Below are 60,948 nucleotides of genomic sequence, written 5' to 3'. Positions count from 1 at the left end.
AGACCTGCAGCAGACCAGATCTGCTTATCTCACAGGCTGGCAATTATTTTACTAAAAATTAACACATGCTCCGTTAGGGGAGAGAATTCTACTTCATAAAGATACAGAACAAAGGATTAAATCAGTAAGTTGGCCATTCGTGTGAGAGAGGATTTAAAACGAACACCAAGAGTTAAAATTCTTAACAAAACTAACTGGTAGGACTCAGTTAACCTGATGAATAAACAGGCCATCTGTGAGGGAGAAATCCTACAGCAAAATAGTATGTGCTTCCTATGAGCCTGTTTCTCAAGCTTAGTGTTTTCAGATCTATTCTTGCATTAGAATTTATAACATTCCTAAGAGCCAAGTGAAGACAAAGACTATCTTGCCCAATTTTAGCTAGAAGCACTAAGCCAAAGTCACACCGTTAGTGAAGTTTCAACAGTGCTTGGCAGCACAGTTAGTCATAGGCATTAAAAGAACACTGATTTAAGATAACGCCTCCAGGCACCATAGCTCGTTGATCACAGCACCCTTTCCCAGAGGTCCTGGACTGACGCAATCTATTATCACTACACATTAGCCATGAGGATGCTCACTGTGCACCAAGCACTGAACTCAGAACTGTGTGAGCAGTATTTAACTTAACTCTATATTTCAGTTAGGTACCATCAGTCTCATTTTATAGGTAAGGAAACTGAGGCTTAGAAAAGTGAACTTGCCAAAGTCACCCCGTATGTCATGGAGTTCAGATTTGAACCCAGAGTTTGATTCAAGAGCCCTGTTCTTTACTATACAACTCTGTCTTCCAAACCTCTTTATTGGTGCATGAGCTAAAGCTCACACCATTCCAAACAGTATAAAGAACACTGGTCCAAAGTCAGCAGACTTATGTTTTCATCAACTCAAACTTACTATACTTGTGAATTTTAGCCTTAATTTACTGATTTGGAACAAGTTACACTAAGTGAATGAAATTATCAGATAATTCTGAACTATAGTGTAGTGACTTCTGTATCGGTAACTTTCACGCATTAGGATCACACTGCTACGTTCACATAATGGCCATAATCATGTCAGGAATGTAATTTGGGATCACCACAGAAGACCTAGTCCAATGGTTCTCTGGGAGAGGCAGGGTACCTGTGGGCCTTTTCCAATTCTGATTTCTTGTCCTAAGGGGGCATTCATCAGAATGAGACGTGTTCTACAAACAGATGATTCTACTGCACCCTGTGGCTGAGGACTCACCTTAGTACTGTGCTCTGAAGTACATAAACTGAGGAGTTAAGATTATTCAAACTGAAATCCTTTCTCAAAACTTACTGACCAGTAGACCTAGAGTAGCCAGCTATTTACGTTCTACAAACCTAGACAGCGACTACCTTGCACATAATATCTATTCAATAAACCTTAGTTATTACCCACAGCATCCCTGTCTGAGGGCTTACCTGAATTTCTTGAATGGAATGAAGAGTAGCTATGTTAATTCGACAACTATAACTAACAATGAGCCCAAATTTGCTTCTCTGAGTCTATCTCCAGTTATTCTATTTTTGACTTGTAAAGCAAACAGAACAAGTTCACTTTCTATCTAACATAAGAAACTTGATCCATTTCTAAGGGCATTATGAGAATTTAAACATTAGCCATACCCCTTAAAAAAGAAAAAGCCATCATTTTTCCAATGACTAAACTACTAAAGAATAGATGGTACGAAAAGGTTTGCATTTCAATAGAACTAGCTTTATTATTATTATTTTTTAAACAAAAGAAATGGTCTAAAATCAAATGCAGATTTGTACCAAGGAATGGACATGGCCTGGTACTTACAAAGAAGCTGCTGTGTCATAAATGAAAACAGCATGTTAGGAGAAAAAATAATATTTCAGGAGCTGTCTGCTTGAATAATCTGGATATGCAAGTTAACTGAAAGAGGGTGCTCTGCCAAGCAATCAGCATGAACCAAAGAAAAAAACCACCGAAGTTGCTTCCAGAGAACTAGGTGGTGGTAGCATGAGAACTGGCATCAACTCACAGTCTTCTCATTTTCCCCATTTTCTATAATTTTCCTCTTCTTTTCATCTGTTTTTTTCTTGAAGATGTTATTTCGGTAAAACTGAAGTTCTTTGATGCTTTCACTAATGTCATCAAGAGCCCTACAAGCAAACACACCATACTGAATTGAAACGTCCAGAAACAGAGGAGCTGATAAGCATTTTACAAAGCATAACTTTTTATAAATAACTTAAGAACAGGTACATGTAAATGTCACTATCTGACATCACCAAGAAGTGAAACATTTCAGTAAAGAGAATTTAAGTGCTTTGTTTTTTCAAGAACGTTTGAGCAAAAAAAAAAATTTCTAAAATAAAACAGATTCAAGTTTCCCAAACTGTTCTGGAAGACGGCGAAGTGTTCCACAGAAAAAAAGAATTCCAGGGTCAAATAAGTTTAGGAAAAACTAGATTAAACATTTCAAAACTTCTCCGCAAAGCATTTAATGGACTGACGTGTATTGTGAATTCCCAACAGGAGGCTGCACTACATACACAGTATTTCTAAAACTTAATCGACCACATTTGTGGAATACTTATTAACAGCTCATGGAACATAGTTTGGGAAACACTGAGCAATACTTAATGACGTCCCTGAACAAAATATACTGACATACTCGAACATCACTCATGACTCAGCCATCATAGTAAACATCAATTACAGACAGTACCTAACCATAAAAGAGGATCTACCTCCTCTCGTGGTGATTTGTGCTATAATCAGTGGCAGCCTGCCTCCATCTAACAGTCTTTCTTCTCCTCCAACATGCTGTTTCTCATCTGTTGTAGTCTGAGAAATCAGGTAACCAAGATGATTAGAACAGTGTGCAAGGAAATCAATAAGCTCTGAACGAGGGGCCAAGGGCCTCTTCTAGAGAATAAACTGCACAGACTTCAGGGCAAGAGTTTTATGACAGTTATTTCTGTGGTTAAGGCAACAATGTTGCTTTCTTCCCAGGTCTTGGATATACCGTAGACCTGAAACTGTCAAAAAGACAGCCTCTGGCTGAATCAAGGTACACATCTCTTATCCACAATACTAAAAACCCAAAAAATTTTTATAACCTGTTATATGGCAAAACCTGACCAATCCTGAAGTAAGCCTATTTAGAGTCGTTAGGTATGCCCTTTGGTGTGAATATCCACGTTTCCCTGTGGAAATACCAGTGTTGTATTATGGGGTGCACCCTCAGACCTTGTTAGAGATATGACAGAATGATAAACACTACAGGTACACCATTACCTTCCTAAGCCTGAAATATTCTGAAATCCAAAACACATCAAGCCCTAATTGTTTCAAGAAGGTATTGTACGCCTGTATTATTGTGCTGTGGTCCATGGAAGGCCAATAAAAAAACATCAGCACGCAAGACTCTTTGGAGCAGGGACTTGTCTTTCTCTGCTTGCCTAGAACGTGCCTAGCACACAGCAGGGGCTCTGGAAATGGATGAACCACATGCTGCCCTTAGAAGCCAGTGGCTAAATCACCCATCAAGTTTTAAGTTCCTCCCGAAAGGCTACAAAATCACAAAGTAAAAGAGGACACTAGATACACAAGGTCTTTAAATTCCTGTGTACTTGTGCTTAAGGTTGCAGAAAAGAAACAGTCTAAAAACTAAAAAGTGTCAAAGTTTGGCTAACTGTATTCTACAACTAGAATACAATTCTAATTTTAAATGGCTACAAGTCTCTATCCTTGCTGGGAAGAAAATTAATACTGCTCGTTACTAGAAAAATTAGACTGTTACACATTCCTACAAACTAAGTTACCTAAAAATGTTTAAAATTGCAATAAAGATGTAAGACCCCACATATTTCAGAATGGAATGCTAGAAATCTGACAATTCCTGATAATCTTAGCAAAAGTAAGTTATCTTTATGCTGGTTGTCCTTGATTTTTCCCCCAAGAAAAAAGAGTGGAGGAGAGCCATTATTTCAAGCAGTCAGGAATTTGGGGGTTATGTATATGTCCGATTGCCAAGCACTTGGAAGGACCCAAACTTACCTGTGAGAAGCAGCCTTCTTTGGTGCAAATTCATATTCTTCTGGATACCAGCGTCTATACACAGCAAAAATGGAACTCTCAAAGGAAACTGTCTCAAATACACTGAATATTTACCTCCTTCCAGTAACTTATTAACATTGAAAAAGGCATTTGGGTTGTGACTATCAAGTCACCTCCTTGCCTGGGACTTGATTTTCCACCCTCTCCTCTCTTCAATCAATATATTCTCTTTGTGCAAGCTTATCAATGTGTAAGATTCCTAAATCTGTTCACTCCAGTCCAGCCCTCTTGTGAGCTCCTGTCACAGATATCCAACGGCCTGCTGGACATCTCCACCTAAAAATGCATCAGACACTTCTAATTCAACACACATAAAACTATACTCACCATCCACAACACCTCCCCCGCTCCATCTACCAAATCCACTCTTCCTCTTATTTTCCCTTTCATCTTTGAACAGTTCCATCATCCACTAACTGCCCAAACTAGAAACACTGGAGTCACTTTACACCTCTTCCTTTTCCTCACTCCTGGATCCAAGCATTCAATGCTGTGCCAAATAGTTTATCTCCAGCCCCTTCTGTGCCACCCAACTGCCATTTCCCTAGCTCATTCTCCTCTCCCCAAGATGATGCAAAAGTCTCCTTTCCTATCTCCCTACTTCTCTTCTTGCCACCTTCTAATCAGAATGATCTAATCATCACTCATCCCTCTACTTAAACTTTTCAAAGGAACCCATCCCTTACAAGATATACTTTAACCTCCTTAGCATGGCACATATGCCCTTCATAATTTGGCCTCACCCCCCACGGATTCCAATCTCATGCTTGGCACTTCAGCATTAATGAACTACCTGTAATTCCCTGAACATATTTTGCCTTTATCTTCCTGCTCCCTCGTATCTTCATACCTCTGCCCATTCTCTGCACTGTTCTCTCCTCATTTAAAAACCTGAAAAACTTCCACTCTTCTTCAAATCTCAGCTTAAAAGCTATTTTCTAGGTAAAGTGTTCCCTGATTTCCCATTCCCCGCACCCCAATATAGAATATTGTGCCCTCAATATTCTATACCCACGTCTCCATTACAGTCATCACCCAGGACATTTTTAAGGTGTGTTTTTTACCCATCTGTCAACGCCGTAGATTCTAAGCTACTGGACGGCTTTTCATCCGTATCTTCCCAGCACACAGACCAATACATGGCACAGAATGGGTGCTCAGTAAATTTTCCGGATCAATGAAATTTACATGGAAGATTTTTGACATTGTTTCCCCCAATTCTCACCAGTCCCAAATAAATTAAGGTCCTACCCAAGCGAGAATGAGATGAGGAAATTACACACCCACTTGGCACCCTCAGTTCTACAGCTCTATTCAATTACTTTCCACAAATTCTCAATTAAAACATGGTAAATGAGGCAATTTAATGGATCCTAATGATAGCCCTTACCTGCACAGTTCTTTGACAGTGCTCACATCAATTATTCTATAATGAAGATGTTTCATGAACTGGGGCATGTATTTGTCAAGAAACTTCTTATCTGCATGAACTGAATTTCCTAGAAAGACACGAAGCATACCTCATCTGTGTATTTCTAGTAGTATACAACAGGATATAAAAATTTATAAACTGTATTTGAAATGGAGATGATTTTTTAATTCAAACAATTCCTAAAAGCATCTCAAAATTTCTCAATCAGGCCTGAGTGCATCTGATTAAGTTACAAGTGCAGATTTCTGAGTAGTTAGTCAGTCTATCTCATAACAAATTTGTAAATGGCCTCTCTATGGACAAAAGAATAAATCCATTATCCCATATACTTAAAATAATGCACAAATCTGCTTGTTACTTTTTCAGATCATACCAGATGTGCAAATTTTCTCCCAGTGTCACAAAATCCACACCACTAACACTAAAAATTTAAGTGAATCACATAAACAAATAAACCTTTATTTACATTCCAATTTTAACAAATCATATCCATATTCATGTTTTCATACAGTAATTTACATTAAAAACACTAAATTTTAAATGAGAACTTTAAAACAGACACCCGCCGCATTGGTTAGGGAATAAAATTTATACAATATATGCTCTATTACTTATTGTCAAAACACTTTTTATGAATGTTTAAGGAAAGTGTCAGTTACTACATCAAGTTACATATACGAATAAAAATACACCTTCATAGAACATTAACTTCTGTCTAACAATGGCAATCCTTTCAAAATCCTAGTAGAATTGGCCTGGTTTCTTTAAAAAGTCAATGTCACAAGGCAAAAAAAGGCAGGTGGACATTTTAGATTAAGAAACCAAAGAGATATAATAACCAAATGAAATGCATGAGTCATCACTGAATCCTGGTTCAAAAACAATTAACATATACTAGATATGAACTAGATATAGGATGATGTTATTGAATTATTTTTAGTTATCTCAAATGTGACAATGATATTGTGGTTACATCAGAAAAAGTCCTTATTCTTAGGAAATGCTTGATGAAGTATTTAGGAGTTAACCGTCACAATGCCCATGATTTACTTTCAAATGTCCAACAAAAACAGACATGTAAAACAAACATGGCACAAAGTTAACAATTACTATGTCCAACTTTCCTGTACATGTGAAAATATTCCATAATAAAAATATGGGAAAAAAGTTTATTGAGTTAGTCTGTGTATCCCAGATCTCATGTTAGTTTCAGGGCAGTTTCCCAATATTCATGTATAAATTACACAAGGAGACCCGAACACAAAAGTAAGATGTATATAGGGGGCCAGCCCGGTGGCATAGTGGTTAAGTTTGCGCATTCCGCTTAGGTGGCCCGGGGTTGGCAGGTTCAGATCCCAGGTGCAGACCTATGCACCACACATCAAGCTATGCTGTGGCAGCATACCACATACAAAATAGAGGAAGGCGGGCACAGCTGTTAGGTCAAGGCCACTCTTCCTCAAGCAAAAGAGGAAGACCGGCAACAGATGTTAGCTCACGGCCAATCTTCCTGACCAAAAAAAAAAAATTTTTTTTAAGTAAGATGCATAATCCAAATCAGAGTAAGTGGAAGACAGGGTAGTCCTGGCTGGTCTTTCTGGAACTGCAGTCTCTTGAACCACTACAATGGAAGACTACCTACAAGGTACACATAGGAGTTGATTTTACCTGCAAGTGGACAGAGCCCCGGAGGAGTCTGCTGTCGTACAAAGGACAGAAATTCATACTCTGCCTGCTGCAATGTCATTGTACTCTCCTTCACTGCTTTGGTTAGACCGGACTGCAAGAGAGAATCCCCAGCCCCCACCAGAAACACATGAAGTCAGTTTTCAAAGGCATCCAGAAATGAAACTTCACTTCTAAAATGGGCAAATATAACCACAGATGGACCATTTATAGAGCTCAGGTTCAAATTGAAACTGCCATCTTTGCACCGATTTTTTCTTAAAGAATCCAAGTCAAATAAGCTATGTTCCTGATTGTTAATAGGATTTCCATACAGCCAAAAAGATGGTGCCCAAAGTCCAAGGATACAAGGTCTGGGAAGAAGCAACTATTAACAGGACAGCAGCATTCCCCCTTCTCTGAAAGCTGATGTCTAATCTTATCCAAAAGACTGCCTTGAGCAATACTTGACAATCCACAAGGCATTGGCGACAGACTGAATGTAGGAGAGGCAAAAAGGACTTTCAGGAGAAGATGATCCCGAGAGGTCCCAAAGACGACAAGGAAACAAGCAAGCAGTTCCCCAGGCTTGCCAAGCAATCTTCCTCTAACCCTTTTTAAACTACCATCCAATAATGGTCCAGGATTCAGAGGTGGGAGCAACAAGCTGGTTACTGATCCCCAAAGCAGCAATCCTGTTATTTGGTACTGTTACCTTCCCATGATGCTCCTTACACCAATCTGACATGCTGTCCAGTAACTCATCTGGCTGTTTTATAATCAGGTTAGGACCCTGTGGATGGGAAAAGCCATTAGTCATCCAGAATCAAAAGGGATAACCTTCATTTCTGAGGTAAAGTTTAAGCTGCTTTAAGGATTTCATATATATACCAGAGAAAGCAAGACATGAGGGCTGTCTGTTAACTCAAAGTGGTCCGCATTCATCCTAGCATTGTTCATCACGGCAAAAAAGAATGAACGAAAGCACACATACACACACACCTGAAAACTAAAACGCCTATTAAAAGAGGACATAAATATCGATCAAGAGTCAGCAAACTGCAGCCCCAGCCTGTGGCTTTTTTTTTTATTGCCAGCAAGCTAAGAATGATTTTCACATTTGTAAAATGTTCATGTGTAAAACAGACATGTGACAGAGAGGTATGTGGCACTCTAAGCCTGAAATATTTAATATTTGGTGTTTTCCAGAGAAAGCTTGCCAATCCTTGATTATGAGTTCCTTTTGAAAATGTCTATATTACCATGTGAAAAAAGAAACTGCTGAACAGTATATTCATGCATATGATTTCATTTATACTTGTTTAAAAAAATGGGGCAGGAGGAGTACAGGGCAAAACACTAACAGCTTACTATACATATATTTTGGATAAAGTTATACTGCTTAATTTTAGCAATATTTTTACATTAAAAAATTTAAAAGGTAATTGGTGACAGCTGGAAAAAAAAAGGGAACAGTGGCCCTCAGATTCTCAGCTCCATTTAACAAAGCATTTAACAAAGCATTCAGCTGTGAGTTTCCTCGGACAGAGTCCCAGCAGTAACAGAAGCCTGACAAGGGGCACTAAAGCAAGTCACTTTGGGCTTTGTTTCTCCTTCCGTATGACAGAGACAATAAACTGCCCCGGCTCTCTCACAGGGATGTTAGCATCCCTAAACGCAATTATAGATGTGAAACTTCTTTGAACTCTCTGGAAAAAAAGGACTCTGTAAATCCAAGGTATTATTACTACTACAGCACTAAAAATAGTTTGCAATCACTGAGAGAAATGGCTAGAATTTGACTAAAATATGCCTGACATCCTACAACTAAGAAGGAATTTCACCAAAACAAGAAAACTGGTCAAAGCCATCTCCACGAGGAAGCAAAAAAATTTGCTCTGATAACATATTTTTTAAAAAACCAAAAACCTCATATTGTAAAAAACAATTCTAACAAAGCATGATGGAAAAAGCAAACTAGTACCAATATAAGGCTATGTAACTTACTCTGGAGCCCAGTTTGGCACACAAAACTACGAAAAAATTTTCAGAGTAGGATGTTTGTTCTTCTACAAGCAAAAAACACGCTCCTCAGACTCATGTACAAGAATAGAACATACTTTCCACAGAACTGACAATTAAGTGCCAACAGTCACTGACCATTTTTCTTCTTACATCCTTATCCTCATCTGACTGAGTCTGTTTACAAACGCCATAGTCTGTGTGAAAACAGACCCAAATTTCCTCCAGGGTCCATATCAACTAACTGGTCCATTAAACCATCAGCATTTCACATTATTTCAACAGTCTAAAGGGATAAGTCTTCCTTGGCCAAAGTCAGTAGGAGTGGTAAAATAGACACTTCTCTTCACTACTTATCTCAAGTAAATTCCAAGTGACAGGAAAAAACAAATGAAACTAAAACACAGCACGTTATTTACATAAAGTTTGAAAAAAAACGTTAGCTGTTAATGATGAAAAATCCAAAGTCTTGGAGCCGGCCCTGTGGCTAAGCAGTTAAAGTTCTGCACACTCCGCTTCAGCGGCCTGGGGCTCGTGGGTTTGGATTCTGGGTGGGGACCTACTCCACTCATGAGCCATGCTGTGGAGGCCTCCCACATACAAAATGGAGGAAGATTGGCACAGACGTAAGCTCAGAGCTAATCTTCCTCAAGCAAAAAAAAAAAAAAAAAAAAGAGGAAGATTGGCAACAAATGTTAGCTCAGGGCAAATCTTCCTCACAAAAAAAAAAAAAAAACAAACAAAGTCTCATGATTGTCCCTCCAGTTGATGGGTCAGGCGGTACTCCAGGATGTATGCCTAGTACTCCACAAAGGTAGCAATTCATCTATAAATGCCCTCTCTCCTCTTTTACTTACCCAGGAAAATAAGTGGAAGTCTTAACTGTAGATTTATGAAATTTATACAACGCCAATAACACATCAATGCTTCCATCTGGGAACTTATTTTAACAAGACTGTCTTTCCCACAAACATCCCTACTGTGTTCCTATTCTACAGTTTCCCACTGCCTCTGAATACTGCTGACACTATGCAACAGAGTTATTCAAGGCTAGAGATTTTACCCTCTACCAATCAAATGCTGCCACACACTTATGAAGTGCTGCATGAGTGGCCAAAAGGCAACAGGTGTGTTTTATTTGTTTTGCTTAATGTTTCAGTTAAAAGCAGCATGCTAAAACCTTAATCGTGCCCAATATGTCAACAAGAGAATATTTTCTGATTCTGCATCAACAGGAATTCTAAAATCTGAATATAGATCTAGAAGAATCAGACAGCAGTTGAAAAGACAGAAACTAGACATACGGAGTCAAGTTAAAGTTAAGGTTATGATAGAAAGATGTCAACCTTAGCGTGAGTCACCAAACCTCATGGTATAACAATAGTCGGTTGTCTTATTGGTTAGGAGTACTTTACTCAGACTGCCTGGGTTAAACTCCTGTCTGCCCCAATAACTAGCCAGGTGGCCTTGGGCAAATTACCCAACGTCTCTGAGCCAAAATGTCCTCCTATATAAACAAGTATAACAGTACCTACCTTATAATTGTTGTGAGGATTAAGAGTGAATACTTGGAAAGCACTTACAACGGTGCCTGGCACACAGTAAGCTCTCAGTAAATGGTAGCAGTTATGTAATTTTTGGCATGGCTTATTAAAAATAACTAGGCTGTGAGACGGATTACTTTGGTTCCAGTACCAACCCTACCATGATCTAGCACATTACTTTGGACCTTAATCTACGTGGACCTCAGGTTTCTCATTTTTTAAATGAAGAGGAAAAACAGTCTTTAGATTTCCAATACACTCTGAACAGCATGGCTCTATTACACAGCATCACCTACTTCAGCCAAAATGTTGAGATCAGAGTCAGTTATCAAACAGGCCATCTCAATAATCTGGTCCTTCTCAATGTCCAATCCTGTCATCTGCAATAAAAAACATATAACACACACAAAACCATCTTTCTGGCCTATTTTACCAAGTTTATTTAACAGGAATTCCCTCAAGCAAATTCAATTTATATCCCACAACCAGGATAGAAGAGACAATAATGCTCCTTGGACAAGCGCTCAAGACACTTAACATGAGTCATTTATTCAATAAACATTTACCAAAGGCCTGCTATATGTCAGGCACCACCGGTTCTACTCTAGGAAAGATGCAAAGTAAGCAAAATTGAGTGCTGACAGCATTCAATTTTGGAAGAGTAAGATAACTAACATCACTACATCTTTGCAGAGTTCACAAAGTTTTCATACTAACCATGCCACTTGATCTTTATCACAATCTAGTGTGGAAAGTACTGTTATCATCCCCATTTCATACATGAGAAAACTGAGGCTCAAGGGACAGAGGAGTCCTTGGCATGAGCATAGAAAACCCAAAGGGATCAGAACTGGGTTCTAGTCCCAGCTCAGATCACTAACAGCATGACCTTGAACGAGCTGAATCCTCTCTCTCGGCCTCAGTTTTCCCGTTTATGGAATGAGGGGTAAGGCTGAGTCATCTCCGGAGTCTAGTCTCGCTCTAACAACTAGGGTCCTGTAAGGCTGGGGAAGTGGCGTCTGGCACAGCCGCTGACCCCACCCCCACCCCTGTGACACTAAGACGTGAAGGACCAGAGCGTTAGACAGGTCCACATCTGGGCAGAGTTGGGGGGGCTGGTGGGAAAGGGCGCCATATGGATGACTCCTCACTTTTGAAAAGAAACCCCACAGTCCAGCACAGTTCCCAAAACCCGCAGGACTCCTGCCCCGGACTTGCCCCGGGCCGCCCACAGCCGGGCGGCGTTCACCTGCCACACCTGAGACCCAGATACCCGCCGCCGTCCCCAGACGGGCTCAGCAGCTCGGTCCCAAGCGCGAAACCTCCCTCGTCTCCCCTCACCCCACACCGACCTCACTCACCTCCAGGTCCACCCAGACCATCCGCTGAGCCATGCTCTCCCCTGCCGCCATGGCTGCGCCACCTTCGCGGACACTCCGCGCCCAGAACTGCCCACGACACCCGCCCACACCTTGCAACAGCCTGGAGCCCAGGGAGCCGCCTAGCATCACCCGGCACGAGCCGCCACGGCCCCAGCCTCTCAGCCGGCGCTGGCGCAGGCGCGATGGTCGCTAAACGTCGCAAACCCGCGGGGAGGCGCAGGAGCAAAAACCACAGGTCCCAGCATCCAGTGCGCCGACTTGCCCTAAACAGCCCAGCTTAGCTGCCGAATGGGATGATGGGACTTGGAGTCTCTCCTGGTGGTGCGGCCGATTTCCCCACCCCCGCCACGTGTTTTCGGATGTTACTGGACGCGTCTGTTTTTCAGAACTAAGTTTATTCGTTTCAAAGAGTTATTTCCTGAGTTTGGATTAGTTGCAAACCGCGTAGTTGAGAAAGAACTCTCTTACTTTGTTTGGTCAGAAAAATCCTGGTTATCTATTTGTGATATTTTTCAAATATTTCTTTCCTTTTTTGCTTTTATCCCCCCCCTCTTTTTACTTACCTACCTCTTCACTCTACACACTGGGTATTTTTCCCATTTACGTGAGACAGCGGGACTGTCTTTTTTTTTTTTTTTTTTTTTTTGAGACGAGAAGGCCAATTTCACTATCGTCAAATCCTTTAGAAATCCTTAAATGAGCCCTTGTCTGAGAGATCACTTAGCATGCATTAGGTGTTCTGTAAAAGTTTCTTTCCTTCATTGGCAAACGGTTTTTCCTTAAAATTCCTAATTCCTTAAGGAGGGACTTGGTCTGTGTTTCAGTTCAGCTGTTGGGTGTCAGTGGTACAGTAGTCCCCCAACCCTATATATACTCTTTTTTCTCTATACATACATACTATGATAAAGCTTAATTTGTAAATTAGGCACAGTAAAAGGTTAACAATAATAAAATAGAATAATTATAACAAAATACTGTAATGAAAGTTATGTGAATGTGGTCTCAAAATATTTTACTGTACTGTACTCACCCTTCTTTTGATGATGTGAGATGACATAATGCCTAGGTGATGAGATGAAGTGAGGTGAATGACGCAGGCATTGTGACACAGTGTTATTTTCAGGTGGTTGACCATAGGTAACTGAAGCCATATAGCACACCATCCCATTTGGGGAGAGGACTACTGTAATGACTTCCTACTCCACCCTTACAAGTTCTCAAGGTTAAATCTTGTACAACGAATCTTTGCAGCAAATTAAATTAAGATGAACTGAAAACTGCTCTGCCCATTCTTGGTTTTGATCAAGGTATCTTTAATCTTCTCCAGTGACAGCTATAGTTTCCATTATTTCAGCAAGTAGAGATGGCCACCAACAGGACCTTTTGATCCTGGAGTGTCAAATTGCCTGAGTCTCTTAAAACTTGGCTATTTAGTAGCAAGTTTGTGTGCAGGGTGTGACTGTGTCACAAACATTGGTCTCCTCCTGGAATTATATCCTCTATGTATTTTTCTGGAAGCCATATTGCCAGTAATTACAGAGTTTGGTAGTAATTCATACCTGCTGAGCTGGTTTTGTGAGAGAGAAACTTTGTTGCCTAATTAGAGCTGTAAGGATAGTGTGTAGTGTACTGGATTCCGCCTTCAGCTCCTTTGGTGTACCTACCCCACCACCTGCCAGAGAAACTGTCTTTGAAAGGTAATCAAATCGTGTGCACACATTGTATACATATCAAGACTTATGTTGTGCACAATGTGTGTATATTGTAACTGCTTTGCCTGATGAGTCACACTGTTTTGCCAAAGCTTTTTATTTATAGCCTGCTTTATAAGAAATAGTCTACATTTCTTCTTTAGTTTTTTCTTAGTTCTAAACTTGATTTATAGAAAGTAGAATCAGTTGAAGTATAGAAAACTTTAATTCGTTTTTTTATCATTCTCCTAAAGTATTATTATTTCTTTAAATTTCAAAAAACACCTTTTGTTTTCAAAGTTACTCCTGAAACATGGATCAGTTTTGTGACAATTTACAACTTAGAAAATGCTATTTACATTTAAGAACTTATATCCTGAAAATTTATGATCATAATTTTATGTGTGGACAGTTTTGAAACTTCAGTTTTGATAGTGATGTACTTTTATTATAACAATAAAGACACATTTTCGATGAGTGGTGTCACAATGTAAGGAGATGTATAGTTTATTGGGTTTTGTGTATAATATCATTAGATTGGTAATCTTAAAGATATATCCCAAGGCAGAGCAATGTATGCACCAAATTCACAAATTCAAACCATGTAAAGAGGAAGAGAGTAAGGGACCTAGAATCTGAAAGCAACCTCAGCCCACAGTGGACTCGATCATTTCTTTCCTTTTTCTTTTTTTTAGCAGAATCTATCTCCAAGCCACACCACTCTGGTCAGAGACGTTGCTTTTTCAATTCTGTTGTGAAGCTGTAAAAACTGCTTTTGTTAATTAACATCAGGGGCATAGTAGCAAGAAATCTTGTTTTCTAAAATCATAGGCTCAGATAAGCTCTGCTCTCTGAAGTCATTTTAGTAGAATGCACCATCTCCTCTTATATAAGGAATCTGAGCCATGTGATTCACTTTGACACAGAGAAGCTGCCTCAATTTCCAACCTAGGGGCAGAGATTCAGATAAAATGTTCTCAGACACAACATTCCACATTTATCTTAACTTTGTAGTTTCTAGGGAAACAGGACCCTGAGTCAGCTTCTCAACACTGCTGGTAGTCAGACTGTGACGGTTCTAACAGAATCTATGACAGTGTTTCTAACAGGACATGGCCAAGGGCACACAAACCCTCCCCTTTTTGAGAAATCACTACTGCTTTTTAAATTCTTTTTTAAATTGTGGTAAAATATACATAACATAAAATTTACCACTTTAGCCACTTTTAAGTGTACGGTTCAGTGGCATTAAGTACATTCACATTTTTCTGCAACCATCACCACCATCCATCTCCAGAACTTTTTCCTCTTCCCAAACAGAAAGTTCCATACCCGTTGAACACTAACTCCCCACTTCCATCCATCCCCCTCCTAGCCCCTGCGACCTCCATTCTACTTTCTATCCCTGTGAAGTTGATGACACTGGGTGCTTCATATCAGTGGAATCATACAGTATTTGTCCTTTTGTGTCTGGGTTCTTTCACTTAGCATAATGTCATCAAAGTTCATCCATATCGTAGCACATATCAGAATTTCCTTCCTTTTTAAGGCTAAATAATATTCCATTGCATGTATGTACCTAGCACACCTTGTTTATCCATTCATCAGTCAAGGACACATGAGTTGCCTCTACCCTTTGGCTATTATAAATATTTGCATGGATTTTAATTTTGTCTTTTTAATTGCTGCTTTCTTACCGGGACTTCCCCAACCCTGCTTTGTCCTCTCACCTCCTGAACAAAGATTACTGTGATAGTCAATCTAGAGGTGATCCCCACTCCCTCTGGCTCCTCTTCAGAATTATCCCAAACCCTATTTTTAAAAAGCCCTTCCCTACTCCCTCTTAAGAGAGGCTCCTGGTTCTTCCTGTTAACTGTTACAGTGAGTTCATAAACCTAACATTGTTACAATTATGTTCCGAGTGAGCTTTATCTGATATGCTTTATCACCATCGTATTACACTGGACTTTAATTTCCAGAATCCATTTATTTTTATACTTTTACAGGACTAGCACAGAGCCGTATACTAATGGTATTGGTACTAATTAGTAGTGACAAAGTAATGAGATTATCTCACACTGCAAACTGTCCTACAGTTTATAAAACATTTTAAATAGGCTGTAGGTACCTCATGAATACTTACTGGTTGATGATAATATTTCTTCTTTTCCTGCTTTCTGAAACTTTCTCCTGAGACGTGTTGACATCAGGTTTACTGCTGATAACTGATAACTGCTGTTTACTTCCTTCTAGTGGTCTGGGGAGGAATAAAGGATGATAAATCTTTGCCTTTACTTTCTATCACTGTAAAAAATCTAGAGTAAAAATAGAAGCCAAACTTATAATCTTCAAAGTACACCTTGTACACACTGAACACCCTGAAGGTTTTCATGAAATTTTAATGGCATTTTATCTCAATTCAGTACAACAAACACAATAATTCAGTTCAAAATACATTACGCTGATATTTATTATACCAGACACTATAGGTATTTAATATATTAAGATAGTGAATATCTAAGAATAAGGTGATTCATTTTGAGTTTAGAGTTGTTTGTTTTGCAGATAAGAAAACAGCCTTAATTTTTCCATCTGTAAAATGGGTTGTATGATGATTAAACAAAACATATAGAATATCTAATATATAGTAAGTGTTCACTTAATTTATTTCTGTAAGCCTATCAGGAGATACAAAATTTAATACCAGGAAGATTGTGCCAATGCTCTGAAGAATTATAGAGGGCTGGCCTTGTGGCATAAAGGTTAAGTTCATGCCTTCCACTTTGGCAGCCCAGGTTCATGGGTTTGGATCCCAGGCGCGGACCTACACACTGCTTATCAAGCCATGCTGTGGTGGTGTCCCACATATAAAATAGAGGAAGATTGCCACAGATGTTAGCTCAGGGCCAATCTTCCTCACCAAAAAAAAAAAAAGAAAAAAATTGTAGAGTGCTGTGGGAATATAGTGGAAAGGGATTCATTTTGACCAAAGAGATACAGGAGGATGGAAATTGGATTAGATTCTGCAAGGAGAGAACTTTGTCAACAGATATTGTAGATAAGAATATCCCAGATAGAATATCCTGGACCTAAGCAACGAGGATGATTAGCCTTTAAAATAAGACAGAAAGCCAGTGGAGAGAACAAATTGCAGGAAGAACAGGTAAGTTGATGAGTTCAGTTTTAGAAAGGTCCAAGTTGCCCTTTGAGGGGGACAACTACACAGAGATATCCAGCAGCCAGCTAGAAAGAGGGCAGGAATAAACACATGAACTTGGAAGTCATCTGCACAGAGAGAACAGCTGAAGCTATGGGAGGGACGGAGATTGCAAGCTGCCTAAAAACGTCAGCTAGAGGTCCATGCCAACCTTGAGAATCCTAGTTTTTGCAAATTTTTAAACCTAATGAGCACATAAAGAAGATTCTCAGCTTGATTTGTACATCTTTGCGCATATTGAACAAACTGGGGAAGCAGACCTACCAGAAGTCTGTTTCTTGAAAGAGTAAGGAGTCTCCTGGGAGAGAACTCAGCTAAAGGAAGAAGCAGCCAGAAACAGAGCACAATGGAGCACAAAAGCTAAGTCAGAGGGAGAAAAAGGATAATTCTGACAGCACAGTGTCTAGCACGTGGATTTGTCTCCTGCCTTAGTCCCTACTCGACTCATGTCTAAGTCCTATGGAGAACAGAGAGGCTGCAGGTATTCTAAAAGAACTCTTTCAATAAAAAGAACATAGGATAATGGCATCACACAACACTGCTTGAGTTCTCCTCTAGCACAACAAAATAAAAAAAGACAAAACTGGGGCCGGCCCCGGGGCCGAGGGATTAAGTTCGTGCACTCCACTTTGGCAGCCCAGGGTTTCATTGGTTTGGATCCTGGGCGTGGACATGGCACCACTCATCAGGTCATATTGAGGTGGCATCCCACACAGCACAACCAGAGGGACCACAACTAGAACATACAACTATGTTCTGGGGGGCTTTGGGGAAAAGAAGAAGAAGGGGGGAAAAAAGACAAAACTGAAGCTAGGCGGTAGCAGGGATGGGGAGTAGAGAGGAAAGTTCCTTCTCACTCCCGATATTTGCTTCCATGTGGAAGAAGTACCCCTGGTATAATAGTCCTGGCCTCTTGCGACTGGCCTCTCTTATTTCTCCATAAAAAAGGTGGAGAAAAATTTTAAAATTTGGGACAGAAATTCGACATGGGCAACCCAGTGCAAAGGCAGTGTCCTGGGGAGTGGACTTGTTTGGGAACCCTAGGAATACCTGGGCAGGAGGCTTCTCGGGCCTTTGCTGAGGTCCTGTGTTGTTCAAGTGGAGGGCATGGGAGAGTTACGTTTGAGTTGTTTCGGTCAGTGTGACCTCATATGCGCCCACAGGCTGCTGATAAACCACCTCCCTGTGTGACCAGTTTACCTGGTGATCTCTAGGTGTCTTGATAAAAGCTTGAATCAATTAATAATTGTCATTGCAGCCAAATGTAGACAGTTACACAATTCTGAATAGTCCAATGTAAATGCCACTGAAAATTATGACATCGATCTAGAGCAGTCTAAATAAGTATTGGATGAAAGAATATGAGCACGAACATTCAACGTGGGCCGTGTGTAATGAAAACAACAATAGGCTTCGGAGACAAACCAACTGAATTCAAACCCCATCTCAGCTAATTTCTATCGATATCTCCTTAAACTAGCTGACTCTAATCTCTGAGACTAATGTCCCTTATCTTTAAAGCCGTAACAGCACAAATTCATTTGAAGAATTATTGTAAAATTTTGAGATCATATGTGTAAAGGGAAGACAATACCTGGCACATGGTAGGTGCTTAATAAATAGTATAAGTAAATCGTTGGTATTGTTTATTTTTTTTTTTAGGAAGACTAGCCCTGAGCTAACATCTGCCACCAATCCTCCTCTTTTTACTGAGGAAGCCTGACCCTGAGTTAACATCCGTGCCCATCTTCCTCTACTTTATATGTGGGACGCCTACCACAACATGGCTTGCCAAGCGGTGCCATGTCCACACCCCAGATCTGAACCGGCGAACCCCAGGCTGCCGAAGTGGAACCTTCAAACTTAACCACTGCGCCACCAGGCCGGCCCCAAAACTGATCATTTCTGATCATGTAGCCAGCATTTGAGAAAATAGATTGTGGCAGAGACTGGTCATTACCTATCAAATACGCTTCTCTCTTTCTTCATTAATAACAGGGCACTTTGCCATCCTTGTGGCGGGGTGTGGTCATGTGAATAAGTTCTAGCCAATGATGTTATCAGATTTCCAAAAGGTGTCTTGAAAGGTATTGATGTAACTGGGAGGTGTTTTTCATCCTTCCCGATATCTGGAATTTTGGCACGGTGGCTGCAGCGCCGGCATCTGTCCTGGAACATGATGTGATCTTGAGCCTGGGAATGGTGGTGAGGATGGTGACGCGGAAAGATCGGAGCAACCTTGGTCTCTCCATGCATGGTGACTTGGAGGAGCTTCCATACTAGCTAGAAACTTGGTTTGGTGAAAGAAAAATCTCTACTTTGTTAAACCACTATTTTGAGCCTCTGTTTTTTATGACCTAACACAATTCCTAACCCCTACAGAACTCGCTTGGGAGATGGCCTATATTTAAAGCATGAGTGAAGAAAGGAATTCAGAAAGAAACAGATAACTGTTGGTCAAAATGGTAGGAAGAGGTTCAAGAAAATGCAGCGTTACAGAAAATAAAGGAAGAAAACGTTTGCACAAAGGTGTGAGGTCATTAGTCTCAAATTGAGGATGAGGTCTGAAAGATGTCACTGTATTTGGTCATTAGAGCACAAAATTCTGCTGCAGCTTAAGAAACAAGAAAATTGCAAGTTGACAAAGCAGGTAATAAAGGTTCTTTCTTGATACCTTGGAGAGAGCAGAAGGAAAGGAGTAAAGGAGCAGACAAGTTTGTTAAGAGTAAAGACTGCACTGCCACTGATAAAGAAAATCTTCAAGAAATGAAAGGGAAAGCAGTGGAGAGAGGAGTGAAGCAGGTAAGGATGTATGCAGAAGTTTCTGGAAGAACAAAACACAGAAGCACAGCTGTTGGGACAAGCCTTAGAATTATCATTTTACCAGGTGAAATCTCCTTTGAATGATCACTGTTTTCTAAAATAATTAAATTACCCTGACAAAATTTTCCAAACATAAGTGCTGACAACGGTAACTTTATTTCTACGTAGTAAATTAAGTACCATCTTCAAACTCTTGCATTAAATTTTAAATAAGCATAACACTCAGTATGTAGTTTTGAAAGGGGAGAAATCTTGCAACAACAAGCAAACTTCATGTGTAAACATAATTGCTGGGAAAATTGCATAATCAGCTTAAATCAAATGGGCTTTCTGTACTTTTTAAATTGTTATTAACAACAAATAAGAGTAAACTAATACACCAGAAGCATGTTCATGAAATCAGACGGTCTTCAGAGCTTAGCATTTACCTTGGAGTTTTAGTCACCTCCTGCCACAACGAAAAATTTTCATGACCTGTTTCTTTCACGTAATTGCACAAATTCATTTTATTTTACAAAAATTATCCAAGTGGTACTTTTAAATTTAAGTATTGCTTTAAATGCAGACTCTGTGAACTCCTCCGTACTATTTCATTGTTGGAATTTATTTTATCTATTTGGCTTCCTATAAAAGCAGTAAGAAATACATGCTTCACTTTAGAGAACACTTTGGTTACTAATCCTAAATATTCTGAACAGGAAGACATCTTCCATTTCCTATCTTCTGATTCTCCGTTGACCTTAAAATAGTCTATGAATTGCATTTTGAGGAGAAAGGATGTGGACTGAAAAATTACAGACATAAAACAATTAATAAATTATCACTTTTTTGGCCACATCTAAACAGTTATTGCCAAAGTGAAACACTTCATCTGGAAAAAAAGAAGCAGAAGGTGTGCTGCTGGAGTGTTTGAGAGCATGGGTTTGGGAAGCAGAAAGGTCTGCATTCAAGCTGCCTCTACCACTGTGTGACCGTGGGCTCGTCACGAGAACTGTGTCAATCTCTTTCTCTTCGCTTATAAAATGAAAGCAACAACTACTTCCTACTTTTTAGAGCTGCTGTGAAGATTTAATCAGCATATGCGCCTGCCACATTATAAACTCTCCATAAATGACAACTATTTAGTATTAACTATTTATTATAACCATTTATTAGTATTTATTACATTTGCTTCTCCCTGAGAAAATACATTTTGGCAGATATTTGAGAATGTTTTGTTTTAATAGAAACTTTTTTTTTTAGGCTCTTCTTAAAATTCCCCAAGGGGCATAACAAACAGAAAACAGGATGTTTCGCAATTCAAAAACCACTATCCTTCCATTCCTTCTTTTGTGTTATGTTTCTAGAAGAGTCAGTTGAGTGAGACAGAAAACAGAACTATAAATATGTCCAATGAACTTTTCGGCACTGGGCTTTTCCCACTGCCCTGTTTAAGTTGACTCTTTGTTTTTAGGTTATTTGGTTTTAGGGGCTGCTCTGACACTAATCACCTATTTATTTCTTTAGAAAAAATTATGTGAGGGGCTGGCCCGGTGGTGCATCGGTTAAGTTTGCATGTTCCCTTTCAGCAGCCCAGGATTCGCGGGTTCGAATCCTGGGTGCGGACATGGCACTGCTTGGCAAGCCACGCTGTGCCAGGCGTCCCACATATAAAGTAGAGGAAGATGGGTAGGGATGTTAGCTCAGGCCCAGTCTTCCTCAGCAAAAAAGAAGATTGGTGGCAGATGTTAGGTCAGGGCTAATATTCCTCAAAAGAACACAAAAACTTATAGATCATCAAATTTGGCAGAAGGCTCTACCTTCTTAAAATATAAACTAGAGGACTTATGCCTGTGACTTGTGCTTACACTCTGCAACAAATCATTTCACATTCAGGCCACATCCTACATTAGTTTACAGGCTTCACACGATCACAGTCAAAATCAATATTGGATTTTTCTTCAGACTTGAAACATAGTCTTTTCTTGATCATATTTTGAATTCTGAAAAAATAGTTAAATAAGGCATTTGTTTAATAGTGTTGGAGAAACTGACTAGGGAAAAAAACAGTTCAATCAGAACTTCATACAATATACTAAAATAAATTTTAAATGGATTAAACAGGTAAATATAAAAGCAAAGTCAAAAAATCGTGAAAAAAGTGTTTCATTTATTTTGGAGTAGAGAAAGAATATATAAATCTCAAATAGCAGAATAAACCACGTAAGAAAAGATCGTTAGCTTTCACTCCCCCTACCCGCGCACGTGCATGCACAGATACAAACACACACACGTTTATTATTATTATTATTATTATTATTGGAGGAGGATTAGCCCTGGGCTAACTACTGCCAATCCTCCTCTTTTTGCTGAGGAAGCCTGGCCCTGAGCTAACATCCATGCCCATCTTCCTTTACTTTATATGTGGGACGCCTACCACAGCATGGCTTTTGCCAAACGGTACCATGTCCACACCCAGGATCCGAACCGGCGAACCCCAGGATGCTGAGAAGTGGAATGTGCGAACTCAACCGCTGCGCCACTGGGCCAGCACCAACACATGTTTATTATTTATTTTAAGACTTAAAAAACATCAGAAGCAAAATTAACTGATTGGAGAAAACACAAGAAACATTTTAAACAAAGCTCTGGTATTCTTAAATACAAAAAGCTTTCACAGGTCAATAATAAGAATCAAAACCCTAATGGAAAATGGACAAAGGATATGAACAGACAATTCATAAAGAAATATAATTGGCTGATACAAAGAGGCAAAAATATGCAAACTCATTAATAACATTAATTTAAAAATCAATAATTACCGTTTTGAGGGGCCCGCTTGGTGGCATAGCAGTTAAGGTCGCGTGCTCTGCTTCAGTGGCCCGGGTTCTCAGGTTCAGATTCCAGTTTCAGACCTAGCACCGCTCATCAAGCCACACTGTGGTGGCATCCCACATAAAATAGAGGAAGAGTGGCACAGATGTTAGCTCAGGGCCACTCTTCCTCACAAAAAAAAATAAACTAAAAAATAATTACTATTTTGATGGAAATACCAATAGACTGGTTTAAAACTAGACAAGGTGATTATAAAGTTCACATAGAAATATAAGCATGAAAGAATTAGCCAGCAAAATTCTGAAAAAGAAAAATGATGGGTTGGGGGAGAAACTAGCCCTGCAATAGTTAGGTTTTAGGGCATGAATAGCCAGACATTTAAATATAGACTATACAGTCCAGAAATAGACCTAATACAATGGAGGAATTTAGAATATGATAATGACACCATTTCATATAAGAGAGGAAAAGATGGGTTAATAATATTGTCAGCAACTGGGTAGAAAAAAGTCTGGAAAAAAATTCAATTGACTTTACAATTTACACCAGAATAAAATCTAAATGGATTAAGCACTTAAATGAGAAAAAATTAAACATTGAATTGCTAGAAAGGAACAATAGTAGTTGCTTTTAGTGGTATTGTTGGCAGAATTCAGCTCCTGGAAGAATGGTGTGGCAGATTAAATTTTTAAAAGATGGTCATAACAATAGCTTCTGTTCCACATTCTTTTCTTGCAGTATGACCTTCAAACTCCTCTGATTGCTCAGTGGGCCCTGTGGCCCCTCTCTTTGAACATGGGTGGACCACTGTGACTGCCTTGACCAACAGAGTATAGCAGAAGTGATTTGCAAGCTAGATCGTAAAATGCCATATACTTCCACCTTGCTCTCTTGGGATGCTCGCTCTTGGATCCCAGCCACCATGCTGAAAGGAAGCCCAAGCAGGCCCACATGGAGAGGAACCAGAGCACCCGGGTTCCAGCCCTGCCTGAGCCCCCAGCCAATCGCCAGCACCATCTTGACAGCTGTGTGAGTCAGTCATCTTCAAAGTGGGTATTTCAGCACCTCTCATCTTCAAACTGGATCCTGCAGTCCCCATCTGAGTCACCTCAAATGCTAAGTGAAGCAAAGAAGAGCCAGCCCAGTTGAGTCCTGGCCAAATGATTGTTTTTTTTAGCCACTGGGTTTTGGAGTGGTTTGTTACATAACTGGGAACTAATGAGATACATACATTTTTACCTTCACCAACAGGAACTGGGCCAGCCTCTGTTTCTTAAACAAAGAAATATTAATGCATCTGAGAAACATTATACTTATTATATTTGTTTAAAAAGAAATTATAAGGTGCACTGATGTTGAAATAAAACAAGGTAATAAGGCACATAAAAATCATAATAATTCTGCAAATTTGCTGAAGGATGTTCTTTAACAGGTATGTAAAAATTGCATTCAAGGGACTGACCTGGTGGTGTAGTGGTTGGGTTCACACAGTCCACTTTGGCGGCCCAGGGTTTGCAGGTTCAGATCCATGGCACAGACCTAGCACCACTTGTCAAGCCATGCTGTGGTGGCATCCCATATGAAAAAGCAGAGGAAGATTGGCACACATGTTAACTCAGCAACAATCTTCCTCAAGCAAAAAGAGAAAGACTGGCAGCAGATGTTAGCTCAGGGCCAATCTTCCTTGCGCGCGCACACACACACACACACACACTGCATTCAAATAATCACAAATCAAGATCTCCAGGTTATATTGTTAAGTGCAAAAAAGCAACATATGAAAGAAAAGAGGGAAAATGAAAATATATTTTCATAAAGAAATGATTGGAGCCAGCCCCGATGGCCTAGTGGTTAAAGTTTGGCGTGCTCTGCTTCAGCAGCCCTGGTTTGGTTCCGGGCGTGGAACCACACCTGTCTTTCAGTAGCCATGCTGTGGCAGTGGCTCACATAAAAGAACTAGAAGGACTTACAACTAGAGTATACGACTATGTAATGGGGCTTTGGGGAGGGGAAAAAAACGGAGGAGGAAGATTGGCAACAGATATTAGCTCAAGGCAAATCTATCCCAGCGAAAAAAATAAATAAATAATTGAAGGACACAAACTAATAAAGTGGTTCCTTACTGGGATCTGGTAGTTAATGAGGTGGAAGGGACAGGACAGGAGTGGGTGCAAGACTTCTCAACATACACCTTTTAATACAGTTTTAGCTTTGAACCATGCAAATCTATTCAAAGAAATAAAAAATTTTTAAAGTAACACTAATAAACACATTTTAAATGGTGTATCAATAGGTCTTTGTATTTCAAAAACAAATATTAAGATAAATATAATAAAGATTCTATCCAATTTGATTTTTTCATTTATTGAGAATAAAAACTATCTACAACTGTAATTGTGGCAGAAGCAGTTATATCGCTGGCATTTTTTTTTTTTTTTTGAGGAAGATTAGCCCTGAGCTAACTACTGCCAGTCCTCCTCTTTTTGCTGAGGAAGACTGGCCCTAAGCTAACATCCGTGCCCATCTTCCTCTACTTTATATGTGGGACGCCTGCCACAGCATGGCTTGCCAAGCAGTGCCATGTCCACACCCAGGATCCGAACCTGCGAACCCTGGGCCACCGAAGCGGAACGTGCGCACTTAACCACTGCACCACTGAGCCGGCCCCTCGCTGGCATCGTTTTACTATTATTTACAGAAGGAAAAAAATACCAAAATTATAAAAATAAATAATTTCTCATTTTAAATGTGAAATGCAAGAATTCCAAACATTTGATCTATCTTTGGTGCTGTCACACATGAGTAAAACAAGAATAGTTAAAAGCTTGATTGATCTCTGGGATCAGACTGACTGGCTATGAATCGAGTCTCCACCACTGTGTCATCTCGGAGAAGTTATCTAAATTCTCTAAGTTAACTTTCTCTTCTGCAAAACAGTCATAAGTTGAACGCTCAATAAATGTTATCTGTTGGGAAAAAGTCATTCCCATCTACATGTAAATATACCAAGACCCAAAGCAAATATGATATACATCGTTTTAAATTTCTCAGGTAATCCAGCTTTCTCCTTAGACGTGTGAAATTTTAAATATTTTTTTATTTATTTCAAATATTATACAATATAATATAATAAATCTATAGTTATAAAAAGTTACAATATAGTATAATAAATAAGGAGTTAAGAAATAACTCCTTGTCAAGAGAAGGGATAATATTTAAAAATATTAATGGCAATCTGAAACTAAAATCTAAGTGATTGTGATAAAGTATTGGAGGAGGTCTGTAGCTGCGGTGGGAGAGGACAGCAGGGAAAGTAGAAGTATGTTACAGGTATTCTCTTGGTGGCATGCAGGGGAGTCAGACATAATACTGCTGGGGTGGTTTTGTACTGTGTCATCGTTAGCTAAAGGGAACTGTTTCCCAGAATTCCCTTCTCTGTCTAGTTCCCACTTAGAGTTGGTGTTGTAGTGTAAGGAATTTGACTGACCTTCATTCCCGGTTCCTGGGAGGGAACCTCTAAATTCTTGGCATTTCCCAAGTGATAGGAGTGCCTTCGTTATTGATGGTGGGCCCCTAGACAGTTTCAAGATGGGGGCTGGCCATACTGGAAAGAGCAACCATGTGATTAGAGGATTGAGGCTTTGAGCCACATGATATCAGTCTGACGTCCTGGGAGGGAATGGGGCTAGAAATCGAGTTCAATCTATGGCCAAGAATTCAAGCAATCATACCTGTGTAATGAAACCCAATAAAACTTGACACAGAGCTTGGATAAGCTTCCTGGCTGGTAATACACACTGATGTGCCAGGAGGATGATGCATCCTGATTCCATGGGGAGGTGACATGGAAGCTTCCCATTGGAGACCCTCCCAGACTCCACCCTATACATCTCTTCTTTTGTCTGTTTTGATTTATATCCTTTTGCTGTAATAAAAGTGCAACCATAAGTATAGCTCCTTCCTGAGTTCTGTGAATCACTCTAGTGACTTATAAAATCTGAAGGGGCTAGTGGGAACCCCCAAGTTTGTAACCAATTGGTCAGAAGTGCGGGTGGCCTGGGAATCTCTGAGTTTGTGGTTGGTGTCTGAAATGAGGGCAGTCTCCTAGAGGACTAAGCCTCTAACTCCTAGTAGTTAGAGTCAGAATTGCGATGCAGTTGACCACAAGAGAAATTTGCTTGAGATTTGTTAGTCAGAAGGAAAGCAGCGGCCATATTTCTTACACTCTGGAAGACTGGTGGAGGGTGCCAGGCACTGCGTACCTCGTGCACATTGTTGCTGATCTCCTGGCTCACCTTGTTGGTGTGGGGCAGCACCCGGCCTATGGCTCCTCCAGCTCCTGCCACATTTCCTCCAACTTCTCTGAGTCCTGGCCCAAACATACGTGTAGTTCTAAGCCAAGAGTGCCAGCTACGCCCGCAGGCTTCAGGTCATCCAAGTCATCTAAGGTAAAGTAATGAGAGACAGATGCAGCCTCCATTTTTTCTTCCTAGAGGTTTCCAGTTTGTCTCTGCTTCTGTTCTTGTTCAGCCTTCCTTCCCAACTGCTGGTGTGGCTAACCTACAATGACTTCAGGCCGGACACCAGAGGCAGGGCCACAGATTGCTCCGCCAGCAAACACAACTGCCTGAGACTGAATCCCTATGAGTCCCTTATTCTCTATCACTCTTAGTTCTGCCTCTCTGATTTTACCTTGACTGCCACAACTGTTTCAGTCTATTCATTGATAGAAAACTATAAATTTAAATGCGACTGTTGAGACTTTAAGGGGAAGCATTGCAGGAACAGAAATAGTAGACTCTAGGGTTTCCAACACTGACTGCATATCAGAATCTTTTTACACACTGAGAACACTCTCCTCCTCTGAGGTTCTGGGGTAAAGTTTAGGCATCAAATTGTTTCTGAAAGGTTGCTAGGTGATTCTAGTATGCCTCCAGGGTTACAAAATGCTACGCTAGAAGGAAGAAAAGGAACAAAGAAAAGGTGATCAATCTTACAAACAAACACACACAAAGAAGTATAGCAGGAATAAATCAAAGCATATCTTAATATAAGAAGTATTCCTAAAATCAAGTGACGTGGAAGTGTTAAAGTTAACCAATAGACACAGACAGGTAAATATTAACAAAAATAAAGATGTGAAATAGTAATATAAAACACAATAAAATTCAAAGTTAATAGCATGAAAATGGGTCAAGGATATATACATGGACAAAACTTACAGTATCTGGTGAAAAAACGTTATACTTCTTTTTGCAGCTAACATATCCTCAGGATATATACTAACTTCAGGATATGTTACTCAAGAAAATGACAAATTAAAGTGATCTCTTTCAGAATTAAGAGATCAAGAAGAGAAAAATATATAGGATTTGAAACATGTAATTAACAGGCTTATGTATCGTATTAGAAGCATGTTTAACTCCTTTAACTGCATGTAACTGATGTTCTCTATTCTTTCCGTAATAACCGTCAATGTCCTTGACATGCCGAAGGCTAGAGACTAGTACGTCACTCTTGTCTGTTCACCCATCCTTGCTCTTACAAGTTAAGCTATTCCAAACCTGCTTATGCTAGCTCTTATTAATATAAGTTCTTAATTTAAATACTATATAAACCAATAAAATATGAATGTGAATGAACGTGAAATGTAAATACAAATGTGAAAAATGGTGGTTATTTCTAGAAAACTAGTTGAATACTTTGTACAGATTCAGTGAGGATAAGTCACTATGAAAATTTGCTGTCAGACAGCAAAGTGTGAGCAAGACAGCTGTAAAAAAAAAAAAAAAATTGGATGCAAATCCTAGGAAACTTGAATGCTTCTCAAGTTTCTCTACATTTGCATTCCACTATAAAGAACCCAAAATGGAAATTATAGGCAATGGAGTCAGTAGTGATTTATACAAGAGAGGCCACTGAACTCCAATCAGTGTATCTAGACTTAAGGAAAAGGCCTTGGCCCTGCATCAAAAGATTGGCAAATGAATGTATATTAATGTTTATTTAATTAAAATGAAATGCATACATTGTAATTTCTATTTTTCAAATGACTCCCCCTTCTGACTTTTTTGATTTACAAATCTTGTCAGCTTAGAGAGCATTTTGTAAAGACAGAATTTTGAAACAGAGAAAATAAGTGCTTTTCCAACATGAATGGAACCATTATGAAAGTTGGGAAAAGAAACCCTCAGGCAAACACCATGCGTGCATCACATAGTGCAGGATGGAGCTCACAGGCAGGAAGGCCAGCCAAGGATGATGGGTGTGGTTCCAGGTTCCCTCAGCAACCTCTGGAGACGTAAGCTTGGGCCATGGGGTCAGCCCTGCTAGCTCATTGCCAGACAACCTACAAAAATCCTGTGATCATCCAGTTAATGATCTGGTTTGTCTCTCTATAAGTTTTTATGACATTGGGCACATTCTCCACATGGCTAGAAAATTAGAAGTCACTATAGAAGAACGGAGAAAAAAGTCATTTAGAAATAAAACAAATCTAAATAACTCAAATTAGAAAAATCAAGACTAAAAATACGAACCATTTAAAATGAAGAATGTGCAACCAAAAGAAGTCAGTGTAGCCACACTTACATCATACAAAATAGACTTCAAGCCAAAAAGTGAAGCAAGAGACAAAGATGGATATTATATAATGATAAAGGGGAGAAGCCAACAAGAAGACATAACATTTATTAATATATATGCACCCCAAATAGGAGCACCAAAATATATAAGGCAACTATTAACATACTAAAGGAAGAAATTGAAAGCAATATAATAATAGTAGGGGACTTTAACATCCCACTTACATCAATGAATGGATCATCTAAACAGAAAGACAATAAGGAAACATTGGCCTTAAATGACACATTAAACCAGGTAAACTTAATAAATATACACAGAACATTCTATCCCAAAACAGCAGAATACATGTTCTTCTCAAGTGCACATGGAATTCTCAAGGACAGACCACATGTTGGGACACAAAACAAGTCTCAAAAATTTAAGAAGATTGAAATAATATCAAGCATCCTTTCCGACCACCACAGTATAAAACTAGAAATCAACTATGGGAAGAAAACTGGAAAAATCACAAATATGTGGAGATTAAACAACACACTACTAAACAACTACTGGATCAATGAAGAAATCAAAGGAGAAATAAAAAAATAAATGGACACAAATGAAAATGAAAATATGGCATACCAAAATCTTTGGTATGTAGCAAAAGTGGTACTAAGAGGGAAGTTGATAGTAATACAGGCCTACCTCAAGAAACAAGAAAAGTCTCAAACAAACAATCTAATCTTATACCTAAAGGAACTAGAAAAAGAAGAACAAATGAAACCTAAGTCAGTAGAAGGAAGGAAATAATAAAAATCAGAGCAGAAATAAATGAAACAGAGACTAAAAAGACAATAGAAAAAAAAATCAATGAAACTAAGAGTTTGTTCTTTGAAAAACTAAACAAAATTGATAAACCTTTAGCTAGACTCACTAGGAAAAGTGAAAGAAGGCTCAAATAAATAAAGTCAGGAAGAAAAGGGGGGAAGTTACAATGGATACCACAGAAACACAAAGGATAATTAAGAGACTACTGCAAACAGCTATCTACCAAGAAGCTAGAAAATCTAGAAGAAATGGATAAATTTTTAGACTCAAACAACCTTTCAAGAGTGAGCCATAAAGAAATAGAAAATCTGAATAGACTAATTAGAGTAATCAAAAACCTCCCAAAAAACAAAAGTCCAGGACTAGATGGCTTCACTAGTGAATTCTACCAAACATTCAAAAAAGATTTAATACCTATCCTTCTCAAACTCCTCCAAAAGACTGAAGAGGAGGGAAGACTTCCTAACTCATTTTACAAGGCCAACATTACTCTGATACAAAACCCAGACAAAGACAACAGAAAAAAGAAAATAACAGGCCAATATCTTACATGAACACAGATGCAAAAATTCTCAACAAAGTATTAGTAAACCAAATACAACAATAATTAAAAGGATCATCCACCATGACCAAGTGGGACTCATTCCAGGGATACAAGGATGGTTCAACATCCTCAAATCAATCAACCTGATACACTACATTAACAAATTAAAGGATAAAAATCGTATGATCATCTCAATAGATGCAGAAAAAGCATTTGATAAGATTCAGCATCCATTTATGATAAAAACTTTCAATGAAATGGGTATAGAAGGAAAGTACCTCAACATAATAAAGGCTGTATATGACAAACCCACGGCCAACATCATACTCAGCAGTGAAAAACTGAAAGCTTTTCCTCTAAGATCAGGAAAAAAGATAAGGGTGCCCACTCTCGCCACTTTTATTCAAAACAATACCAGAAATGCTAGCCAGAGCAATTAGGCAAAAAGGAAAAATCAAAGGCATCCAAGTTAGAAATGAAGAAGTAAAACTGTCATTATTTGCAGATAACATGATTTTAGAGATAGAGAACCCTAATACTACACCAAAAATCTATTGGAAATAATAAACAAATACAGTAAAGTTGCAGGGTACAAAATCAGAATACAAAAATCTATTGCATTTCTATATACTAACAACAAACTATAAGAGAAATTTAAAAAACAATCCCATTTACAATCACAACAAAAAGAATAAAATACCTAGAAATAAATTTAACCAAGGACGTGAAAGACCTATACACTGAAAATATAAGCCATTATTGAAAGAAATTGAAAAAGACACAAAGAAATGGAAAGATACTCCATGCTCATAGATTGGAAAAATTAACATAGTTAAAATGTCCATATTAGCTAAAGCAAGCTACAAATTCAATGTAATCCCTATCAAAATCCCAAAAGCAATTTTCACAACAATAGAACAAAAAATCCTAAAATTTATATGGAACAACAAGACTCCAAATGGCCAAAGCAATCTTGAGAAAAAAGAATAAAGCCAAAGGTATCACACTCCCTTATTTCAAACTACACTAAAAAGTCATAGTAACCAAAACAGTATGGTATTGGCAGCAGACAGACACACATCAATGGAACAGAGTTGAGAGCCCAGAGATAAACCCACACATATATGGACAACTAATTTATGACAAAGGATCCAAGAATATACAGTGGAGAAAGGAAAGTCTCTTCAATAAATGGTGCTGGGAAAACTGAATAGCCACATGCAAAAGAATGAAAGAAGACCATTATCTTACACGGTACACAAAAATTAACTAAAACAGATTAAAGACTTACATGTAAGACATGAAACCTAAAACTCCTTGAAGAAAACCTAGACAGTATGCTCTTTCACTTCGGTCTTAGCAATATCTTTTGGGTATGTCTCCAAAAGGAAGACAAAAGTGAAAATAAACAAATGAGACTATATGAAACTAAAAAGCTTATGCACGGCAAAGGAAACCATCAATAAAACAAAAAGACTACCTACTGAATGGGAGAAAATATTTGCAAATCGCATATCTGATAAGAGGTTAATATCCAAAATATATAAAGAACTCATACAACTCAACAACAACAAAAAACGATTAAAAAGCAGGCAGAGGATCTGAATAGAGATTTTCCCAAAAAAGACATACAGATGGCCAATAGGCACATAAAAAGATGTTCAACATCACTAATTATTAGGGAAATGCAAATAAAAACCACAATGAGATATCACCTCATGCCCACTAGAACAGCTATTATCAAAAAGACAAGAAATAAAGAATGTTGGAGAGGGTGTGGAGTAAAGGTAACCCACATGCACGGTTGGTGGGAATTGGGAAGGTAAATTGGGGCAGCCATTATGGAAAACAGCATGGAGATTCCTCAAAAAATTAAGAATAGATCCAGCTATTCCACTTCTGAATATTTATCCAAAGAAAATGAAAACACTAACTTGAAAACATTTAAGCACCTCTATGTTCATTTCAGTGTTATTTACAATAGCCAAGATATGGACACAACAAAAGTGCCCACTGATGATGAATTGATAAAGAAGATGTGGTATATGCATATGCAGTGGAATACTACTTAGCCATTAAAAAGATGAAATCTTGCCATTTGTAACAACACGGACGAACCCTGAACATATTATGCTAAGCAAAATAAGTCAGACGGAGAAAGACAAATACCATGTGGTTTCACTCATGTGGAATATAAAAAACAAATGAACAAACAAAACAAAAACAAACTCATAGAAGCAGACAACAGACTGGTGATTACCAGAGGAAAAGGAGGATGAAGGAAGGGAGAAATAGGTAAAGGGGGTCAATTACATGGTGACAGATGGCAACTACACTTTTAGTGGTAAGCACGTTGTAGTATATACAGATGTCAAGTTATAATGTTGTACACCTGAAATCTATACAATATTATAAACCAACGTTACCTGAATAAAAAAATTGAAAAGATAAAAATACTCTTAAAATTCGATATTGTAGAATCTATTATGACTATAACAAAAACAAAAAAATAAAAAAGATAAAATGAAGAACGGTGAGTGCACTACGTATCAAAATTCACGGATTAACTTCCACTTCCAGTCAAGATGGAATAACAAGGATTAGATGTACCCTCCTGTCTGGAACAACCAGTACACATACAAGACAACAGACGTCAAGTACAAAGGACAGTGACCCCTAAGAAACAGGAAACTAATGAGGTGCGCCCTACAATTGCCTCAGTTTACTGCCTTGGGGGAATCTTCAGGATGCAGTGTGGTGGGGAGCAGGGCAGGCAGAGCCTGGCAAACTCCCTGATTTGAGGAGATAAAACTGGAAACCAAGAGAGTCCAGGAAACCAAGGCAGCTAGAATGTCCAGTGCACAGTGTTGAAGAGGATTGAGTTGCACAGGGAGAAAACACGCATCTGCACCTTTCCTCCAGTATTCATGACAGTATTGATCAGCATATAGATTTGAAGAAACTACCCAGGGCTGGGGAACGAATTGCCCCAAAGAATTAGAGGGAATACTACTCAGCACTCACACAGAACCCTCAACAGTATCTGTTCCCACTAGACAGACTGAAAAACTTCATAATTCATGAAGCACCTGTTAGAGTCTCCATGAGTCTTGCCTCAGTAATGAGGTGAATTAACCCTAGGCTAAATAGTTCTCAAATCCTGCCTAACAAATCTTTAAAGCATGTCCTGAAGGCATACAACTGTTTATAAGTAACTTAACTGTGCTCCAGAAGAAAGCTCAAGAATATTTATAGAAACACAAAATATCAAGCATCCAATAAGGTAAAATTCACAATGCCTGGCATCCAATCAAAATTACGAGGCATGCAAAGAGGCAGGAAAATACACCCAATAATAAGAGAGTGAACCGATAGAAACCAACCCAGAACTGACAAAAATATCAGAATTAGCAGACAAGGGCACTAGAATTACTATGACTTTATAGGTTGAAAATTTAAGTAAATACAGTGAAGATATAAAAAAGATCAAATTATGTGTTAACTCAATGAGGGAATCCTTTCACAATGTATATCAAATCATCATGTTGTATACTTTAAATGTTACAATTTTGTCAATTGTACCTCCTTAAAGCTGGGGGAGGGGCAGGAAATAATCAGAAAAAAAGAGACCCAAATAAAACTTCTAGAGAAAAAAACTACAACGTCTAGCATGAAGATTATATTGGAATTAATTGCTGATTAGGGGCTGCAGAAAAAAAAATTAGTGGACTTCAAGACATAGCAATAAAACTATCCAAAATGAAACAGAGGAAAATAATTTTAAAAATAAGCAGCACACCAGCGAGCTATGGGACAATAGCAAGCAGCCTCACGTAAGTGTAACTGGAGTTTCCAAGGAAGAAGAAAGTGAGGACAAAAAAATTATTTTTGAATAATGGCCAGAATTTTTCCAAATTTGATGAAAACTATGAACCCACAGATCCATGCAGCTCAATGAACCCCAAGCAAAAGGAACACGAAGAAAACTACATTAAGGCACATTAAAATCAAATCGCCCAAAACCACCCAGAGAAAAATGGCACATTATGTACATGACAGCAGATTTCTTACAATAAAAAAATGTGAGGACAAAGGAGTCACATTTTTAAAGTATTGAAAGAAAAGAAACTGTCAACTTAGAATTCTCTAGCCAGCAAAAAAAAAAAAATTCAAAACTGGTGAGAAATTTTCAGACATACGAAAGCTAAAAGAATTTATCACCAGCACTGTAAGAAATATCAAAAGAAGTTCTCCAAGCAGAATAACAGATGGCTAAACGGATCTACAAAAAGGAACAAAGAGCTCCAGAAATGGTAACTATGGGAAAAATATGTAAATTTTTTTCTTACTTAAATCTCCTTAAAAGAGAACCTGTTTTAACCAAAACAGCAAGAAAACAAACAAAAAAAAAACAATGCAGTCTGGGGCTTATACAGATACAAATTAAAATACCTAACAGCACAGCCTCTAGAAGGTCTGAACAGAGTGTGGGAGGGAAGGTAAAATGTATGAGGAACTAAAACTGGACTATAACCAGAGAATTTTAGAAAAATTATAAGAAATCCATGTACAACAGTATAGCAATAAATTTGGAAAGACAGAGAGAATGATCTTTTAGAAAAGTATCAATTGTTCAAATTGACTTCTGAGAAAGTAGAAAGCCTGAATAGATCAGTAAGTAACCATAAAAGAAATTGAGAAGGTAATCAGTTACTTCTAAGACCCAGATAGTTTTATAAATGAGTTTAACAAGTCTTTGAAAAAACAGATAATTCCTATGTTATTCAAATTTTTTCGAGGGCATAGAAAAAGGTAAGCATACTAATTCTACAAAACTAGAACCATTAATTCCAAAACCAAACTGAGATATTTAAGAAAACCTCATGAATACAGATCCAAAACTTGTTAAAAATTTGAAAAATAGAATTCTAGGATGTATTAAAGGCACAATACATTGTAGTTGTCTTTATAATAGGATGCAATGATGGTTCAGGGTTAGGAAATCTATTTAAAAAGAAGTTTCCTTTGTTGAAGTCTCCTTTTTAATTCAATCATTTGCTAAGTGTTGCTTTGTTTATTCATCAAAAATTTAGCATGTATTATACATATGCCAGGCACTGGATACTGAGAATTCAATGATGTATAAGATTTGGTCCCATACAAATAAAATGACAATACAGTATAAAGGCTATGACAAGAGAAATACAGGGTACCATGAGAATAGATAAATTGGTACTTCAACATTACGATGCTGTTGGAATAATCTTGTTGAGGTGACAATTGTCCCTTCAAGGATAGTGGCAGTTGGTAGGGGGAACATGGGCCTACACAACATAATCAGAAAGCAGTACAAAAAATTCTGATGGTTGATTGGATGAAAAAGTGTAGAGTCAAAGATTCTTTGGGGTCTCAATATGTGTTATGTATAAAAGGGTAAACTAAAGGTCAATTAAATTTTGAAAATACTAGGTTAAGTATAAACAGACTTCTTCACTGTAGTACTTGTCAACAGCTTTATGGTGCTCTCTGTCATTCTCTAAGAGCAAGTCACACAGCGTTAGTATGTAATGTTTAGGAAACATTTGATTACAGAACCCTTATTTTGCAGAACACCTTGTGTTCTTGTGTTTGGTGCCCCAAAAGCCATTTAGAAAATTATTCTGAACCAGGATCACCTGTGAATCAATAGGAACGGCTCTGACCCATAGATAACTTGCAATAAAGCAGTATTAATCTTTGTTAATATCTGCAAATATTACCGGATAAATTTTCAACCTAAAAATAACAGGCTCATTAGAAACAAATACTTCTACTACTAAACTAACTGCTTAAGCAAACAGAAACTTTGACCTTAACTCTCTATTCTGAGTAATTAGACAGCTCACTTATCTAGACACAGAAAAACTACAAGCATTTAGAAACAGAGAAAACCTGAATGCACACAAACTCCTAGAGACCAGGGAGAGTCACTAAATTAGATTAGTGTTCAGAACCATAATCCATGTATCACTGAAACTTTGATTCTAAAATTAACATTTTGTACATATTAAGTTTGATATGTACAAAAGGTACACTTCAGCATGCACTAAGTAGCGGCCTTCTTAACACCAGGTGATCACTGATTAAAGCACGTTGCTAACTTTGTGTACAATGTCTCTAAAGTTAGTGATGTCAAAAAAATAAGACACATCTTTCCTTTTCATGTTTTCAATATATTAAAAAGCAACATAGTACAAATGCTGTGGTTAATATTACAAAGGATCCAGATTTTTCAAGGAATGAATCTTTATAAACAATTTTTATAAACAAGTTGTACAATAAAAGGGAAACACTGTCTTGATAGATAAAAGTTTTTAAAATCAGAAAATGTTTAAGACTAAATTCTTTCAAATGTTCAAACAAAAGAGCAACCTGTACAATCTCCAAAATAAAATGTGTCAAGTTTGAGTGACAGAGGCAGCACCTAAAGGCTTTGTGAACCTTTTTTCCAAAAGAGTATACTTTCAGTAAAACATTTTACCATTTATCTATGTATTTACGTTTTTGTTACTCTTGAAAAGGGGATTTACACTAACACTGTATTTTTAATGTAAAAAAATACATTTAGAGATATTTAACTTCCTGAGTGAATTCAATCATACATCAAACATGATTTAATGAGCAATTCTAAAATTTTAGAATGAAATAGCATGTGTAGATTGATTACTTACATGTTCAATTTGAGTAAAACTCAAAAAAAGCATGTCACAGAACTTACACTTAAATTCTCTAAGAGGTTAAACAATATGATTTATCCCCAAACTTTACCAATAAGCTTTCTCAAATAAAATGTTAGTAAAATGAATCACTGAAATTACATTTTCTCATTTATTAACAAAATACTGACAGTCATTTCAGACTATCACCTTGAATGTTTTCTGATACACTAAAATCTGATTTGCTAACAAGAAACATCTTGCAATACAAAAAGATGACAGATAATTAAAATATTTGCTTTATAATACAACCAATCCATATAATATATCCCTTCCTCAACTGTCTAAAATGATTACGAATTGCGGCATTTTCTTTTGCATAAAACCCTTTCCTCTACACAAAACCCTGAGGTGAAAGGTTATTAATGTAATAAAACTGGAACCACAATTCTTCTCATTTCTTATTAGACTGTAACTATAGGTTTAAAAATCTTTATAAAGAAATGTGGCAACTTGTAAAGGCGCTCTGTACAGTTTTAACAAAACAGTCCCACACCAACTTAGCCAAAAGGGCCTAAAATGACCCTATAAAAACAACGTCCTTTCAACACTTGTTAGTGTCGAGATGAGCGCCATTTTCCATCTCTACCACTGTCTCTTCTGCTATCATAGTCATGGCTCCAGCCATCGTGATTCCTATCTTCATAGAAGAAATCATCTCTGCTTCCTCTGTAATAGTGGTCAGAGGAGGGATCAGAGTAACGCTTTTCACGGCTATAATGTCTATCTGCTACATAGGGATGAGAATTTTGTCTGACTTTACGCTGTGATGATGGCGTATCCTGGCGCCACTGGGAGCTTGAAGACTGGTTAAAAGTATGATTATGTGACTGAACTGATGGGGAAAATCCTGATTGATCCAGATGTGGAGAACCGAATTTCCCGCCATATGACACATGTCTCATAACACTGTTCATCTGAGGAAAGGGAAAAAGAAGGAAATGTTAACCACAAATATTTCCGATATCAAAGCCAACAGATATTTGGTCATGGTTAACCAAATAGATAATGACAGAAAAGCAAAATCACTCCTTCCTAGGCGGATCTTAAGTTAAACATAACTAAAAGTACAATAGCTTCATTCATTCTAATGTATACCTAAAAGATATCTGTACATAAGTACTACTCCTTGCCCTGAAGAATACAACTCAGAAGGGAAGAAGTTACACAAAATGACTATACTGTGAGTCACTGTGATGAACATATAAAGTCATGAGCTCAGTATAATTAGGAAAGGCTTCATGAGGTGGCATATGATCTGAGTATTAAAAGTATGGATGGAATATTTTAAGGAAAATATTTTAAGGGGTAAGTATGCCAAGGAAAGGAAATTGAGGATAGATACTAGCCAACGATGATTTTTTTAATGGCCTACAGCAAAATGAGGAAAATGAATACTACGTATATAAAAGTTGATATGCCTTTATATTGCTCTCAACTTTACTTCATTTCACTCATATTTTCACTCTGCAGACCTGTGAAATACAAAAGCCTAGGGACTGTAAGCCAAGATTATACACAAAGAAAATAAAAAGAAATGAATGTAAGAAAAAGAAAAAAATGAGGGACTTGGCAACTGATTAGAGACAGAAATGATACAGTAAAAGATACTTAAGATTTTAAGCCTAGTCTCATGGTGATATTATTACAGAAAGATGGAAAGTTCAAGAGGGAGCTGGTCTAGAAGACTCCCGTATATTAAAGTACTAATATTAAGTATTAAAGAGAGTATATAAGTCACTCAGCATAGGTTGCGAGAACATCAGAGAATGAATTTCCAGTATTTGAAAACACATCAATGATGGTAAAGAAAAATACAGATGTGAACTGTACTTCTATCTATTTTCAATCTTTTATATATATATTTCAGGCCAGTGAAACTAAAATGAGTGACCAATCTAGCTAAAATTTAAGTTAATTTATGAATTATCAGAACATTTTAACTAAGTAAGATTTTTTTTTAGCAACTCAAGTTGAAAAATTAGCCTACCACTGCTTGTCTCTGAAAATTTTCCGGAGAAGAGAAAGATCTCTGAATTTGCTGCGCTGATGGAGTCATGTTATCCACCGTCCTTTCATACCTGTGAAAAACAAGAAAACCAACATATAACCATTCATTCAACAAATATTTACTGCATACCAATCATGAGCAAGACACAGCTCTCAAAGGTAGGAATGAACAAGACAAGATATCTGACCTTGTGGAGCTGGGGTGAGGATTCAGAGAATAAGACAATTTCACGTGCTTATAAGGGATATAATGAATGAGTAAAGAACAAATAGAGATGAGAGAAAGAGAGTTCTATTTTGTCTTGGCTGGTCAGGGATGGCCTTTCTAAAAGGGAGACAATTGAAGTGAGAGCTGAATAACAAGATTACTTAGAGGCAAAACATTCCAGCTAAGGGAAGGACCAGCACAGGGGTGAGCTAACTATAGCCTGTGGGCTAAATCCAGTTTTTGTAAACAAAGTTTTAATGGAGCATAGCCAGTTCTTTTGTTTCGGTATTATCTACGAAGTGTTACAACGCAGAGGAAGAAAGTGCATGGCCTACAAAGTCTAAAATATTAACTATCTGGTCCTTTACAGAAAAAATTTTGTCAATCCCTGGGGTAGTGCAAAGGCCTAGACTGAAAACTAAAATGAAAAGGATTTCATCAATTAGATATACAAGATGAGGGAAACAGAAGAAATAAAAGATAAAACCTAGATTTTTGGCTTGAGCCAACAGGTAGACATTTACTGAGACAGGAAAGAGGAACAGGTTTCGGGGAGCAAGGAATTGAGAGTTCTGTAACATAAGGAGAATATTAATTTTAAGGACTTACACCTTATTCCTCACTTCCTAAAGAGGTAAGTTGCTCTACAGAAATACTCAGAAAATGTTTTAAATTAATTTTATTTTAGAATATGCCTTTGGAATCAAATCATCAGCTGATTTGTCTTATACTTTAGATCTTTTTACTTTAGGTTTTCTTACATCAGGCAATATATCTGTATGCTAAGGGGGTAAAAAGTATAATTTTACTTATAAAAACAGTATAAAAATGATGTACGCTCTTGCATTCGATTAAAATTATTTACTTGTATTTTCTTTTTTTCCACAAGAAATTCTAAGGGGGATGAAACTCTTTTTTCGCTCCACCTAAGATACCTTTGAAGGTTCTATAAAAGCGGTTGGAGATGCTTCAAGTTCCAGCTGCACTGAGAAGTATTTAAACACGATTACTTTCAGCTGGCACAAAAGGATGCTAAGAGGATACTTTTTTTTATACTATTGCTTTCTTACAATTTCGCCTTCCAATATCTGTTCACATCCAACCACTTCTCTCCAGCTCTTGGCACCACCCTAATCCAAACCATCAACCTCACCCCAATACTTCCTTGCTATCTTGCTACTAATACCAAAACCTTGCTACCAATAACTTTCAAATTGGTCTATTTTCACCCTTGTCCCCTCCAATCCATTCTGTCATTACAATCAAACACTTCTTTAAAATACAAACCTGTTCCTATTACTATCCTACTGAAAACATTTCAATGTCTTCCCACTGTTCTTAGGGTAAAATCCCAAAATCATAATATGGCCTATAAGATAGAGCCTCTATCATCCCTCCTCTCTCTACTTCATCAATATCATCCACTACTCTCCATTTTTCATTCATTATGATCTAGGTGCACTGGCCTCTTTCAGGTCCTCACTCATTTACATTGTCTGTCCTTGCTAAAACTTTCTCCAAGCACTTTGTACTCCTTCTTTAGAGAACTTAATATAGTCATTAAACAGGTAGTCACAAAATATATATAGTATGTGTCTTCAAATCAACTTTAAGCTCCACTAGGCAGCATATCACAGGGGCTGGGCTTGATCACACTGCCTGGGTTGGAATCTCAGCCCATTGCTTATGAGCAGTTGAAACACGAGCAAGTTAACTTCCAATCCTCATTTTCTTCATATGCACAGTAGAGATAATAATAACCCCCACCTTGTAAGACTGCTCTGAGGAATAAATGAGAGCATCAGTGCAAAAGACTTGGTTAAGAACCTGACAAATGATAGGGGCCGGCCTGGTGGTGCAGCAGTTAAGTGCACACGTTCCACTTCAGCGGCCCAAGGTTCGCCGGTTGGATCCCAGGTGTGGACATGGCACCGCTCAGCAAGCCATGCTGTGGTAGGTGTACCACACAGAAAGTAGAGGAAGATGGGCACGGATGTTAGCTCAGGGCCAGCCTTCCTCAGCCAAAAGAGGAGGACTGGCAGCAGTTAACTCAGGACTAACCTTACACACACACACACTTACACACACACACACACGAACCTGACACGTGATAGGCATTTGTTAACTCTTTCTTGAATGAAGCCCATTATGAGTGATAAATAGCTCTACGGATATACCAGGAAAAAACTGTCCCTGGTAAAACATCAGCTTCCCCAAAGCAAATAAAATTATTTAAGTAAATATATGGCAACTTTTCTAACCCACAGTAGCTGGAAGAGATTTTAGAGATCATTCAACTTCTCTTCTTTACAAATGGAAAGGTAGACCAGCTCTACAGAGAAACGAGACTAGCTCATGATCACACAATTAGTAGAGGCAGACCTAGAATCCAATTCTACAAACCCTTAGTCTAGCAGTCTGTTTACTAGTAGGTATTTTTAAACTGCAAGTAGTAACCAATTAGTGGTCATGAAACTAATTTTAATTTTTAAAAGATAAAATAAAATAGAAAATAGAGTGTGCTGCAAGCAATAAGAAATGTTTCACGAAATTTTTTTTCAGTTAAATACAGGTATATGTGGGTGTGGGTATATGTCTTTACAAATGAACATAAATATAGTTACGTATGTATCCATTTTAAGGGGACTATTACAATGTGTCCGTCTACAGTCCTCTTAGAACAGACACATTTACACACACATAGGCATACCTCATTTTATTGTGCTTCGCAGCTATTGCATTTCTTAACAAATTGATGGTCTGTGGCAATCGTGTGTCAAGCAAGTCTACAGGTGCCATTTTTCCAACAGCATTTGCTCACTTTTTGTTTCCGTGTCATATTTTGCTAATTCTCACAATATCTCAAACATTTTCATTATTATTATATTTATTATGGTGATCTGTGATCAGTGATCTTTAATGTCACTATTGTAATTGTTTTGGGGCACCAGTCACAAGCGGCACCCATATAAGACAGCAAACTTAATCAATAAATGTTGCATGTCTTCTGACTGTTCCACTAACTGGCCGTTCCCGTCTCTCTCCCTCTCCTTGGGCCTCCCTATTCCCTGAAACACAATATAGAAATTAGGCCAATTAATAACTCTACAATGGCTTTTAAGTGTACAAGTGAAAGAAAGAGCTGCATGTCTCTCACTTTAAATCAAAAGCTAGAAATGATTAAGCTTACTGAGGAAGGCGTGTCAAAAGCCAAGGTAGGCTGAAAGCTAGGCCTCTTGCACCAAACAATTAGCCAAGCTGTGAAAGCAAAGGAAAGGTTCTTGAAGGAAATTAAAAGTGCTACTCCAGTGAATACACAAATGACAAGTGAGAGGCTGGCCCCATGGCCGAGTGGTTAAGTTCATGGACTCTGCTTCAGCAGCCCAGGGTTTCACCAATTTAGGTCCTGGGCATGGACATGGCACCACTCATCAGGCCATGCTGAGGCAGTGTCCCACATAGCACAACCAGAAGGACCTAGAACTAGCGTACACAACTATGTACTGGGGGGCTTTGGGGAGAAGAAGAAGAAGAAAAAAAAAAAGAAGATTGACAACAGATGTTAGCTCAGATGCCAATTTAAAAAAAAAAAACAAAGAAAGAAAGTGAAACAGCCTTATTTGCTGAAGTGGAGCAAGTTTTAGGGGTCTGGATGGAAGATCAATCAAGCCACAGCATTCCCTTAAGCCAAAGCCTAATCCAGAGCAAGGCCCTAACTCTCTTCAATTTTGTGAAGGCTGGGGGTGAAGAAGCTGTAGAAGAAAAGTTCGAAGCTAGGAGAGGTTGGTTCATGAGGTTTATGGAAAGAAGCTGTCTCTATAACATAAAAGTGCAAGGTGAAGCAGTAAACGCTCATGTAGAAGCTGCAGCAAGTTATCCAGAAGATCTAGCTAAGACAATCAATAAAGGTGGCGACACTAAACAACAGATTTTCAATGAAGACAAAACGGCCTTATACTGGAAAAAGACGCCATCTAAGACTTTCATAGCTAGAGAGAAGTCAATGCTTGGCTTCAAAGCTTCAAATGACAGGCTGACTCTCTTGTTAGGGGCTAATGCAGATGATGACTTTAAGTTGAAGCCAATGCTCATTTACAATTCTGAAAACCCTAGGGCCCTTAAGAATTATGCTAAATCTACTCTGCCTGTGCTCTGTAAATGGAACAACAAAGCCTAGATGACAGCACATCATGTTTACAACACGGTTTACTGAATATTTTAAGCCCACTCTTGAGACCTTCTGCTCAGAAAAAAAAATTCCTTTCAAAATACTATTGCTCATCGACAATGCACGTGGTCACCCAAGAGCTCTGATGGAGATGGACAACGAGATGAACGTTGTTGTCATGCCTACTAACACAACATCCATTCTGCAGCCTTTGGATCAAGGAGTAATTTTGACTTTCAAGCCCTCTTATTTAAGAAATACATTTCGTAAGGCTATAGCTGCCTAGACAATGATTCCTCTGATAGATCTGGGCAAAGCAAAATGAAAACCTTCTGGAAAGGATTCACCATTCTAGCTGCCATTAAGAAAATTCATGATTCATGGGGAGAAGTCAAAATACGAACATTAAGAGGAGTTTGGAAGAAGCTGATTCTAACTCTCATGGATGACTTTGAGGGGCTCAAGACTTTGGTGGAGGAAGTAACCGCAGATGTGGTAGAAATAGCAAGAGACCTAAACTACAAGTGGAGCCTAAAGATGTGACTGAATTGCTGCAATCTCATGATAACACTTTAACAGATAAGGAGTTGTGTCTTATGGATGAGCAAGGAAAGTGGTTTCTAGAGATCAAATCTACTTCTGTTGAAGACTATTGAAACGACAACAAAGGATTCAGAATATTACACAAGCTTAGTCGATAAAGCAGTGGCAGGGTTCGAGAGGACTGACTCCAATTTTGAAAGAAGTTCTCCTGTGGGGAAAATGCTATCAAATAGCATTGCATGCTGCAGACATTGTTCATGAAAGGAAGAATCAACTGATGTGGCAAACTTCACTGTTGTCTTATTTTAAGAAAATGCCACAGCCACCCCAACCTTCAGAAACCACCATCCAGATCAGTCAGCAACCATCACGATCAAGATCCTCCTCTACAAGCAAAAAGATTACAACTTGCTGAAGGCTCAGATGATGGTTAGCATTTTTTAGCAATAAAGTATTTTTAAGTATGTATATTTTTTTAGAGACAATGCTGTTGCACACTTAATAGACTACACTATAGCATAAACATAACTTTCATATGCACTGGGAAGCCAAACAATTGTGACTTGCTTTACTGCGATATTCACTTTACTACAGTGGTGTGGAACCAAACCCACACTATCTCAGGGGTGCGCCTGTATCCATAATCCCACAAAGCAAATACTATAGCAGAAGAATAAAGAGGAAGGAGCATAAAGAAGGAAACCAATCATTCATTAAGTGTTTTGAGATCACTACCTAAAGAAATTCCTAATAAATGATTTTAACAATAGGTAAGAAATATTACCTGCTAGGAGATGTGGAGGTAGGGCTTGAATTTCCAACATGATGCTGGGGATATGACAAACTGACATCCTGCGAGGCATGGCTACTTCCTAAAATGAAACAATTTGAGAAATTCTTGATAGAAAATTTACTTTGAAATTTTCTCTTCCCCCCACCCCAAATCACTCCAAAAAGGTACATAGAGGCTAAGAGAGGAAACCCAAATTTCAGTAAGACTACTTGACAGTTGCATCAGAGTGAAAATTCTAAGTGTTTAATACCCGATATATCCAAAACAAAGGGTTCCAAATAAGGTACTATCCAATGTATAAACATCCAATCTGGCCATAATATTCTGGTCGCCACACTAAATCGTAAGACTAGGTACACAGAAAGTTTCATCCTCACATTATCAAGAACCAAAATTTGTAAAAGTAAATTACAAAGCAACCAGGAAAAGTATTTTCAGCAAATAATCCTTGCTCCTTTCAGAGCGTGGACCCAAACCCACATCTTTCTAACAATAAAGTTTATGTTCATTTCACCAAGCCAAACTGAAATTTTAAACTCAGTTTTAGAATTACAACTTTCAAAATTCATGCTGTCAACGTTACCTATTTTCAGGAATATATGAAGTTTACTATTCACAAAGCTTGAAGTATTTTCATCCAAAAAGAGGTTCTTAAAACCTAATAATAAAATTAAGAACAAAAAACAAAGCAGCAAACGACCCCCCTTCCCCAAACAACATCATTGAATAGTTACCTGATCTAAACTGAATTTTGATGGGCCTTCCAAAAAGTTTGATTCCATTAAGCAGATTCATTGCATAAGGAACAGATACTTCATGTTTGAAATTCACAAATGCAAATTGCTTTGGTTTACCATCCCTATCTTTTGGAATTTTCACTTTTATTACTGGCCCAGCCTATAGACAAAAAAGTGTTGAGAATTTAAATAAGGCAATTTCAGGAAAACACTCAAATTTTACAAACAAAGTTTTAAAACAACAGAAATGTAATCAGGAACTCTACAAAACAGATACCCACGGATTCCCACTGAGGTTAAAGAGCCAACAATTTGAATGAAAAGTAGATTAATTAATTTGGGGGTAAGGGAGCCCATAAGGAACTGGAAACACAATCACTGCATTTACATTTCACAGCACTTCATGACTTTTTAACGAGGCGACCAACATCCGTCATTTTCCCATTCCATGGAAATTAACGTTTATCAAAAGCAAGAGACAGTGGTTTTCTCGGACTAAAAATTCATTTTTGTATCGATTAATCAAAAATTACCAGTTGTTGGAGGATGGAACTGGAGACAAGAAGATACTTTAAGTTTTTAACACATTTAGTACAGAAACACTACAATGCTGCTTTTCCACGGAGTACTTCCTAGTCTTTTTAAAATATTTTAATGCTGCAATTTTAGAGGAAACCTATCTACGGAAAACAAACACAAAGAAATTGAAACGTAATTTACCAGTCAGATGAACTAAAGACAAAGTGTCCTAAGAGGAAGATGAGACGAGGAGGAGCAGGAAAAAGCTCCGCTCAACCAAGTAGGAGCCCTGAATCTTCTCCTCGGGATGCTTCACTTAGCATCCCTCCACCACCTTTAGCTGTCACTTTGGCGGGAACTCAATAGGGTTCTTCTAAGAAGGTGACACCCAGCGAGCGCCTCACTTCCTAAGCGCGAACTCCAGCCCCAACCGGCCCACCTGTCGGACGCCCGGACCGACAGCCAAGCCGGCGCGCAGACAGCGAGGACGGCCGCCGGGCCGGGCCCCGAGCGAGCCGGAAAACGAAAGGGAAAGGCTGACCTCGGCCGCTTACCTGGTGGAAGAGCTCGAAAAGGAGCTCCTCTGTCACTTTAGTTTCAAGGTTGCCCACAAAGAGAGTGCGATCCGCTTCCGCCGCCGCCGCCCCCATCGCAGCGTCGCCCCCTCCCTAAAAAGGCCGAAGGGTCGTCGCCGGCGCACCTACTGCGCACTCTCGGGAACCCCACGTCCTCGCGCTCCCGGACGTCACTGACGTATACGTCAATCACGCTCGCTCTCGGCCGGCGTCTACTTAGGCTGACAGACTGCGCATTCTCGCGAGGAGAGCACTCCTTAAAAGCGTCGCCTTGCTCCGCCCCCGCACTAGTTATGGCTTCCGGGGCTTTTGGTCAGCGTGTGCGGTGCGGGCGTGACTGATCTGTGGAGCCGCGAAGGGCCTACCTGGGCCGAGGGACGTTGCGGGCAGTATTTGAAGATGGCTCTGAACTACGTGTCCTTGTCCGCCGGCGATCAAGCGAACAGGGTGGCCTACCGCTCCTCCCACGGCGACCTCAGGCCGTCGGCCTCAGCGTTGGCGATGGTCTCCGGAGATAGCTTCCTCGTTGCCAGGCCGGAGGCGACCCCTCCGATTCCTATTCCTCGGCAGGCTGGGAGGCCGAGCGTTCGTCCCGAGCGCAGTCGGGCGGCTGCTGGCGGTCGGAGCCCGGCCCGCGTTATAAAGGGGAGGGAACCGGATGGGCGGAACCGAAGCCGCCAAGCTCGGTTCTCCCCGTACCCGACCCCTGGGGTTAAACTCGATCTCTTAAGGAGTGTGCTGCAGCAGCGTCTGGTTGCCTTCGGGGGTGTTCTCGCAGCCCGGCTGTTGGCGTAAAACCGGGAGCCCCCTCCGCCCCCTGATTAGCTTGTGAACAAGGCTTCTCTGAAATGCTTTCTTGGTGCAACTGCAGTGTTATTTTTAGGGGGATGAATTTCGTTTTAATATAAAAATACGTAGGAATCCAGTTAAGATAGCCCAGCATAAAGGGAATTTTTACTATTGCACAATTCAGATGTTTTTAAGCGGCCAGAATGGTTAGTTCGGGAAGGAGATAGAAGAGATTTTTTTTTCTTAAGTAGTCACAAAGCTGAGCTGGAGGGACCACCCTTCCCAGAGGACAGCTAAGCTTTTGTTCACCCTTTGTGCACTCCATTCCAACAGTGGATCCACATGTCTGCTTTCCACAAGTCTTCCCTTCCCTCGCTGGCAGATTCTCTACCTTGGGATTTGTATTTCAGGCTTCCTTGACTGCCTCCCTTTCTACCTCAGATGACTGCCTTTACCTTTACTTCTGTTGGCGAAAAGGAAAGGCTGCTTTTTACTACCCTGGCTTGTCCTTCCACCTATGGCCCAACACTTACCCTGTCATCTTGTCCTCAACACTTAACCCTCTTCCATCTTCCATCTCCCTTCTTCGCTTTTTCTTCAGGAAACTATCTACAAACTTCACTCTCAACCGTACTAAGAACAGCAAAAGCAAAACCTAAACCTTGCTACTCTTTCAAATTATTAAACCAATTTTATATTTCTTTCTTTGCCAAAGGCTCCAAGTGGATTTTTACACTTAAATTTGTCATTTTATTATTCTCATTCAGTCCTGGCTTCCTGAATCTGAATCTCTTGTCCCCAAATACACAAAAATTGGAAACGTTACTCACAGTCTCCTATCAGGAAGCGGTTCATCTGTTCTCTCTAGCATCTTCCTTGAACTTTCTTGTTTGTCTTTACTCATTCAACAATACTTGAAGATCTTTCTAGTGGTAAGCACTGTGGATGAACTTTCCATAGTCCTGCCATCAAGGAGATAAGGAGTGTATTCTAAATAGAGAGGCCAATAAGTCGATAGGTGATCACACCGGACTGTTGATTAGGAGCAGTGATAAGAACATGCCCTGATTGCAGCGGCCTTCCGGAGTACTGCACTGGTTCTTTGACCTGGCTGATTGCTCCTTTTTTGCTAATATTTTTGTTCTCTTAACCATGCATTCCCCAAGGTTTAAAGGGTGGTTTTGGAGAAAGTTAGTGGGTTTTGTAAGTGCCACTTCTTTATGTAAGCCAGTAGACTAGCTTTTTCCCAGGGAACTCTTGTCTGTAATTATGTTTGGACGAAGCAGAATTACCATACCCCACACAACTGAGTTGTTAAAACTACGTCTTAAGAAAAATGTTGCTAAGCCAGAAAACTTCCATAAGAGAGATTAATATAGTAAGAGATCTGGAAACCAGGTTATAGGAAAAATGTTTGAAAGAGTAACAATAGCTGCCTTTTATTGAGTGCTATGTGCAAGGTTGTGTGCTAAGGGCTTTTATTCATTGTTTATTCAGATGTTTATTGAGAACTTATTCTCTGCCTGCTGCTACCTGTGTTTGGCACTTAGAATAAAGCGATGAACAAAATAACTTTTCTGCTTTTATGGAGCTTTATGTATGTCACTTAATTCTCACAGCAGCCCATAAGAGAGGTATTATGCTTTGATTTTATTGCTGAGAAACCAGGGCACAAAGAGATGAAGTAAACTTTCCAAGGTCATACAGCTAGTAAATGACAGAGCTTGTAGCCTTTCAACCCAGGTTTCTCATTCGAACCGTGCAACACAAAAAATTATTTCAGTTGACTATTTTCTAAATTCTCCCAAAGATAGTATCTAACTAATACTATTCTAGATATCTAAAAAGAAGTTAATTCATAATATATGATGGATGCCTTAGGCTGGGCATTACAATACCCGTGGTTGAGAAAGGAATCCAAAACCTATATTCTAAGAAGAATCTAAATAAAATTAAGGCCGAAGGTAAGAAGGATGTTCGTAAAACTTAGAGATGCCTAATGGTGGAAAATACCACCTCACAAGGTAATGAATTAACTGCTCAAAGTTCAGGCAGAGGCTTAATCCTATTAAGTGTGAAATGGGATTAGATCATGTCCAGTTCTTTCCCATTTAACCTGTAATTCTATACTTTAAAAAGTAAACTTTGTTAAAATTGGAAATGGAGAATTGGGAGATGAGAAAGAGGAAGTGTGATACTTAGGATGACCATATTTACTGTGCAAACCAGGACACTTGAGAGCAGAAGAGGGGGCGTCAGTTATGCTGAGGCATAAAGAGGGGCTGTCCCAGACAGTATAACCCTAGCATATGGTAACAGCATGAAATACACCCTTGAAGCATACTCCTTAGCTTCAGGGAAAGGAGACTGAGATTTGTGAACAAAAGAACAAAAGTCTGGTTTGAAAGCGCACGAGAGGAAGGGAGGATCCAGTAGGAGTGACTTCATTTCTGTGTGTTCTGGCATGGGGTCATCAGGAGTAGGGCTTTGATTGAATAATAGTGTATGTGCCAGAAAAAAAGAAAATGGTGTGAAGAAAGAAAATGATTATGTTTTGTTTGACAAGAGGAGAACCTTGTTCACATAAATGCTCCATCATTTTAAATCTCAGTCAATGGATGTCTAAATTCTTGTTCTTAACGTCTGCAGTAGTGTCCAAGTTACAACGTGTTCCTAGAGTCACAAAACTGTATCGTGGAAGCAAGAACCAACATAAACCTCTTTCAATGAAATTTTCTGAAGCAGGGACAACTAAGTTTCCCCAAGAGCTGTTCATGTTGTTAAAAATCTATATGTTAGTGTACAAAATTAATTTTTATTCAGTATCAGTGGTTAAGTATAGCATATTATCATTCTTAAAAATAGATGAACTTTCTAAGAATAATACAAAAAATAGTCCAAAAAAATTAACACTTCTGTAAGTTTTTAAAAAGCATTCTAACTTCCTCTTTGTTTTTATTGCCCCTTATTTGTTATATCATACTAAGCAACTGACTAGCATGTGTTGAAATGGAGTCTTATTAGAATATTTACTTCCTCTACTCATCAGCACTAAAACTCTTAAAAAGAATGCCCATTTGGGGTATAAAAAAAAGGAGTCCAACAAGATTGTTTCCCTCAGTAGCCAGATTTGGTGATCAGCTTAACTCTAAGGGCATCCAAAGGAAGAAAGGAAGAAAAGGAGGGAGGAAAGGGAAGAGTAAGTGAACTTCTGATGGTCAGAGGTTCAACTGTCTTGCGAGCAAAATTAATTGTGTGTCTTTCATTCTTTCAGTGAATCTATTCAGATCTCACTCAAGTGCAGCTTTTGTCTTCCCAATTTCGGTGGAAAGTACTCTCATTTTGCTAACCAACCAGATGTTTGTTTGAATACCTGACTTCGTACCACTTATTTCCTGTCCTTATTGCTTATATCCATTCAATTGTGAAGTCCTGCCCATTTTATCTTCACAGTGTATTTGTTGTTTCTACAATCAGTTTCATCACCTGGACTGTATTTCCTGGAAATTTAGCCTATTTTCTTTGCCTCTACTTCATCCTAAAGGTATATAGCCCCCAGACTAATGAGCCTACAGCATATCTCTGATCACATAGTTACAACTCCAGTGTTTCCCATAGTATATTCCAAGGGACCTCCGCTAGAAATACAAGGTACTCCATTAAAAAAAGACAAGAGGTCAATAAATTTGACAAGTGGTGTATGTTTTATCATCCTCTTAGGGAGTCATAAAGTGTAATAACATGTTAAAAGTTCTGATGATTCCTTTAGAAAAAGAACATGCTTAACTTCATTTTAACCAGTGTTTCACAAATCTATTTGACCATAAATTTAAAATTTTTGCGTATCACTTACCTTCCTGAGGAGCCTCAGTTCTACAGCAACAATTAGAAATGCTACCGACTTAAAAAGTTCCAATTGTTCCCCACTTCAGGTATCAGAAACGGATTTTTATATAGTGTAATGGAATTTGGTAAGTTTCCAAAATGTCAGTAGGCAAATTGTTGGGTTTCCTCCCTCCTGGTTTGACAAGGTTCAACCCGCCCTTTATTCCACATCATGACTGGTGCCTGTCAGTGTCTTTGGCAAGTGGGTGGGAGGAGGGAGGCAAGCATTCACCTGCAGATTCCCTAGCCGCTGAGGATCAAGACTGGCATTTTTACTAATGAAAGGCGTTAGGAACAGCCTCTGATGAAAACAGGTAGATGTAATTATTTCCTAAGGATGCTAATTACATAGTGTTAAAAAAAAAAAGTAATGGTTTATTTGCCTATTTCACTGGAATATCTGAAAGCAGCCCTACTTCCAAATACACTTCTTCTAAATCAGAGGAGAAAAATAATTGCCATCAGCTTCCCAAAGACCTGAGAGTAACTGAAGCAATGTGACGCTAAAAGATTACATACTCCATAAGCAGACTTTTAAGACTTTTCATAATCTGACCAACCTGTATTGCCAGCCTTTCTTCTTCATAATCACGCTAGGTGGTTGCTGCTCTTTCCTGTCTCTGCATCTATTCCTAATCCTAGTCCTTTTAACTAAAATGCTTGTCCTGCTCATTTTCTGCCAGTTAAATTTTCATCCTATCCAGATTGGTCAAGGTTCTTTTGTGCTGCAAAGGACACACCCATTTTAACCAGGTTAAGCAAAAAGTGGACTGTCTTGACTCACAGCTGGGAAAGTGTGGTGAATATCTGATGTCCCATCTACCTAGCAATTATTTATCCTTCATCTGTAATAGCACTTTGGTTTTTCTTTTCCTTGGAGCCTCCTCCCTCATCCTCTGTTCATGTCTTTGGAATGAGGCTTAAAACCTTTGGGGTGAGGCTCCAGAGATAGAGGTATGCCCCGCATCTTATCTCCCCAACTATATTGAAGCTCCCTGAGGGCAGACAACATGTCTAAATTTATCTTTATGTTTATTTGTACCTAATAAGTGCCCAAAGATTAGATACTCAATGAATGCCCGTCAAATGAATGAATGAACTTCACCGAGGCTCGCTCTCCTTGGAATCAAAATCCAAAAATGGAATATTCCAGGATGGCAAGGACAGGAATTGTAGTCTCTTTGGTCTAAAATTATCTGGTTGCCTGGGCAGATAAGACTAAATGGTCAGACAAAATACATTTGTTTACTGGTTTACTTCAATTTGAAATCAGTCTGCCTCGAGGAACATAACCTAAAGATAGATCCTAATTTAAGATGTGGACAAATATTTATGCACGTAAATATTTAACACATTTAAAATTTTTCCTACTTAGAAAAATATGGAAACAATCTGTATGTCTAATATAGATGATAGGTAAAGAAAAACAAATTGGTGCTTACTATATGCCAAGTTGCTGCTAACCACTTTCATAAGGATTATTTTATTTAATCCTTGCAATCATTCTATTACAGGAGTTGGCAAACTTCTACTGTAAAGAGCCAGGTCGTAAATATTTTAGGCTGTGTAGTCCAAGAGGCACAATCAAAGCTGTTATGTAGGTACTCATATAACAGAGAAAACAAATTTCCATGAAACTTGTATTGATGAATTTCAAAACATAATAATTGATGCAATTTTTTTGTAGTGCCTACACTATTAATGAGCATATGGAATTCTCTTTTGGGGGGATAACACTTCGCTTAACTGGTGTTCAAAGTTAGTGCTCCCTATCATCAAAATCAGCAAATGCTCATCTGTTAATGCTGACTTTTAATGAGATTTTATCTTTGAAAATGTCTTTGAAATTTTCTTTTCACAGATACTGCCAAATACCGATATCAGTCCATGAGCATATGGTTTTAATTGAGCATATTCATGGCTTGGAAGGCATTTATACAATTCTGTTAAATTCTTCTCTTGATATTTGCCTTTTAGCATGTCATTACATTGCAGATTAATTGAAGTTTAGGTGGAAGCTCCTCAATTGCACATTTAAACACATTTTGAAATATGGAAATTTTCTTTGCACTTACCTCCAGGTCCAAAAGACACTATTGGAACTGTAGTTCGAACTCAGAAAATATATCCACTGCAAATTTGTGCAGGTATGGAGATCTTGCTTCTTCATTTGTTAATAGCACAGGAAAGTATATAAAGCGGCTTGAGATTACTTGTGATTAAACAATATTAGTTGTTGAAATGACTTTACCACAGTGTGAGCTGGTGTGTAAGTGACGTTTTGCCTTATAGCGGTAGGTTTTAATTCAATGAGGAACATTATCAAGCCTGCAGCAAAAACTAATTTCCAGAGCCATTCCCAGTTCGAGAGCAGTTATTTCAACCACTTAAAAATGTACGTACTGTTCTTAGTTGGAGGGCTGTACAAAAATTGGCAAAGGGCTAGATTTGATCTTCACACCTTAGTTTGCAGAGAATTTTAGTAACAGAACAAAAGAATAAAACCATTTAGTGGTGGAGTGGGGATTCAGATTTGATCAGGCAGCCTGGCCTCGGAGCCAGTACACTTGGTGGCTGTGCTGTACTACATATCATAGCATAGCTGGCAACCAGTGGTCTAATCCAGAGAGGAGTTTTCTTTGGCTAATAGGTTTTTCTCCCTTAAAAAAAAAGCATTATACCATATTTAATATGTACAAAACAGATAAGTAAAATGAAGCAATTCCTGTGTACTTACTACCCAACTTAAAATATTGCCCCACTCTTAAAATTTCTTCTGTTTACCTCACTTTGATAACTTTGTGCTCACATTACTTCCTCTCTCCTGATGTAATCGCTGCCCTGAATTTGGTGTTTTGTATTCCCTGCTTTATTTTTTAATTTAATTTTATTTTTTAAAGATTGGCACCTGAGCTAACAACTGTTGCCAATCTTTTTTTTTTCTGCTTTTTCTCCCCAAATCCCCCCAGTTCATAGTTATATATTTTAGTTGTGAATCCTTCTAGTTGTGGCATGTGTGTCGCCGCCTCAGCTTGATCTGACGAGCGGTGCCATGTCCACACCCGGGATCCGGACCAGCAAAACCCTGGGCCTTCGAGGCGGAGTGCGCGAACTTAACCACTCCGCCACGGGGCCAGCCCCCCTGCTTTATTTTTTAAAACTCCTTTCATTACAGGTGTATCCTAGTGTATCTCTAAGTGTGATATGAAATTGTTTTACCTTTTTAAAACAATATAAACAGTATTGTACTGCACATTTTATTCTGTGGCTTGCTTCTTTTCTCCACTTGATTTTGCCAGCACATATTTAAAAATAAAACTAAATTTCAGTGCCTTTTCTTGGGATATACATTTTCAGTTGCCACCACCCCCTATGTCTTATACCCATCCATTTCATGTATTTTACTTACCTCCCTGGGTCCTGAATCCATCCACACTTGCAACCCCTGATTTAAGATGGCATTCCATTTAGCTATTCAAATATGAAGTTTTAGTAAAATGGGAATTTATCTGTGTTAAAATGACATTTATGTTATATATGATGAAAACTGGATATAAAATTGTATATATTATATGTTTCAACCTATATGAACAAAATATGTATAGAGAAGACTAGAGGTAATTTTGCCAAAGTGTTACTTTTGGATGATGGTATTTTGTGTGATACATGCTGATTATATTTTTCCAAACTTACAAAATAGTTGATTTTTATCAGAAAATGTTTTTAAAATATTTAAATCATCTGTAAAATATTTTAGTAAGGCCATTATTGTTTCTGTTTATTCTTTAATCATATTAACTTCAATTAGGTTATGTTGATATTTTTAACTACTTAACATAAATCAATCAATTCTTCTATTGTTCTCCAAATAGATCCTTTCAAAAGGATCATGGATGATATGTGGGGTTGACAGCCAAATACAAGCTAGAGTCTAGACTAAAGAACAAATGTATTAGCTTTGCTGAATCATTTGTCTTAAACCCTATCAAACAAAGATTGCATTAACAGAACGCAGAGCCTATATGGTATTTCTTAAAAAGCAGTCTAATAGGCAAGAATTTGCCAGGTTTTCTCCTGCTGAAGGAAGAGTATGCCCCAATATGAGAACTCCAACAGCTAATCTGTAGAGGTGGATACGAGGCAGAGGCCGATAAAACCCACAAGTGAGAGCCATCAGCTTTTCTTGCTCTGGTTCCCAGCTGTCCAAGCAAACATCTGTCTAGCATGTCTTAGGGGAGAGTGTACTCACGAGGTCACCTGAGTCTTCCCAGTCCCATGGTTATTGGCATTCTGCTTAATGTACCAGCTCCTTGTGAGTGTAGTTAGCATGAAACAGTCCCAGAGAATCTGATTGCATTTAGAAGCCCTTACAGAGAGTTCCTGACATATGAAGCCTGAAGCTTAGATCCTGGAACATGATGTCCATATCAATGTACTGCTGTTCTGGGAAGTCTTATCCAGACAGTCCCCTGGTTCAGCATCTCTTAGATCACATTCCCTTCACATCTTCTGTGCTTCACAAGTGCAATGATAATACCTCAATTCCATTTCAGTTCTTCAACTTATTAACAAGCCTATATGGCCAAAGTGAAGACTTGGCAATCTCAGATGCCAATTTAACTATTCTCCAATAAAATCCTTCCTGTCTGTTAACTGGGTAAATGAACACAATGAGGCATTTTTCACCTGGGTTGTCTAGTTATATCTGGCTTCTGACAGTATTTCACATATAAATTATTATTCATAGCCTACTTTATTTCAGGCAAAGCGAAAGACGTTGCCACCCCACAGAGAATTTCAAGATTGTTGTGGGGGAATTCTACAAAACTTGCCAAATTAGTACATGCTAGCAATTTTTTAAATAATCCATTATGTTGATGTGGGAAGACTGTGGATATAAATTCTTTAATTATCTCTCCCTTTGGCTTAATTTTAGCTTTGTGGTGTGAGAGTAGATCTGCATTTGCACTGCTGCCATAATATTTGATGGCAGTTCCACTTGGCTCCTTTCTCGGCCTGAGTTCAGGGCAATATGGCAGTTCTGTGATGTGGACACAGTTTCTATGCTAAAGCCATCCATTTTAATAAAGTAAAGGTCTGGCCCATTGAGCCTAGTTGAATACAGCTGTTGCATTGATCTCTTCTGAAGCTACAGCCGTTGAGTTCATTTCCTTAATCACATTTTCCATACGGGTAAAAGCATGAAGCTGCTTGGTATCTTCCAGAGTGCATGCATTCTAATTTCAGAATCTAATCAAACGGAACTGGCTTCCTGACAGAGTAAACCGAGCAAAATACTGTATCCAGACCAGCTGCCAAGCTAGCAGCCTGAATTTATTTTTCCTTGCTTTGCTAAATGCATCTTGAATTTTTGAAAACACAGTCCAGGTTCTGGAAATTTAGCATTTTTGAACCAAGACCAGTCACCTCTAATATTCTTCTGTAAACACATCCATTAAATTTCAAAAGTCAGGTAGCTGAGTTAATCCTTTCTTACATGTCTATGGCCAAAAATAAAACATAGTCCTCTTTTCTATTGAACACAGGGATTGTGTACATTAGACCCTTGTCATTTGGGCTAATCTAATGGTAAAGAGCACCTGTAAATATCCATGCATGTCTGTCCTGATTACGACCTCTGTACTTCTTATTTGATCCTTATAATCTAACTCATATCTGAAATCTTTCCAGGTGTTTTCTATGCCACTTTTTATATATCATTTCATATATAAATATCAAAGCTTTATTTGTAATATAGACTCAATGTAGCAACCAGGACGCATTCAGAGAAATGAAACGGTTAGCTGGGTAGACAACCTATTTCTCAAACCGCTTGGCTTGTGAAAGAGGGCTTAAGGAGGTGCAGAATGTATTACCAATTCCTTTCTTGTTGCTAATTCTAATTTTTTCACCTGCAAAACAGACTCTTTTGTTGCACATGTCTTTTATCAACCGCAAATATTTTGTTTATATTTATGCTTCGGTTTTGTTTATCTTTTACCACTATACCAAGGATGGCCTTTGGAGGAGGTGCGTATATGGGCTGAGAACTTTATCATTCACTCAGGAGATACTTAGAAGTGCACATAACCTCAAATCAAGTGGATACCACCTTCCACAAGTAGCTTACTTACACCCTGACTTCCTGAAGGCCCTGCAATTCTCCCTTCCCCCACTCCAGCTCACATCTCCAGCCCGTTTTCTAGGCTAGCCCCTAGTCATGTATCAACATTTAGCTCAGCTATCACTTCTTCCCAGAAGCCTTTTTTGCTCTCTTCTCTTCTGTTTCTTCACACTCTTTCTTGCTTTCAAATAGCATCCATATGCCAAGGACTCCCAAATGTAAATCTCTAGTCCAGCTCTCTTCTGAGCTTCAGACATTTATGAATAACTGTTTACTCAATATCACCACTTACATGGCAACTTAAGCTAAACATGCCCAAACCAAACTCATCACCCCTCCTTCAAAACACCCGAACATGGCACTAATGTTGAATTAGTTGTCTGTCGCTGTGAAACAAATTACCACAAAATCTAGTGGCTGAAAACTACAATAAACATTTGTTATCTCATGGTTTCTGTGAGTCAGGAATTTGGGATTCACTTAGCTGGGTGATTCTGGCTCAAGGTCTCTCATGAGTTTGCAGTCAAGATGTTGGCCAGGGCTGCAGTCATCTGAGGGCTTGAATGAGCATAAAAGATTCCCTTCCAAGATGGCTTACTCACATGGCTGGCAAGTTGGTGCTGTCTGTTAGTAGGAGACCCCAGTTCCTCCCCACGTGGACCTCTCCATAGGGCTCCACGCAGCTGCTTGAGTGTTCTCACAACATAGTGGCTGGCTTCCTCCAGAGCAGGTGACCCAAAAGAGAGCCAAGAGGAAGCTATAATATCCTTCATGACCCAGCCTCATAAGGCAAATGCCATCACTTTCTCAGTATTGTGTCAGTCACACAGGCTGGCCATGATTCAGTGTGGAAGGGTAATACACAAGGATGTCAATACCAGCAGACAAGGATTATTAGGACCATCTTGGAAGCTGGTTTCCACCACTGTCTTTCCAGTTGCTCATAACAAAAACCAGAGAGTCATCTTTGACACCTTCTCTCTCAGCCACCTCCAGTCAGTACCAAGTCTAGTCTGCCTCATCTATACTTTGGCTCTATCTGCTGTTATCACTCTGTCGTTTTCATCTGATGAGATCACACTAAGACTATGCCATCTCACTGCATAAGAGCTAAGAGCTGAAGGGGAGTGTGCAATCTCTTCTCTAATCCTGCTTGATATTTTACAGCAGAAGCAGTCCTGGACGATCCCTCAAGAAACCGCCCTCTTGTCTAAGCACTACTACCCCCTCCAAATTCCTTATCTATAGGATGTTGGAAAATGAGGGAAATTAATAATTGTTGAGTGCCAGGCACTTAACATGTTTTATATCTTTTAATTATTACACCAAACCTCTGAGAAAGGGTTTTTTTTAATCTCCATTTTACAGAGCAGGAAACTGAGTCATGAAGTGATTAGCCCATATTGTCACAGCTAGAGAGTAGCTAAGCTGGGATCTGGATCCAGGTGCATCCACTGCAGAGCTCATTTCAGCTTCCGCCTCCCCAGAATTCGTCCTTCCAGGCACCTGCCTACAGTGAAGGCACCTACAGCAGCCTGTCTGATTAGTGTGCTCCTTTCATAAGGAAGTTTCTGTCTTGATAGAGAATAAAGTGAAAGTAGGAGTTAGAAAAAAGCCTTCAGATCTTTCTTTCGCCTTTAAAGAAGTAAATGACATTTGCCTCAAAGAAAGGTCAAGTGATCACAGGCTGGGAGGAGAAACTGGTCTTCAGGAGAATCAAGGCCTAGGGCGGGGGGAGAACTTACAGAAAAGATCAGAAGCCGACGTAAGTGTGTCAAACAGAAAGTTGGGAGAAAAGGAAAAGATTTCTGCTTCCAAAACTGGACTGAAGCATTCAGACGGCGCCTTGTTCGGTACAAACTTGTGAGTGGGTGGGTTGCGTCTGAATCAGAAGTATGGTTGGTGTGCAGCTTTTCTGGAGAGGGCAGCAGTGGCAGAATGCCCAGATCAGAAACGAGCTTGTCTTTTACTGCACCCAGAAGTCTGTGCTCTCTTTTCCCTTCACTTTGGGGGGCTGCTGGGAGAGATTCTGTCATTTGCACTGCTTAGTGACAAACAGGAAGTCGTGATGAGGAGACAATAATACAGGAAAAATGAGACCACCAGAAAAGCACCGGAAGCAAAAATCTGTTTCTCAGGAGGTGAAATTGCAGTAAACGGAGAGGGTTTCAGAAATTGGACCCAATTAATGTTCTTGACTTGTGTCCTCCTTATCTCTGGGGACCAGGTGTGGTAAATTGGAAAGGGCAGGCCTGGACTTTACGGTGGCAGAGAAATGGGTATAACAGAATAATGGTATAAGGGTATAGTACAGTAATCCCCGTTGAGTCATTTGTAGCTGGGTGTTCTGTGAGCCCCTCCCCCGGGGGCTCAAAGCTGCCATTGTGACTCAATAGCTTAGGTAAAAATGAAAAGTGTGAGCCCCTCCCCCAGGGGGAGCTTTTTCCGTCTTAAAAAAAAAGAGATAATTCCTAGGAAATACAAAGGAACGAGTCTCTAATCACTGACAGTGGAAATGCCAAGTACCTTGGCCCACCAGAGGGCAGAAAGGACTCTCTAGGTAGAAGGTGGGCTGAGCAGCCCTGGTTGGAGGCAGGTTCCCCGGGGCAGGTGTGCGGAGCTCTGGTCTGTTCACCGACATGTTCCTGGGCTGGCTAATTCCTTCCCCAAACATCTGCTTGCTGTCAGATTAGGAGAGCTACACCTGCTTTCCCCCTCTCTCAGGGATGTTGAGAGTTATCGTGAAGGGCCGTAATGAAGGGAACTGGGAGATTCTCGAGACAGATATTGTTTAATTGCTTATGTTGGCTCTGTGAGTAAGCTCAGATGTGGAGAGCTGACAATTGCCTGGGGCATCAACCAAGGTTCTTGGAGGCAAAGGGCAGGCCGCAGGCACAGTCCGGTCAGCTGCTGAATACCCTGCAGCGTGATGGACATGACCTTCAGCCATCTTCCTATTAGGCTGGAGACCGTGCAGAAGCAGGGCGATGGGATGTGGCCCCTAGGGCTTGTGACCACCACCTCTTAAGACTCCCCAAAGAGAGGAGGGGTGTGGACAAGAAGAGAGGATTGAGATCAAACACCTGGATAGCAACGTGTCTCTTACCCTTGTTTAATTTGCTAAGTGTAGTAAGATTAGGCTGGGTAATTCAGTTTGGCAGGAGAATATTTTTAGTTTTTCGGAAGTGTTGCTTTCATTGACTGCTCATTCA

General features: G+C 39.0%; 3 protein-coding genes and 2 long non-coding RNA genes across 9 annotated transcripts in view; 1 reads left to right on the top strand and 4 right to left on the bottom strand.

Annotated features, from left to right (window-relative positions):
- Window positions 1–1,706: 1,706 nt before the first annotated feature.
- On the bottom strand, window positions 1,707–12,435 carry REXO2 (RNA exonuclease 2). Of its 5 annotated transcripts, XM_008507493.2 has the most exons (8): window positions 12,129–12,413; window positions 11,064–11,147; window positions 7,917–7,994; window positions 7,205–7,316; window positions 5,495–5,603; window positions 4,045–4,098; window positions 2,733–2,829; window positions 1,707–2,141 (listed from the first exon to the last, which is right to left on the bottom strand). In XM_008507493.2, the coding sequence occupies exons 1-7, from the start codon at window positions 12,273–12,275 to the stop codon at window positions 2,781–2,783; spliced, it is 633 nt and encodes a 210-aa protein (XP_008505715.1). In that variant the 5' UTR covers window positions 12,276–12,413; the 3' UTR covers window positions 1,707–2,141; window positions 2,733–2,780. The 5 variants fall into 5 exon arrangements, with proteins under 5 accessions (XP_008505715.1, XP_008505714.1, XP_070479267.1 ...); XM_008507492.2 differs by lacking the exon at window positions 2,733–2,829 and having other exon boundaries at window positions 12,129–12,435; XM_070623166.1 differs by lacking the exons at window positions 2,733–2,829; window positions 4,045–4,098.
- Window positions 12,436–16,014: 3,579 nt separating this feature from the next.
- Window positions 16,015–27,843, bottom strand: LOC103540825 (uncharacterized). Its single transcript, XR_011540869.1, has 4 exons — window positions 26,990–27,843; window positions 24,157–24,256; window positions 22,682–22,797; window positions 16,015–16,097 (listed from the first exon to the last, which is right to left on the bottom strand). It is a non-coding gene; the product is annotated as an uncharacterized lncRNA (long non-coding RNA).
- Window positions 27,844–36,821: 8,978 nt separating this feature from the next.
- Window positions 36,822–47,553, bottom strand: RBM7 (RNA binding motif protein 7). The gene is made up of 5 exons (XM_008507488.2): window positions 46,918–47,553; window positions 45,842–46,004; window positions 45,099–45,186; window positions 39,376–39,466; window positions 36,822–38,302 (listed from the first exon to the last, which is right to left on the bottom strand). The coding sequence occupies exons 1-5, from the start codon at window positions 47,011–47,013 to the stop codon at window positions 37,940–37,942; spliced, it is 801 nt and encodes a 266-aa protein (XP_008505710.1). The 5' UTR covers window positions 47,014–47,553; the 3' UTR covers window positions 36,822–37,939.
- Window positions 47,338–49,299, top strand: C6H11orf71 (chromosome 6 C11orf71 homolog). The gene has a single exon (XM_008507487.2). It carries the CDS (start codon window positions 47,338–47,340, stop codon window positions 47,731–47,733), a length of 396 nt encoding a protein of 131 aa, XP_008505709.2. The 3' UTR covers window positions 47,734–49,299.
- Window positions 49,300–60,508: 11,209 nt separating this feature from the next.
- The window catches only part of LOC139084284 (uncharacterized), a 6,623-nt gene continuing 6,183 nt past the window's right edge, over window positions 60,509–60,948 (bottom strand). The window contains exon 3 of the long non-coding RNA XR_011541663.1: window positions 60,509–60,948. This exon is cut by the window's right edge and continues 448 nt beyond it. This is a non-coding gene — a long non-coding RNA (uncharacterized lncRNA).

Source organism: Equus przewalskii, chromosome 6, assembly GCF_037783145.1.
Source record: "Equus przewalskii isolate Varuska chromosome 6, EquPr2, whole genome shotgun sequence".
In the NCBI taxonomy this organism is placed as follows: Eukaryota; Metazoa; Chordata; class Mammalia; order Perissodactyla; family Equidae; genus Equus; species Equus przewalskii.
Note: the sequence above shows the minus strand (reverse complement) of the source record. Positions and strands in the feature narration are given on the sequence as shown.

Excerpts from the sequence above, each read along its gene's own strand:
- REXO2 (XM_008507492.2), bottom strand. The coding sequence starts at position 12,275 with ATGCTAGGCGGCTCCCTGGGCTCCAGGCTGTTGCAAGGTGTGGGCGGG. Across the intron at positions 5,604-7,204 it reads GGGGCTCTGTCCACTTGCAG|GAAATTCAGTTCATGCAGAT; the intron begins GTAAAATCAACT and ends GTGTCTTTCTAG. Across the intron at positions 4,099-5,494 it reads ACTGTCAAAGAACTGTGCAG|ACGCTGGTATCCAGAAGAAT; the intron begins GTAAGGGCTATC and ends TGCTGTGTATAG.
- RBM7 (XM_008507488.2), bottom strand. The coding sequence starts at position 47,013 with ATGGGGGCGGCGGCGGCGGAAGCGGATCGCACTCTCTTTGTGGGCAAC. Across the intron at positions 45,187-45,841 it reads CAAAATTCAGTTTAGATCAG|GAAGTAGCCATGCCTCGCAG; the intron begins GTAACTATTCAA and ends GTTTCATTTTAG. Across the intron at positions 38,303-39,375 it reads ATTTTCAGAGACAAGCAGTG|ATGAACAGTGTTATGAGACA; the intron begins GTAGGCTAATTT and ends CCCTTTCCTCAG.
- C6H11orf71 (XM_008507487.2), top strand. The coding sequence starts at position 47,338 with ATGGCTCTGAACTACGTGTCCTTGTCCGCCGGCGATCAAGCGAACAGG.